Genomic DNA, 72,089 nt, shown 5'->3' with positions numbered 1-72,089 from the left:
TGTGATGATTTCTAGGTGTGAGAGGGAGGCAAAGACGACTTTTGTGTGTGCAATTGAGGTTTTGGAGATCACCACTCAATTTGGTAGGCTCTCAGTTTTCTTCTTCCTCATATGAACAAACTTCAATTTCTATCATTTAGATTAGGATTATGATGTCGAATTTCTTCCTATTGGTGTTAATAATCTTGTGTTCTTTCACTTCAAACTTTATGACTTCATGCGGGTCCGCTCAATGGTGGCTGGAAATTGATCAATAACTCTTGATTCTTCCTTCTCATGTGTTCTTGTTACAATTGCTAGCGTTGTGGTGAAAATCATGAAATCAAATTGCTTTATGTTGGTGTGATAGGTCTTGTTTTCTTTCTCACGACTCATGTAATCTCATGAGTGTAATTATATGCATAAAAATCATGTTTTGAACCATTCATAAGGTTCTTAAAACAATATTTAAGGGTCTTTATGTGTGGTTGTTTTGACTAGCGAAAAAAATGTCAACATCTAGCTTAAAGGTTCTTGTAATTCTTGGTTGTATTACTTTGTGTTTTCGGTCCTAAAATCCATATGTTAAGGGATAGAAAAATAGTCTTAAAAGTCTTCTCATGAGGCTTAACGGTGGAGGAAACTCAAGCCGTAATGGTGTTCCCTCTTTTAGCAATGTACTTTGAGTCATGGTTTGATGTTGAAATTGTTAATTTAACTTCTTGACATGTTGCCACTATTAAGAACTCGATTTCCATCTTTATAGTTGATTTTGGTTATGGATTAATAGGTTAAGCTATCAATTAACCCTTAAAGTTCAAAGTTGGTAAATTCAGGAAAATTCCCATTTTGTCCCTGTTTTTGAAACAAATATAGAAAAATCATCAGGAGTCGGATTGGGGATCTGTAAGCTCTCAAAGTTTTTATTTTGAGTCTATTTTGTCCATGATTTTTTTCCAGGGACTAATGTTTTTCTAACCAATGTGAATATTGTCATTTTCACAGACTTGTCAGAAATTAGCTGCACGGATATGCAGTTTTGAAAAATGCATAGAAAATGCTAGAAAAACCATATGGACTTGTGTGAGAACTTTTCGGAAAATATAAAAGTATAAATTACTGGAATATGAAGTAAAATTGAAAGTTATAAAGGTTTAAGTGGTGCTCAAGTGGCCTTGAACAGGCTGCCGTTTCAGGTTAAAATCTAAGAATTTGGCCTAATAACTAATTTGCATGGTGTGGGTAGTAAATTGCTATTATTTGCTCCTGTACACTTCAAGTAATCCATTTATTTGTGATTTACTAGGGGAAGGTTTGATACTTCAGTTCCTACAATAGTTTAAGTATAGATAGGATATGTTTCTGACAAAGGTGAATTATTCTTGTGGATTTTTAAAGTACTTTCTTAGGGAATTCCATATCTTAAATGGATTGGAATGAACCTAGGCTGTTTAGGTTGCATATGCCCTTATTGTATGTGATATATTTTTGGTTACTATATTTCCTTATGTGTATGAGAATTTATTATGCTTAAATGCTAGATTCTTATTCTCTTGATGTGAGTGGTGTGTTAGGGTCGTGATAGAAAGAGTGTTTTTGTGATGATTATATGTGATGGATGCATCTCATGCTTTCTTGGAAACACTTTTCTATAATGATTAGGACAAATCATGATAGTGATGTTGTCAAGCCATAATAATGATATGTGCATGAACATGATAGTGATGTTGTCAATCCATAATGAAGCGGCCTATAAAATGATCGGCATTGGGTATCCACTCTTACCCACCGCTCCCTTGATTGGTGGAGGGTCGTTAGCCGAACGGGTTTGATAGGACACTTAATCCTCATTAATAAGTATAATTATCTATAAAGTAACTAAATAGATTTTTATAAAATTCCCAATCTTAGTTAATTTAGGAAAAATGTGAATTTGTATGCTAATCCATGAAATTGCACATTGCACTTTATTGGTCGTTAGTGGAGCATGTGTGGTTAACCGGCACACTAATAGGGACTAATAAAGAGTGGCAATGGGTGTCTCATAAATTATCGTTGATTAATGGATCGCGTGTGGCTAACCGGCACATTAAAATGAGATGATAAATGACATCGAGAGTGCCAAGCAAATTTGCATGGTTATTCACATCTTGTTTGTGATCCTCGGTATCCCAGTCACAAATGGAAGAGCATAATCGAGATTAAACATGTCATTGAAAAGTTTAATGATTTTCAAAAGATCTAGGAATTTCATTAAAAAACTAATTCGTTCAAATTTTGTTTTTTGTGGTGAAATTGGTAAATCATCATTTACCTACCTTTATATAATTTGCAATGAAATCATGGCATCCCTTTTCTAAGTTGTAAATTATTTAGTTGGATCCTAGCCTTGATATTTCATTTGGATGTTATATTAGGGATTATTCTTATCTAACTAAAACTTTCTTTTCTATTTTTTCAGATGTCTACTCCTAATGATGCTTCTGGTTCCTCCTCCAACTCCAACAACAACTTCTCTCTATTGAACATTTGCGCAAAAGTGGAATTAGATGGCACCAACTACAATTATTGGATGCGCAATATCAAAATGGTGCTTCGTTTTGAGGATAAAGAATATATCCTCGAAAAACCACTCGATGAGATTGATGAAACGAAGGCCACTCCTGAAGAAGTAGCTGCCTACGAGAAACAGTACAAGGATGCAACAAAAGTTGCTTGCATCATGGTGGCTACTATGACCCCAAAATTGCAGAGACACTATGAGGATTACTGGTCATACGAGATGAACACGGACCTTATGGAGAAATACCATAAGCGAGCTCATCAAGAAAAGTACGAGATGGTAAAGTCCCTTATGGCATGCAAGATGAAGGATGGTGAGTCTGTAAGCAACCACGTTTCAAGAATGCAACGATACATGGATAGACTCGTCAACCTAAATGTGAATTTTGATGAATAATTGGCAATCGACATAGTTTTGAACTCTCTGCCAAGTTGTTATGATCAGTTCATATTGACCTATCATTTGAACAACAACGAAACAACTTTATCACAATTGCACAACCTCCTACGAAAAAATGAAGCAGGAATGAAGGGAAAAGGTGTTGCCTCCACTCCTGTTGTTGCCCCTATTCTAGCCATTGGTCAAGGGAAAAAGAGGAAAGGTCTTCCCAAGCTGAACTGGAAGGGAAAGTCTCATGTTAGGTCCTCTAGTAATGGGTCCAAAGTGAAATGCAGTTCTGATGCTCCCCTGTTTCCGACACAAAGGAGTCCACTTGCTTCTACTGCAATGACAAGGGGCATTGGAAACGAAGTTGCCCGAAATAATTGCAGGACATCAAGGATGGCAAGGTGAAGCCAACCTCGGCATGTATTTACACTATCTTATCTAAAAACTCGTCATATTCTCATTCTTGGGTCCTTGATACAGGATGTGGTTTTCACATTTGTTCTAACTTACAGGGGCTACGAAAAAGTGAGGATGTGGAGCATGGGAGATTGAACCTGATCAGGAGCAATAGGAGATCATCACATGTTACCAAGATTGGAATTTATAACTTAGTGCTTAGTATTGGGTTGTGTTTAGATTTGAATAAGTGTTGCTACTTATCAGAGATTACACGAAACATCATTTCATTTCATGGTTTATATAGACAAGGTTTTAGATATTCTTTTGATAATGAGAATGGATCTATTTATGCTTTTAAAAATGGTGTATTTTATTTTGAAGCATTACCTTGTGATGTTGTGTATGAAACTGTGATGTGTGTAGACAATTTAGGCAATAGTTTATTTCAAATTGGTTCATCTAATGGTATAGACAAAGCATGCTTGTGGAATTTTCGTCTTTGACATGTTAACAAGAAATGCATCGCCCAACTCCAAAAGGATGGAGTGTTGGAATCTTTTGACTTAAGGTCAAATGATACAGGTGAGTCTTGTTTACTTGGAAAGATGACAAAATCACCTTTCACTGGTTCTTGTGAAAGAGGTGAAGGATTATTGGATCTCATACACACATATGTGTGTGGGCCCTTCAGCTCCACCACAAGGGATGAAAATCGATTCTATGTGACTCTTATTGATGATTTTAGCAGATATGGTTATATCTACTTAATCAAGCATAAGTTAGAAACCTTTGAAAAGTTCAAAGAGTTTAAAAAAGAAGTCGAGAATCAATTGGGCAGGAAGATAAAGATGCTTAGATCCGATAGAGGTGGTGAGTATCTTAGTATCGATTTCCACGACTACCTCAAGGAATGTGGAATAGTTTCACAATTGACTCCTCCTACAACACCACAGCTTAATGGTGTGGCTGAGAGGAGTAATCAGACCTTGTTGGACATGGTTTGTTCCATGATGAGTCGAGCTTGACTTCCAATCTCTTTCTGGGGGTATGCCTTAGAGACTGCTGCCAATATTCTTAATCTTGTCCCAACAAAGAAGGTTGCCAAAACACCTCACGAGATGTATACATGCAAAGTTCCCCTTGTTGGCACATATCAAGGATTGGGGTTGTAAAGCTTTCGTTAGATGAGAGACTCACGACAGGCTTGAACCTCGAAGTGACATATGTATTTTCACCGGCTACTAATAGAAGTCCTTTGGATATTTGTTCTACAGACCTAGTGAGAACGTGGTCTTCGTAGCACGAAGGGGAGTCTTTTGCGAGAGATATCTCATATGCAATGAGGACAGTGGGAGTATAATTCATCTTGAAGAAATTCAAGAGTTAAACGATGAAGGAAATTATGAAAATGCTAGCTCTCAACCTGAGGAAGAAATTTCAGTTGAACGAATTAATGAGTCATTACCTCTTAGGCGTTCCAGTAGAGTTAGAAATCCACCTGAGTTTTATGCTTTCCATATTACTACAGATGGTGATACGTTTATCAGTGATAGTACACTGGTAAATTTGGATGAACCTTCTAACTACAAGGAATCAATGGCGGGCCATGAGGCTGCCAAGTAGAAATAGGCAATGGACAGCGAGATCAAGTCCATGTATGACAACCAAGTTTGGAATTTGGTTGACAATGTACCAGGTCGTAAGACAGTTGGGTGCAATTGGATCTTTAAGAAGAATAATGACATGGATGGAAAGGTACAAACTGTTAAATCTCGACTGGTTGCAAAAGGCTTTACTCAAACCCAAGGGGTTGACTATGATGAGACCTTCTCACCATCAGCTACGATTAAATCTATTAGGGTGAAGATGGCCATAGTTGCGTTTCATGACTATGAAATCTGGCAGATGGATGTCAAAACCGCTTTCCTTAATGGGAAGTTGGCTGAAGATGTTTATATGAGTCAGCTAGAGGGTTTTATGGATGCAAAGTACCCCAATAGAGTGTGTAAGCTTGAGAAATCAATCTATGGATTAAAACAAGCTTCTCACAGATGGAATCTTTGCTTTGATGAGAAAGTCTAGGAGTTTGGCTTCTTTAGAAGTGAAGATGAATAGTTTGTATATGTCAAAGCTAGTGGGAGTAAAGTGACCTTCCTGGTATTGTATTTTGATGACATACTTCTTATAGGAAACAACATTCCAACTTTGCAAGAAGTTAAGTCTTGGCTTGGAAAGTGTTTCGCTATGAAGGATTTGGGAGAAGTTGCTTATATTCTGGGGATAAGGATTTTGAGAGACAGGAGTAAAAGACTAATTGGACTTGGTCAAAGTACATACTTGGATGAGGTACTAAAATGTTTTAGTATGGAGAATTCCAAGAAGGGAGAATTGCCAATACAGAGTCATACCAAACTGAGTAAGACTCAGAGTCCAATTACTGATGCAGAAATAACATAAATTAGTATAGTTCCATATGCTTCCACCGTTGGATCTATCATGTATGCTATCACATGTACTCTTCCTGATGTGGCTTTTTCTTTGAGAATGGTTAGTCGATATCAGGGAAATCTAGGTAGAGCTCATTGGATAGCAGTCAAGAATATTCTTAATTATCTGCAAAGTACTTAGGACTGGGTCCTTGTGCTTGGTGGAAGTGACGACTTAAGAGTAACCAGGTATAGTGACGCCAGCTTTCAAACTGACAGAGATAACTTTCGTTCTCAATCTGGCTGGGTGTTTACCCTTAATGGAGGAGCGGTAACTTGGAAAAGTTCCAAACAAGAGACAGTGACTGATTCTACCTGTGAATCAGAGTACAAAGTAGCAAGCGAAGCATCGAAAGAGGCTATATGGTTGAAGAACTTCATCGGAGACCTTGGAGTTGTTCCAGCCATCAAGGAGGCAATGGAGTTTTTTGTGATAATGAAGGGGCGGTTGCCTTAACGAAGGAACCAAGAGATCATGACAGATCAAGGCATATCGATAGAAAATACCATTTAATTAGACATAGAGTAGAAGAAGGTCACCACGTCGTGAAGAGGGTATCATCTGAAGAGAATCTAGCAGATCCCCTCACAAAGGGTCTGAGTAGGACTAAGCATGTTCATCATGGTAGGAGCATTGGTCTGAAGGATGATATTAGTTTTAGTAGTTAGATAGTTGTTTAGAAACTTGTAACAAAATAAATGTAATTGACATTTGACGATTAAATAATAGAGAATTATTTATGAGTATTGTTTAATATCTTTTGTCAATTGTTTATTATTGTGTTTGAATTTTGCATGTTTTACTTCCAGAATAATTGGATTATTCAAACATCCACATTCGATCATACTTTTGGAAGTAAGTAGTGAATCAAGACTATCATGAATCGGATTGTAGATTGTCTAAAGGGTTTTAGACATAGCAATGGTTTGCTAAAACATTCATGAGTACTTTGAAATAGAGATTTAAGTACCGGATTAAACCACGCTCAGAGAACTACTTCATGGAATCTATCACGAGTAATTCTGAGATGATAATATCTTATAATCTTTAAACGGATATATACTAGTTGTTGTTTACGAGTTGGTTGTGCATTGATAATACGTAAACGCACCAGTAACTTGATGTTGAAAAACGTATTGTTGTGCGTGATTTGATGAGTAAATAGTGCAAGCATATAAGTCAAAGTTTATCTGTTCCTTTTTCCCTAACGAGAAAAGCGATATCTTGGGCCCCTTGATGATTTGGTGTTGACTTATAGTGTCGGGCCCGGCCAGGACTAAATTGATGTGTTCGATTAGTAGTTATTTGTCATTACAAATCAGAAATCGGGAAACAAAGTATTGGACAATGAGATTGATTCTGGTCCATGTCATTTGTCCACATGATATCTTGCAGAATGGAGGAATATATGATCACTTATCTTAGGACACGTAACTGACTAGGTCAGAGTTCGACAACGGCTTTGAGTGCTACAATTTGCTGATCGATTTAGAAGCATATACGGAAACTATAGTTATTAGACTTAGCTAAGTGGGAGACTATTGGATTAGGTTTCTAGGCCCATAACTATAAATGGTATATACTTGAATTGATAGTAGCACAGTCCTTTTAGGTTTCCCTCAAGACTAGCAACTGGGAAGTATGATTTTGGAGAAAGAGGTTGATTTGTTAATTTGATTAATAAATTGAAATAAGTAATTTATTAATGTATTATGAGAATAATATATTAATTAGAAATTGTGATAATTAATTAATATTTAATCAGAAACTAACTAGAATTATTTTTGGGATTGAAAGAATTAATTAAAAGTACAGGGACTGAATTGTAATTGTTCAATAGTTGAGCAAGAGACGATCTGGAAATTGCCTTAGGGTTTCTTGAGTAGTCCTTATTGGATAATCAGGAAAGTGGATAATTACCCGGTTTAAGATTATCTTGGACTTGGGCTTATCTAGGGTTTCCTATCTACACTATAAATAGGGATATGCCCCTAGTAATTTCGGCCACTTCTTCCTAGAGAAAGCTAGTCGAAAATTTGCCTCCTCTCTACTTCTCCATAATATTATTCAATTGCTAGTGTTGGATGTGAGCCATTAGAGGTGTGACAATTGTGAAACTTTTTCTCAAAGTCTCAACAACATTAAGGAATTGGATTGTTATTACTATATAAAAATCAAAGGTACGTTTTGTAAACCTTACTATGTAATTTTAATTATATACTAGTGTTCAAGGGTTTACACATTGTTGTTCACATGGTATGTTCAATTAGAGAAAACGTAGATCAATTTTAGGGTTGCATGCACACATAGGATTGTTTGTTATGCTCAAAACCCATCAAAAACCCCGTGTTCGTTGGTGATGGAAACTTATAACAGATAGTCCAACTCCCCAACAGTCATGGCATAATCCTTACTAAAGGACTGGGATACAAAGGACCGACTCGCACTCGACTCAAAAAGCACAATAGCAGGCAAAGAGTTCACTAAGAATGTACCTAGCAGAAATACAATCATCAACATATAAGAAAATAGCTTGATAGAATAATAAATACGAACATACCAGTAACGACATTAGGCGCCGCCCTGGCTTCCTCCACTGTGAGCTAAAAAGCACGACCCCTGGCCTTTGGGTACTTAGCTCTTCCCAGACGCCTATCTGTAATCCTCAAGTTAGTCGGTGTTGGAGCATGCACTAGTCTCACAGCGCGTAAGGGACAGTTGGCTTTCACATGGCCAAGCTGACCATAGTGGTAGCAAATCCTGGTGCTCGGTAATGGGGCCTGCTGGCGACAATCCCTAGTAATATGGCCCTCCCAACCTCATTTGTGGCATCCAGTAGCTAATTGACAAACACCTTCATGCGCCTTCCCACACTTGCCACAAGTGCGACCCCTCTAACCCCCAGATCTTGATACAGCAAGCTTGAACCGCTTGGCTGCCGACTGTGACTGAGTTGGGGTATGCCTCTTCTCTCTTGTCTGGGTCTCAATCTCAATCTCTCTCCTCCTAGTGACAGACTGCATCTTAAAGAGAGAACTGTAATAATGGGTCGATATAAACTCACGGATCTCTGTCTTGATCATTCTCAAGTAACGGTACATTTGGACCTGCTTCGAAGCGGCATACTTAAGGCAGAAAAGGGATCTCTATGTGAACATCTTGGTGATCTCCGTCACTAAATCTACAGTCTGCCTTAGCAACAGATACTCCTAAGCTAGCCTCTCCCTCTCTACCAACAACACATACTCATTACAGAACATCTCTGAAAACTGCTCCCATGTCACTACAAATTTCTCCGCATGAGAATAAGCACTGATCGCCAGCTTCCACCAATCCTTCGCCCCTAAACGGAGAAGGTTCAGGGCGCACCTGACCTTCTGGTCCTTCGTACACAAACAAGTTAAGAAACAACTCTCCACATCGGATAACCACCTCATAGCAAGAATCGGGCCCTTGGTCCCGTCAAACTCTGGGGGCTTCGTGTTGTTGACGTCCCGGTACTGAAATGACCCTCTCCCTTGAACTCTTGTAGCAGCAACAGCTGCGGTGGCTGCAGCAGCATCGGCCTCACTCACAGCGGTGTATCGCTCATCAAGAATCTCAACCATTGTGATCTTAATAGACCCAAATACATTCGGGATCGCCTCCCGAATAGCCATGGTCACCTGAGTGATGATCCTCTCCTGAATGTCATCATCAGTCAATCCTGGCCTCGCCAAGCCGCCAGCTCCTGATCCAGAACCTCTAGTGATCACCATACTAAAAACAAACCAAAATACATCAGAAAATCCACAATTCATATTATTACAAAGTTACGGAAAGACTAAACCCTTGGGGTTCGTGACTTCCTTGATACACGTATGGGTCTTATGCTTCCAGTAGTATGGGCCCATACTACTTTCTACACCTACCCGTTTTTGTCTCAAGGGATCGCCACACACCACTCGGCTACACAGCATAAAAACTAGGATACGTATACATCCTATACTCACTCTCTCGAGAGTGGTTAATCATTCCTCAAGCTAGCCCACTACAACCCATTCTTACTCATGCAACTTCCTTTAACCCTACAGCCTCTCGTGTATGTTAATTATACATAACACTTGACTCGTTAGATAGTCGAATACGTAGTTCTACCCTAAGCCCACAACCAGACAAGGAACAAGAAATAAGGCTAAATCAAACATTACCGGGCTATAGAATCTTAGTTATGTACAATTATGATACACACATAAGCAACCACAGTCATAATGTCAGTTTCATATAGCATAAAAGGAAATTCTCCTAGGCTATCAGGCATCATTCATCAGGAAATTCTATCGTGTAATTCCTGAAGATCTCTAGCCTATATACTAGCATGCAATTCTATCATATCAGCAATACACAAAACAAATGTGGGTATCTTGGGGAATCACTTTTCTTGGCTCCGGCTGATTATACACATTGCATCCTTTCTATCGGTTCCTTAGAGTTAAATTTTAAAAACATTTTGCAGATCCTTAGTTTGACTCTGGAATCACACAAGTGTTCATCTAATTCTCTCAAACCAAGGCTCTGATACCAACTTGTAATATCCCAAAAATCATTACAAAAATTTTCATTTTTAGAGCCATTAATTACACAAAAACATAGTTCCAAAACCAAATTCATGTATCAGAGTATCCCAAAATCATAAGTCAGTAAAATCCAGGATGATGTGCACTATCAAGCCATCGCCTTGCCCCTTTCCTCAAAAGTACCTAAAACCATATATCAAAATGTAAGCCAAAGCATAGTGAGTTCCCCCAACATACCACCAAAAAACATATAACAGCATGCATACTGGGTCCACAACCATCGAACTGGATTACCCCTCGGCCCACAACATAAGTCTGGATTGACTCCCACCCCACAAATCATGTTTGGATTGCTCCCGAGCCTACATCATAAGTCTGCTTTGCCTTCCCGACCCATAACCTATGTCTGGTTTGCTCCCATGTTTGTTGGCTTCCGCACAGAGCATTATTTCCACAACCCTACCGCACTATGTCGACATATGCAACAGAATAACATATAACCATCAAATATAGGTAATTATACAGATCTACCAGTCTAACAGATCACTAGAGCATAGCGTCATCCTAAATACCAGGATACATAAACAACCTAGTAGGCCGACATTGGTGCCTTCAACCCATGAGTACAGTAAGGAAGACTCACCTCAATATCCGAAAGATAGTTGAACATAACGTTGCTCCAAATACCAGCTCTACAGGTCACTTATAGTACAAACAGGGACCCAGCCTCAATCTACTACCCAAATCACTCTATTTGACCTAAAGTAAAATTTGGTCAATGGTCAAAGTTAACGGTCAATGGTCAAAATCCACACTCAAAACTCACACAGCCACTCGTCACGTCGTAACCATCTAGTGGTCACATCGTGACCTAATAAGACAAGATAGACTCGATATTACATTCTCACATTGTGAGCCACAAAGTCTCAAGTCGTGAGAAGCGCTCCAAACAGCTTCATGCAATAAGCTCTTAATCCTTTTAGACAAGCAACCAAAACTTCTAGAATGTCTTATTTACTTCATATCATCATAAAAAATCATGGGTTTTTGGACATGCATGTCCTAAACACAAGCTAGGGCATAAACGGAAGAAATGGTATTAAGAGCTCATGCAAGAGTCCCAAAACCAACCATACCTCATATCCAACACTTTTATCATAAAGGGGGCACTAGAGATCCATAAAGTTGGCAACTTCATGGACACCAAACACTATATCAACCTAGACATGAAAGATAAAGCATAAAAACCTAGATCTAAGCTTATTAACTCCTAAAGCATTGAACTTGGAAACCCACAAGGGTCCAGAAAGTGGGAAGATGAATGATAGTGAGGCTTGAATGTGGAGATGTTATGCTACATGCTCTTCTTGTTCTTCTTCTTTGCTAAAATCATCACTAAAAGAGCTCAAAACTAACTATGGGGTGCTAGGGTTTCAAGGGAGATTATTAGGAGGTGATGGAGGCTGAGGGTGGGCTAACCCTAGCCCTCACTTCCTTTATATATGAGAAAAAACCTGAAAATAGGGTTTGCCTCGTAGCCAGGTCTCACATCATGACCCATAAGGGCTCACGTCGTGAGTCTCAAAGGTGATGCGTGTTTTGAGATGCCACGTCAGATCGTAACACACAAGTGCTCACGACGTGAACTAGGTTTGAGCCCAAAATTTTATTGAATAACTTAACAAGATGGGTACCTGAACTGGGTGTTACATCCTTGTCATCCCTATTGCAAATAACATATTTCTTTTTTATTATTTGGCTATTTTATTTTGAGTGGCTACACAGTCTTATTTGAAAACCTGCCATTTTTGCATAATCAGTATACATTTTTACTACCAAATTTAGGGATTTGAAAATGATGTTTACAACCGGTACAAATACTGGAGGGACATCTGGTTTATAATCAGATTCTTCAATTATGTTACTGCAATATGATTCATTTGTTGAAGTAGAACTTTGATAAAAAGTGTAATAATGATTATGTTATTATAAAATTTCATGATGTAATAATCATATATGATTAATGATGTTTATTTATACATTGTAATATATTATTAATCATATATTAGTATGTATAAATCATATGTGTTTGTACATTATCATATATGACTAATCATATGTTATACTGTATAATCGTATATGATTATACGTTGTAATATATAAGTATAAATGATTAATCATATGTATTGATACATTGTAATATATGATTAATCATATATTAGGATGTATACTCATATATGATTATATAGTATAATTTATAAATAAAAATATATTTCAATATATAAACACATATGATAAATCATATGTGTTTGTACATTTTCATATATGACGAATCATATATTATTTTATATAATCATATATGATTATACATATTAATATATCATTAATAATATATTTCAATGTATGAACACATATGATAAATCATATGTGTTTATAATCATATATGATTACACTGTTTAATATATCATTAATGTGTTTATAATCATATATGATTACACTGTTTCATATATCATTAATAATATATTTCAATGTATAAACACATATGATAAACCATATGTGTTTGTACATTGTCATATATGACAAATCATATATTATATTGTATAATCATATATGATTATATGTTGTAATAATAATCATATTTTATACTATTTAATAATAAATGATTAATTATATGTATTTATACATTGTAATATATGATTAATCATATATTAGGATGTATAATCTTATATGATTGTACAGTTTAATATACTATTAATAATATATTTCAATGTATGAACACATATGATAAATCATATGTGTTTGAATAGTCTCGTATATGACTAATCATATATTATATTGTATAATCACATATAATTATACAGTTTAATATATCATTAATAATATGTTTCAATGTTTGAACACATATGATAAATCAGCGTATATGATTATACAGTTTAATGTATCATTAATAATATATTTCAATTTATGAACACATATGATAAATCATATGTGTTTGTACATTGTCATTTATAACAAATCATATATTATATTGTATAATCATATATGATTGTACGTTGTAATATATAAGTAATCATATTTTATACTATTTAATCATAAATTATTAATCATATGCATTTATACATTGTAATATATGATTAATCATATATTAGGATTTGTAGTCATATATGATTATACGATTTATAGGAAAAAGTTCAATAGAGAACCATTATTAATCAATGAATCAAGGAACTAATCCAAAGTGTCGAAATTTAAAGTGATCAACTGCAAAAGGAAGGGTTGTAGACTTTTACAGTGGACGCACATGCACCGGATTATAACAAAACTCACTTCATTTTTTTAGTTTAATTTTTTTAGGCCACGTTTTTTATCGAAAAGAAAACAAATATACCGTTGTTTATGATTTTCCGTCCTCTTTCCATAGATATCTATATTGATATATGAAAAACAAACTTTTTTTTGTTTTTTTTAAGTTAAGGTCTATTTTTTATCGAAAAAAAATTAATAAATATATCAAAATTCATATTTTTTGGTACTCTTTAAACATAGATTCACATTGATGTTAAAAATAATAATAATAATAATAATAATAATAATAATAATAATAATAGTAATAAATTAAAAATAAAAAACAAATTTCAGTGTGAATCTGCTCAGATTCACATTGTGAATCTGCTCAGATTCACAATGTGAATAATAGTAAGTCAGATTCACGTTTTGAATTCCGAAAACTAAATTATATACAGTTCAGATTCACAATGTGAATAAATCTATTTTTTGATTTTACAGAACTAATTTACGAGTAATCAAAACGTTAAAATATTATAAAACTTAATGGAAATATATTTCGATTCATATGTAAAATTTCACTTAATTTGTGTATGATCAAAGAGTTGAAATAGAAAGTCAGATTCACATTGTGAATGTTAAAATTGAAATATTTACAGTTTAGAATCACAGTGTGAATCTGAACTAATCGAGTTTTTTTTTCTTTTTTTGTAATCGATGCTGATCATTAATAGAGGAAAAAAAGTTGAGACTTTTTGGCATAATTAGTTTTTTGGATAAAAATAAACTAAAATATTGAATAAAAATAACAAACCGAAATGGCTTTTTTTCGGAAAAAAAAATTTTGTTTTTTTTTATATATCAACATGGATCTCTTTCGAAAGAGGACGAAAAATCATGAACAACGGTATATTCAATTTTTTTCGATAAAAACGTGGCTTAAAAAAATTTAACGAAAAAAAGAGGTAGGTTTTTGGTAAAGATGTGATTTTTATGGTATAATTCGGTGTATGTGCATCTAATGTATAAGTGCACATCCATTTCCTTGACCGTTAATCATTATGATTTCTGACGCTCAAGATTGGTTCCTTGGTTGCTTGTTAATAATGATTCTCTACTGAACCTCACCCCAATTTAATATATCATTAATAACATATATCAATGTGTGAACACATATGATAAATGATATTGTTGGATTAAGGTGTCTAAGCTCAGAACTAAATTTGTAATAAAATTGAAAATAGAAGCAAAGCCCTTTTGGGTTTCCCTAATAAGCAAAAATAGCTCGAAATGATATTAAGAGACAGAGGGGGAGAGAGAGAGAGAGAGAGAGAGAGAGAGAGAGAGAAAAAAAAAATTATTTTGTTAATATATTATATGATTAATATATTAACATGAGATGGATAGTTGATATGTTACTTTGTTATGTGATTAATAAATTAACATGAGATCAATAGTTAAATAATTGATTTGTTAATTTATATGGTTAACAAATTAATAAGATATCAATTAGAATTAACTAATTATTAATCATAATTAATCTGTAGTTAATTTGGGATTAATTGGAATTAATTAAGGGTGCAAGGGGTGAACTGTAATTGTTCAATAGTTTAAAAAAAGAAGCAATTCTAGAAACCTCCATGACATGGAGTTTTTGGAGGCTCTTTTAGGGTTTCTAAAAGTCTGATGGTTACATAAAAGGAAATGATTTGAATTAGGATTAAATCTATTATTTAATAAATTCAGATTCTGTTTTGCTTGCAAGTTACCTACACTATAAATAGGACCCCAAGACCATCAGTTTTTGTTCATGAACTTCCTAAGAAGCATAGAAACGAATTTTATTCATCTCTCCTCTCTCTCCTTTTCGTTCTATGGTTTCTAACGTTTTGGGTGTGAGCCATTATAGGCATTAGATTTCTGGTGCTTGCTTTCCAAAGTTTTCAAGAAGGATATTGGTGTGATTATTTTCTACAATAATCAAGAGGTATGTAAACCCTAACTTTATGTAAATTTCAATTATTATAGAGTTCCGTTAAGGTTCTTGATGTTCATAGGTTATTGATATCAACATAGAAAACATAGATCCATATAGGTTGCAGGTGAACTTAAGAGTTAAGTATTTTTCCGCCTCATGCATAGATTTATAACCTACAAAACCTACCAGTGGTATCATTGTCGTAGTTTTCTATGTGATTGTACATAATAGCGAATAGATCAAAATTAGGGTTTATTGAAATTAAACCCTAATGGCCATGATTTTCGATTTTGCTAGGGTTTCTTGAAACCCTAGCCTCCCTAACCCTATTTTCGAAAATTGGGAGCTCCTTTTGGGTTTTATCTTGTTTCCTTAATTATTGTTTTAATAACCTTAAAATGGAATAATTAAAACTGGAAAAACCCATACCCTATTTTCGAAAAATAAAAGTGTTTGGATTAGGATTAAATTTGAATTATTTTATTAATTGCTTAATCTAAATAATTATTTAATCCCTAGATGATTTAATTAATTGGTTAACTAAAAGATAAAGATAAATCACAATTGGTTTGATATTAATTAATTAAAATGTTTAATTTAGATAATTAATATTTAAACCTTGTATTTTGAAAAGTTTTAAAATACACCATATATATATATATATATATATATATATATATATATATATATATATATATATATATATATATATATATATATTGTTAAAAGTTTAATATATTATATGTATAAGACAAGTCAAATCGCTAGTACGCCTCATTCACGAAGTCATACTATAAGGGGGTATAAGGAAGTGGTATATAAAATGACTGACATTGGGTATCCACTCTCACCCACCGCTCCCTTGTATGGTGGAGGGTCGTTAGTCGAACGGATTTGATAGGACATAATCTCATTAAAAGTATAATGATATAACAGTACTAGAACCTTCTTTTAAAAATCTCACTCTAGTTACTTTAGGAAAATGTGAAAAGTATGCTACTCCATGAAAATGCACATCATGCATTATATGTCGTTGGTGGAGTGTGTATGGTTAACCGGCACACTAATAGGGACTATAAAGAGATATGATAGGCATCTTTAAAATTATCATTGTTGATGGAGTGTGTGTGGTTAACCGGCACATCAATGTGAGATGATAAATGACATTGAGGTTTTCAAGCGGGTTTGCATGGTTATTCACATCTCATTTGTGATCCTAGGCATCCCAGTCACAAAAGTGAGAGCATAATCTGAGATTAAACATGTCATTGATAAGATTCAATGAATCTTAAAATATCTAGGAGTTTCATAAGATGGGAATTGGTAAAAAGCCTTACATGCCTAAAATAGATTTGAATTTGATTACGACATCCCTCTTCAAAGTTCGAATCGAAAATATAGATCCTAGCCTTAATTTAAATTTTGGGTTAATAATTAAGGATTAAAATCAACTAACTTAAATTCTCTATTCTCCGAATTTTAGATGTCTTATGAAGATAGAAATGGTCTTCCTCGTTCTTTTGTAAATGATTTCCTCTTCCTTTTGAAAATGATCTTCCACATTTTGATCAAGGTGAAAATGTTTTCCCTTCTTCGGGAATTGGTGGAACTGGACATCATGCTTCTTCAACTCTTCCACCTTCTCCTCCTGCGACTCTCCCAACGTCACGTTCTCCTCAAGTTGAAAGATATGAGACAAGTCAAGTCATACTGGCATGTAAACATCAAGATGTAAACTTTGTGTGTGCGCATGTTCTGAAAATGAAATCGTACATTGACAAGTTGGATAGGATGGGTGTCGTTTTCCCAAGTGAGCAAGCCATTGATTTGGTTCTTCTATCACTTCCAAAGTCATATGATCAGTTCATTGATAACTTTTATATATAAAGTATCGATGTGACCCTAATTGATCTGACCCATATGTTGATTGTTGCGGAAGCAGAAATGCTTAAGAGCACATCAAAAGTGGAGATGCTTATTGTGTCTAATTCCAAGGTTTCCATGAACATTGACAATGGTGACAATGGTGGTCCAGAAAAGATTTCTCTTCCCAGTGAAAAGGGGTCGTCCAAGATCAAATTTTTTGAACGTATGGTCAAAGGAAAAACTAGTTTTGGGATCATTCCATATTTTAACCCCAAAGAGTCCATTTGTTTCTACTACCAATTGATGGGAAATTGAAAACGAAGCTATCCAAAATGCCTGAAATATCTTAGAGATAGTAAAGTCAAGTCGTTTGACTGTACTTCAGGTACATCCATTATCTGACTCCATTGTTTTAGAAGTTCCTATTCATGGACTTTTAATACATTATGTGATGATCATGTTTTGATGGTATTGTTGGATCTAAGAGAAAGTGTGACAACCCATTAACGTTAGCCCGATTCCGTTAAATAAATTTTGAATTTTATTTTATGTCGTCAATTTCTTATAGCTTGGAAAATCATTGATTTATATAAATAGATTTATATGAGAGTCGGAACCAAAATCGCGAAAACCCGAGTTTTCCTTCGAAAATCAGTAAATCTGGTCCGATTGTTGTTCACGGCTGTGAACCCGATCACGGCCGTAAAGCCGTTCACGGTTGGTGGACCCCCAACACCGACCATACACTCAGCCTATATATACGTGCTCCTACCCTTCATTTACACTTTTCTGGCCGAAAACTCATCTATTCTCTCTCTAATCTCCCAACCGCAAACTCAAGATTTCTCCTTTTTCTTCCGAAAATCATCGAAAATCACCTTTGCGGTGTTGCTGTGGAGCCTCTAAAACACGTTTTTCATCAAAGCAAGTGTTGCTGTTCTTGAGTTCACGGCCGCAAACCAGTTAAATCTTCAAGGGCCATGAACCCTTCACGACTGAGAACCCTTCACACCTTCAAGGACCGTGAACCCTTCACGGTCGTGAACACATCAAGCCCAACCGTGAACTCCATTTCAGCCTCTTAACTTGCTTCTAACACTCCTTTGGTAAGTTTTTCTTTCATCCTAGGTTGTTTGCTAAACACCTTTGTGGTTAGATTCACCAATTTCATGCCTATATGTATCATTATATGTTATTTAGGACTCGTTTGTGCTTCGGGACTTCACTCGTGAGATTTTTCATCATATATCATATCTTCAATCGAATCTCCAACATAAGGTGAGTTTATACCCCTATATTTTCCGAGCTTTTTAATGTTTTCAAGGGGGGAATACAAGTAAAATAAAAGAAATTGGTGTTTTAAAATATAATTTGATTTATTATATTTTCTTATCGTTAACATACATTGCAACGTAGAACTTATTAAACATGACGAACATTATTATTACTAGATTTATGAACAATTTCACAATCACTTAAGATACATGTTAATAACAAAAAGGAGTTTTTCATAGTATTATTCGTGAATTCGTTGAGAGAACTACATTGTGAGACACGACTTCTGGAAAGTCTACTCCTTAGGAACTAGAGTCTCCTGCAGGGAGAGCATGAGTTTGTGTATAGATCTATACGGGACTGATAATCTCGCACCCTGACTATTAGCTACAGTCAACCGGGGGTGAAAAACATCATTTTAGTTTACGACGTCCGAAGTACGTCGTAGTGTTTATCGTCTATTAGCATCGTTATAAGAACTCACTGGGGAAACAACGACTCATTCACGTAATAATATACTTAACAATCAGTCATCAGGGTTAATAACTAGGGGATTACTTAGTATATACATCAGGTTTATATGAAATTAACATCCGACATGCAGTGGGATGTGTGACTTCCACCTCATTCCCTGTTCCTTGTTTGGTTGTGGGCTTAGGGTAGAATCACCCAATCGACTGTCTTTTCGATTTAGATTTCTATAACTCATATGTACTAAGTGATCATAGGAGGCTATTAACAACACTTTCAGTTTACAGAACAATACATTTTCGACTAGTCTTATTTTAAGTAATAAAACTACTATACATTCCTCGTGGTAGCTAGGGTTTTCAAACAGAACAATGCTTAAATAACATAAGTATGGAAGATACTTGTACTCTTCAGTTTTGGAACAGTTAAGACAATAACTTACACTTAGGGAAAATATAGGATTTTCCAGGATAAACATCAGTACTTTACAAACAATTGGTTTATTATTCAACTAACGAATATTCATTATTATTTCTATAATTCCTTAGTTTATGCATCCGAGTTACGTATGAAGAATATCCGATAGACTGTGGAATGTGTGGTTTCCGCCTCATTCCCTGTTCCTTGTTTGGTTGTGGGCTTAGGGCAGATCCACACAATTAACTGTCTGTTCGATATTGGTTTATACATAACTAGTATGAGCTAAGTAGTTATAGAAGGAATTGGTTTAATCATGCTTTCACTAAAAAAAATATTGGATTTTCTTGTGGAACACTATTAATAGATTAAAGGATCAATACAGTTAACTTTGTAAGTACTCGGTGAATACTTCAGGGTTATATACATGAAGATCTGACAACCAGTGGAATGTGTGGCCTCCGCCTCATTTCCTGTTCCTTGTTTGGTTGTGGGCTTGGGGCAGAAGTGCTCTAACTAAAAGTATACTTTTAAAATATAAGTATTTTATGAGAAGTATATATATAAACAAGCATACATCATAAGAACAAGTATCACAAGAAGAACAAAACAAAAGTATTTAGATGTTGGACACTACAGTCAAACCTAAGCAGTTATGTAATCATATCTGGAATAAATATAACCTGATCAACTATATTTATTTGAGATACGACCAACATGTGTTTGTGAGTGATAGTGGTGTTGCAACAAGCCTAAAACTTACCTAACTCTGTATGCAAAAGATCCCTAGAACAAAACATAAAGATAAAATACTATAGGAGTATTTTAGGCACTATAACAAACTTATATGAAAACTAAAAGACCCTTACTGGCAGGTCTATAGTTGCGAAGTACATGCTTCCAAGGTTATATATAATTGGGATCTTATAGACTTAGAATTGGTGATCTTCGCTCTACTACCTGTTCCTTGTTTGGTTGTGGTTTTAGAGTAGGATCACCTATTCGAAGGTCTATTTGATATTGGTTATATACAACTTGCATGCACTGCTTGATTATAGGAGGACCCAGTTTAGATCATTAATAACTTTAGAAGAAATGTTTTATTTAATCTCATAAGATTCTTTAGACATTCTCATTCTCGCACGAACAACCTAGATAGAGATAGCCACTCCCCTACAACCACCAACAGAGGAGTCAAGGAGGAATAAGAGAGGACTCATAAAGAGGATATCTAGAAGGAATCATTCAAGGAGTCAAATCTTCCATCAGAAAGTGGTGGAGATCAGTGATAGAACTTGAAGCATAAGAGAGTCCAGAGACAACAAATCCCCACAGCTGAAACCAGAAAACACGGGAAACCACTCACGAGGCACGCAAGGTGGTAGAGCACCCTATACGTCACACTAATAATTAACTAACTAATACAATCTAGTGAGTTAGTGATTACACTACTCATACTATCTGTCATGCTCATCGCCTTTATCATATCAACTAGTAACAGTAAACCAGGTCCCAGAACTTCATTAAGAAGGTAGTCGCTATCAAAAATTCATAAGTCTATGTTGCATAGACCTCTGTTATGAATTGATTCAAGAGTCAGAACATGATACACTCAGAATTAAGATAACTTCGATTCAGATAACACTCGACCTGTAACCGCTAGGGACTTACCCTCGTTTCGTCTTTTAAACCTTATAGTAGAAAGATACCACCGAAGAAGTCGAACAAAAACAAAAACAATACACCACCGCCGCCACTCCCTCAGTATGACTCGGTTGTCTTCCAGGCGGCAGTAACAGCCACAGTGACAGCTGTTATGACTCAAATCCGTGCAAGTGGTACCGGTGGATCGGGTAGTGATACCAATAGCTCTAACCATGGACACATAAGGGAGTGCTCGTAGAAAGACTTCATGACTTGTGGACCCAAATCCTTCAATGGGAGTGGGGGAGTCATCGCTCAAATGCGATGGTTCGATAAGACAGAGTCGATTTTTGAGTGATGTGTGTGCCCAGAAGGGAGCAAAGTGAAATTTGCTGCCTGCACCTTCTCCGACAGAGGCATTACATGGTGGAATAGCCATGTCAAGTCATTAACCCTTCCAGTGGCAAACGCAGTGGGCTGGGAAGATCTAAAAGAGAAGATGTGGGAAGAGTACTGCCCGAGGGGCGAAATATAGAAACTAGAGCAAGAGCTGTGGAATCTTACCATGGCAAGCTCAGACATAGTAGCCTACACTGATAAATTCAGCGATTTAGCTACACTATGCCCTGGGATGGTTACCCCGGAGAACAGGAAGGTAGAGAGATACATTTGGGGACTACCTTCTCCAATCCAAGGAAATGTGTTAGCAGCGAAACCTCTTACGTTTGACAGTGCCAAACGTCTGGCTCTAACACTGGTGGACTATGGAATCCGCCAAGGCATAATGGACCCCGTTCCTGATTCAACCAAAGGAGGTGATGATAAACAAAAGTCCGAGAGCAGGAAAAAGAGACAATCAACGCAAGAGCCCTCCGATGGACAACAGAGGGGTACGGCCTATGCTGCCATGACCCCAGCCACACCAGCACCCGTCAGTCGTTATGCTGGAACCCTCCCTAAATGTAATAAGTGCAACTTTCATCATACTGAAAGGTGTCGAAAGATGTATTGCAAGAACTATCTCAGAAGGGGACACACCATCCGTTTCTGTAGGGCACCGGCACGACCAATCTATCAGGTCCCCTTTGAGAAAGTGAGTCAGACATGCTACGAATGTGGCGAAACGGGGCACTACAGGAGAGATTTTCCATTGGCCAGAAACCCCGGTGAAGAGGAAGGAGTGCTGATGATCACTGCAGGAGAGTCTACCCCGGAACCACCTGAGAACAACGGTATGTTTCCCAACTAGATCCTAACTATAGAAATTTCTTCCTCGTCCAAACAAAGCACATAGTCTATATAAAAACTAAACACTCTTTCTGGTAAACTATAATGACTTGGTGTAAACATTAGGGCCATATATAATTAAGAACCTATAGACTTAGAGTGCGTGATTCCGCCTTATTTCCTATTCCTTGTCTGGTTGTGGATTTAGGGCAGAGTCACTCAATCAACTGTCTTATTAATCTTAATTATATATGACTTGTAGACACCAAGTGATTATAGAGGGACCAAATAGGGATCATAATATCAAGAATCATTCATCAGATAAATTCTTCAGTTAGTACACACTTAATGCAGTACAAAACATTTGCAGTAGTAATAACAAGGTCAAAACAGAAAGCACTAAAAACGTACACACACAGATGCATTAATGTTCTAACAAAACACTCCTCTCGAACTAACTTAACACGCGATCGGACGACGTCATCCCTCCTAGTTTAACTGATTCCACATTATACCAAACACATGTGTCACCAAGGAGACCCTTCGCCTTAAACCGACTGAATAACAAAAATCTCGTCACTCATAACGGCAAACTAGATGCGAACCTTGGAATTGTATATCGCTTCAAACTCCCGAAGTACTCATGCGAGGAGTATGGTATCCTCCCGTAACCTTCCCTAAGTATTTCCGGCAGTCCTTTTGGAAATACCACTCGCGCAGCAAGTCAAGTTCAAGCACAGAGGCTAGGGACAGATACGGTTAGCCTGTCAATGCTAAGTGTATACGCGAGGGTGGTATATAATTCAGATTCTACGGACTTAGGATGTGTGTTTCTGCCCTATCTCCTGTTCATTGTCTGGTTGTGGACCCGAGGCAGAGCCATCCATCTGACCGTCATATCAATCTTAATTATATATGACTTGTGTACACAAGGCGATGATAGATGAACCAGGTATGATTCCTACCATGAACTTCAGGACAAAAGTTGCTCAGGACTATGAATGGACATCCTACCCGTTAGATGAGCAGAGTCAAGCAAGTCAAATCTACACACTCTCCACAGATCAGAACAGCAGATCCAACAGTGATGATCCGCTGAAACAACCAGCGAGGATCTGAATTCACTGAATTAACGCAAGGATTGAATAGAACCGAAGTACCCATATCTTTTCCTTATCCTTAACCAACCACTCGGAAATCCGAATTTCGGGACGAAATTTCCTCTATCGGGGGGATGATGTGACAACCCGAAACTTTTCCCGTTAACGTTAGCCCGATTTCGTTAAATAAATTTTGAATTTTATTTTGTGCCGTCAAATTCTTATAGCTTGGAAAATCATTGATTTATATAAATATATTTATATGAGAGTAGGAACCAAAATCGCGAAAACCCGAGTTTTCCTTCAAAAATCAGTAAATCCGGTATGATTGGTGTTCACGACCGTAAACCCGTTCACGGTTGGTGGACCCCCATCACCGACCATACACTCAGCCTATATATACGTGCTCCTACCCTTCATTTACACTTTTCTGGCCGAAAACTCATCTATTCTCTCTCTAATCTCCCAACCGCAAACTCAAGATTTCTCCTTTTTCTTCCGAAAATCATCGAAAATCACCTTTGCGGTGTTGCTATGGAGCCTCTAAAACACGTTTTTCATCAAGTCAAGTGTTGTTGTTCTTGAGTTCACGGCCGCAAACCAGTTAAATCTTCAAATCTTCAAGGGTCGTGAACCCTTCACGGCCGAGAACCCTTCAAACCTTCAAGGACCGTGAACCCTTCACGGCCGTGAACACATCAAGCCCAACCGTGAACTCCATTTCAGCCTCTTAACTTGCTTCTAACACTCCTTTGGTGAGTTGTTCTTTCATCCTAGGTTGTTTTCTAAACACCTTTGTGGTTAGATTCACTAATTTCATGCCTATATGTCACACCCCCAGACCAGAACGGCGGAAACGTCCGGAGGCGGGTAACTTCATTGTGCAGTATCATAACAATTGAATATAAATGAAACATAGAAAATCCAAACATCATACATCAATATAACAAACTTACATTGTTTTTACATATTGTTCATGTTTTGGAAATACACAAAAGAGACAACATTGAATAAATTCCAAATTACGACAAAATAATCTTGAATCCCCACGTCACTGACCTGCTTATTGATTTCCTGAGAATACAAGTCGTTTGAAAAGCGTCAACATAAAATATGTTGGTGAGTTCATAAGCATTTTGTATAAAAATCTGTGGTAGTTTGAAAAACCAGAAAATCCCATATTTTCTTATCAAATGGTTGTAGATTTTGTTTCTAATCAGGTATAGTTGCATGTGTGTTTTAGTTTATCATTTTTCGAAATCGTATGAAATTGTTTTACCGAGAAAATCCTATATTTTCTGATGTATAATATGGTGGTCTTAGAACCCTAAGACAGGTGTGATAAAAACTTTGTTTATAGTACTCAAAACAGTAGTTGTCTAATATCGAAAGGTGTAACTTGAGTAATTTTTTAAAATCATACTGTTATATTCTTAGTGAGTCGTTATAACCATACTAATTTGACAGAGTGCCCGTTCTGAAGTTCTTCAGGCGTCGGTTTTGTTTAAGACATTTGTCACCCTAGACTGGCCGGTCTAGCTGTAGCGAACAGCAAAGGCGCGGGGTGTCAACCCCGTATAGATCTATACACAAATTCTCGCTCCCCCTCCAGGAGACTCTAGTTATAACTCTTATAGGACTTTAAGCGTACACTATTATTTATACATATACGTACTATGAAGATTCGTCTAACTAGAATACTAACAGATTTTTGAGCAAATCGTTGTAATCCATTATTTATTACATAAATAACAATGGTGTACTCGTTGACTAGATATTTCGTTTTCGTTAATAGAAAATATTCCTTTGTAAATCAGGCTTGTCAAAATGACCCAATATTCTTGATGTTGGCAAAATGGTCCTTCAATTTATAATTTATCAAATAAGACTGATATTTGTCAAAAGGTGGCTCAAAGCTGTGTGATTTGTTGAAAGTGGTCCATTTTCTCCAAAATACTTGTTTAAGCAATTTTTGACGTAAATACTTTGGAGTTTTGTCATAAAAATTTGTAACTTGTATTTTTGTAACCTTCTATTTCTTATTTCTTATACATAAGTTGTGAAATAAGCTTCAAACTCTTGAGGCTTGCTCAAGTTTTCGAGTTCTAGGAGTCTTCATAATTTTAGTACATACAACTTAGCATACAAGCATAATAAGCAACTAAATCAAGGTTTAAAACAAGGTTTTGACTTGCATTCTCCCCCAAAAACAATAAAAAAATCTCGAAGAAAGTAGGGGGTATGAAGCTCACCTTGAGTTGGTTTTGTGGGGTTTTTGAAGTTTAGTGAAGAGGTCTTGATCCTAAGCACTAGAATGCCCTTGTTGAACTCCTTGAAGCCTAGATTATTCTAAGGAGGTTAAAATAGGACCTTGTGTGTAAATGAGGTGATTTTAACAAAATAATATGTAGGAATACTAGAGGATTTCGAAATAGCTCACCTAATTTCCAAGAACCATCTTGATGATAAAGATTTTTGGAGGAATCCACTTGTTCTTGAGAGGGGTTTGGTTTAGTTATTAAATGGGGTGAGGAAGGGATTTTTGAGGAAGTATGAAATCTCCAGGGAGTGAAATGAGGTAAGAGTGAGGATTAACAGAAAGGAGTTCTTCTTTTAAATAAAGGAAGTGAAGTTGATTTGAAGTGTGCTTGGAGAACTGCTAGTTAAACCATGTTTGCTTGGTGGATAATTTGTGAGGATCCGTGAATGCATGGGGAATGAAGGATTACATCAAATCATAAAGTCAAACCCCTTATCACTTTATGATATAATATATTACTTTTATAAATACTAAATATTATTTTGTGTAAATATGTTTTAAATACTCAAATTTGGCCTAAAATAAAGGTTTAAGGGGTTTAAGTTATGAAAAATACGAGTTTGGTGGGATTCCCGATGTCAAAATTCCTTAAAATGAAGAAATAGTCCGAAATGGTTTAAAATCCGGAGTGTAGGTCCGGAATCTGTGAGGGTCCGAAGTGAATTAGGGAGTTCCAGAGTCAGTTCACAAATTCCGGAGTGAGTTCAAGAGGTTCCGGAGTAAATCCTTGAGTTCCGAAGTCAGGCCAATCAGTTCCAAAGCCCTTCTCAAAATCTGGAGTCGCACAACAGCTTCCGGAGTTGCTGATCTTCCGAGAGGATTCGGTCTGGAACATGCGAGCTTGTCTGGGGCGAAGCCTTCCGAAGTGTGTGAGGCCTTCCGGAGTCAATAGGAGGTTCCGAAGCAGGAGGAAGTTCTGGAGCGAGATTGTTCGAGTGGGAGGGTCCAAAGCCACCTAAGGGGTTCCGAACTGGGCTTGCTCCTTCAAGTTTTCTCCTTTCGTTTTGAGTTGGCTTCGACTAAGAAAACTTCATAGGAAGATTTGAGAAAGGTTTGAGATACATAGAGAGATTTGGGAGAGATTTGAGATACATAGAGAGATTTGGGAGAGATTTGAGATACGTAGAGAGATTTGGGAGAGATTTGAGATACATAGAGAGATTTGGGAGAGATTTGAGATTCATAGAGAGATTTGGGAGAGATTTGAGATACATAGAGAGATTTGGGAGATATTGAGAGACATATATGCTTTGCATTATAACAATAAACGGTTCATTAGGAATCGCAATGTAAACTTTAAATGCGTTAATACAAACCTTACAATAGTTGATGCTGACATGAGAACAGAATTTCCTAGCTAAAAATGCTAGTTATGACACTATAGGTATCATTATATGTTATTTAGGACTCGTTTGTGCTTCGGGACTTCACTCGTGAGATTTATCATCATATATCATATCTTCAATCAAATCTCCAACATAAGGTGAGTTCATACCCTTATATTTTCCAAGCTTTTTAATGTTTTAAAGGGGGGGAGTACAAGTAAAACACAAGAAATTGGTGTTTTAAAATATAATTTGATTTATTATATTTTCTTATCGTTAACACACATTGGAACGTAGAACTTATTAAACATGACGAACGTTATTACTACTAGATTTACGAACAATTTCACAATTACTTAAGATACATGTTAATAACAAAAATGAGTTTTTCATAGTATTATTCGTGAATTCGTTGAGAGAACTACACTGTGAGACACGACTTCTGGGAAGTCTACTCCTTCGGAACCAGAGTCTCCTGGAGGGAGAGCGTGAGTTTATGTATAGATCTATACGGGACTGACAAACCCGCACCCTAACTATTAGCTACAGTCAACCGGGGGTGACAAACGTCATTTCAGTTTACGACGTCCGAAGTACGTCGTAGTGTTTATCGTCCATTAGCATGGTTATAAGAACTCACTGGGGAAACAACGACTCGTTCACGTAATAATATACTTAACAATCAGTCATCAGGGTTAATAACTAGGGGATTACTTAGTATATACATCAAGGTTATATGAAATTAACATCCGACATGCAGTGGGATGTGTGACTTCCGCCTCATTCTCTGTTCCTTGTTTGGTTGTGGGCTTAGTGCAGAATCACCCAATCGACTGTCTGTTCAATTTAGATTTCTATAACTCGTATGTACTAAGTGATAACAGGAGGGTATTAACAACACTTTCAGTTTACAAAACAATACATTTTCGACTAGTCTTATTTTAAGTAATAAAACTACTATACATTACTGGTGGTAGCCAGGGTTTTCAAACATAACAATGCTTAAACAACATAAGTATGGAAGATACTTGTACTCTTCAGTTTTGGAACAGTTAAGACAATAACTTACACTTAGGGAAAATATAGGATTTTCCAGGGTAAGCATCAGTACTTTACAAACAATTTGTTTATTATTCAACTAATGAATATTCATTATTAATTCTATAATTCCTTAGTTTATGCATCCAGGTTACGTATGAAGAATATCTGATAGACTGTGGAATGTGTGGTTTCCGCCTCATTCCCTGTTCCTTGTTTGGTTGTGGGCTTAGGGCAGATCCACACAATTAACTGTATGTTCGATATTGGTTTATACATAACTAGTATGAGCTAAGTAGTTATAGAAGGAATTGGTTTAATCATGCTTTCACTAAGAAAATATTGGATTTTCTTGAGGAACACTATCAATAGATTTTAAAGAACCAATACAGTTAACTTTGTAAGTACTCAGTGAATACTTCAGGGTTATATACATGAAGATCTGACAATCAGTGGAATGTGTGGCCTCCGCCTCATTTCCTGTTCCTTGTTTGGTTGTGGGCTTGGGGCAGAACCACACAATCGATTGTTTGTTCGAACTGGATTGTATATGATTTGTATGCACTAAGTACTCGCAGGAGGTACTAGTAAGAATCATTTTATTTAACATTTATTACATCCGAAAATATAAGGTTTTCTGGGGAAACACAACACACTTTTCAAAAGAACACAGAACCTGTTTTCTAAAACAAAACGCTTATGAACTCACCAGCTTAATGCTGATACTCTTTCAAAACCTACTTGTATTCTTAGGACACTAATAGACAGGTACACGCACCGGGTTCGAGAAGATGGAGCATAGTAGTTTCAAGTCTTTACTTGTTATTTTACTTTTGAAGTCAGTATTATATGAATCAAATGTAATGTAAACATTATACTATTAATACAATGGTTGTTGTTGCTTTGATTACTATTATTCAATTGTTATGATACTGTACATGACGTCCTACACCCCCGAACGTTTCCGCCGTTCCGGTTTGGGGGTGTGACAGAAAGAAGGAAGCTTGAGTAGAGCAAGCTAAATCTGATCGTGAGAAATGGACTTTTGTCACATGGTTTGATGATCAGAATTTGGAGCTAATTTTAAGGAGTTAGGATAAATTAATAGATTGCTATTACTCTTAGGAGATGTCTAGAAACCCAGTTTTTCATTTTATGCGTTGTAAGGACAAGTTCCAACTTTTCGTTTATTTTCAATAAAAGTGAAATTTTGGTTTATATAGTTGCCTTATTTTAGCATTTATGAAAGTGTTGGTTACGTTTCTAATATTAGCAATATTAATTGTGGATTTGGTATTGTCATAATTAACCAATTGAAAAGAATTCCCATCACCAAGTTTCAAATATGATAGAAACTTGGAGTCATGTAGTTCGAATTGTGTGATGCATGAGAATCTTGGTCGTTGGAAAATTATGATTAATTCATTTATCACATGTTTATGTGAGTCAAGTGAAGGACTAATGGATCTAGTACATGTTGATATGGACTATTCAAATCCACCACAAAGAACGATAATTCTATTCTTCATAGTCATGCTTCAGCAAATATGGTTGTGTTTATGAGATTAAGCATAATTCTAATACTTTGAAAATATTCAAAGAGTAGCAGAACGAATAGAATAATCTATTAGGCAGAAAGTTAAACGTTTCTCCAATCAAAAAGGAAATGAGAGTACTTTAGTATCATGTTTTATGATCATCTTAGTGATTGTGGATTTATATCACAATTGATCCACGAAGAACATCTTAGTTAAATTGTATGACTAAGAAGAGGAATTGGATATTGTTAGAAATAGTTCGATCAAGAGATGAGTCATACTTCATTCCAAATAAAGTTGTAGAGCCATGCTCTAGTAACTATGAATCAAATCTTGAAACTCATTTCAAACTAAGAAGGTTGAAAACACCTCGAGATATGTGGAGTAAAAATGTGTTCTTACTCTAGCACATATAGAATTGGAGTTGTGATGTTTCCGTTAATCAAGAAACAAAAGATAAACTGAAACTTGTTCTATGAAGTGTTTTCTTGTCTAGAATTCTCACGAACTTTTGAATATTTGTCAAAGGAATATTCTTTGAGAGAAAAATCATATGTCAAGAAGTCATAGGGAGTCATATTAATCTTGAGAGATTCAAGATTCAATCGATAATAAACCTTTCAGTTATCACTAGCAAACGACTTGAGGTTGATAACATGTCGTTTTGGTTGACACATTCTTATTTCTGTACACTTCAAGTTGAGTTGACAATGCTTATGAGTTCTATGTTTTCATTTAACTGCAAAAACAAAATCTTGTTGGTCAAGGAATGTACATTGATCGATATGGGTGAGTTGCTAACAACATGTGAGCACTGGTAGGCCCTTTTGCTACCAGAGGGAAAGAAATTTAGAAAATAGAAAAGTTCAGTCCATGAAGGAAAGCTAAATTTGAATTTGGTTTTGTCCTAAACCTTGTCTTATAATTGTAGGTTGGAAATGATAGATTCACATGGATGGGAACGTATGCACCATAAAATCTAGGTGGGAAAGGTTTCGCTCTAATTCATGAGAATGATTGTGAGGAAATACTTTTGTTGATAGATTATAAGATTTGATAAAGATAAATATAGATGTTGGTTGTGTTAATTGCATTCTCAAATTCACAATATGATTACGGCATCCCTCTTCATATTTTGAATTGTGAGGAATGGAAAGGAATTGTTTGAACTTTCAAGACATATATCTATAAGTTCTGAAAGGGTTTAAACACATACATATGATATCCAATGAAGTTGTATAAGCTTAAGAAGTCTAGTTGGAGACTTATCAAAGCATCACGTAACAGAAATATGTACTTCAGTAAGAAAGTCAAGAGTATTGATTTCTAGAAGTCCAATTGATTTTTGGGTATATATCAAAGCTAGTGGAATCATAATTGTTATGCTATTATTGCATGTTAACAATACTGTTCGTAGGGGAAAATGTTTCCAATTTGAAAATTGCAAAGTTTGGGAATTGTTTCGCTATAGTGGACTTAAGGGAGAGGGCACTCATACTTCTTACGAATCTGAAGGTTTAGATGATATAGTTTAATAGAACTTTGTCACAACTGGCATTTTTAGCCAGGAAATTATGTGATCATGTAAACATCATCTATGATAATACTTGTAACCCTAACTTGATACCATGCACTATGTTCATTCTATGACAACAAACTTAATCAAAATTCACAAGTGAAGTTCAAAACTCTATACAAAGTATCCAAATAGTCAATAATGAGTTGAAAACCCTGAAAATCCAGGTTCAAGCTTATTATGGACTAGGGTTTCCTTATTGGGCCTAATGGACCAATAAGCATCCAATCTGACTATCTTAGGCTTAGGACCTTTAAATGGGCTCTAATTGGACCCACATTCATAAAACATAAAGTTTTGGGCCATAATGGGCCTAAAATGGATTGGTTTACCTTTAATGGGCCTTATTGGGACATAACAACTCCAATCACCCTAAAGAGCCATAAAAAAACATAAGGGACTTTCATTGGGCCGTGAACACACCTAAAGAACCAATGGGCCGAAAGCCTCTTTCTATGGGCCTCATAAACTCGAACCAAATCAAGAAAAGGCCAAAGCCCCTCCATTCTTTCCTTTCTCGGCCCATGTGTATATATATATATATATATATATATATATATATATATATATATATATATATATATATATATATATATATATATATATATATATATATATAATGGCTAATTACCCAAGCCATGACACATTATTTTTATTTAGAGGATATTAAGGCATTATACACAACATGCATCTCGGTATTTCTCATGTTTCCATGCAAACTCCCCTCACCCTCTCTCTCTTTATCTCTCGGTCGTGAACATCAAACACACATACACATACTTCACTTTCAAACACTCTACAATCCCTCAAGAACACTCCTCCTTCCATCAAGATTTGCGAGAATTTGCATGTGTTCCAAGAAGATTCTTCACTAATATCATCAATCCTTGGTAAGATTTTGTATACTTAAGTGGAATTATTTCATTATTTAGCTAAATCACTCCTTATCCACATCTATTTTGTGATTTTGCTTCCTAGAACTTCTTAAGTTCGAAATCCACTCAAGAAATCTTGCTAGGATCAAAAATCTTTTTCCACCTCTTCTTCAAACCGTGAGCAACTAAGCAAGGTGAGTTCATACCCCCTTGTTTTCGGTTTTTACATGTTTTTAGGGGAGAATACAAGTATTTATGTGTAGATCTATACATTTATACATGTTATGTGTGATTTTCTTGGCTTTTGTTGTGTTTGTGTGATAAACTCGATGGATCTATAAAACTCTAACAAAAATAAGTGAGATTCATAAACAAAAACACTTTAGACATCAAACTACAAAGGTAAAAGTGTTATAAATGCCTAAGTTGTGAAAAACAAAACAAAATCTTGTATAAGGATCATTTTTGGCAAATAAACAAAAGTTTGGGGTCAAGAGTGACACCTAAGTTTTTATAAAAAGGGGTATTATTAGCTTAAAAATGAGCTTTTATAACAACCATATTTTCCTAAGGGTCAAAAGTGCAAAATTTGGCATTTTGGGCCTTAATGTGGGCCTCACGGCTTATTGGGCCCAAAATTGCAAAAATATCAATCTTTGGGGATTGAAATTTTATTTTATCAAAACTTGAGCCAAAAATGAGAATAAACTAGATTAGGGGCTGAAAATTACATTTATCTCAAGATTTAGGCCAAAAATGTTAATTTTATAAGAATTGGGCCGAAAATGTCATTTTATGCAAATAAGGGGCTGAAAATGTAATGTTCTGCAAAAATGGGTCGAAAATGTCAAAATATGTATTTTTAGACCAAAACCGTAAATTACTAAACATTTGAGGCGAAAATACAAATTTTTATAAATTTATGGACTAAAATGTTATTTTTAATTAAAATAGACCAAAAATGACATTTTATGTAAAAATAAGCCTCTAAATGTTAATTTAGTTCTTAAGGGGTCTAAAGTGTAATTTTGTTAAACACGAGTTCAAATTATAGAATTTTGATATATCAAGCTAGCAATAACATTATAACAATACACTAGATTTTTATAACATTACGAATAAATTTTTCCGACTAAATGAACTATACTATAACAAACAAACGAAGTACAATAACGGTACGAATATTAGGCCTAATACTTCCTATACATGCTTATTGGGCCTTCGTGATCCATTTACATGATTAATGGGCCCAATACATTCATTTCATGTTTATCGGGCTTTAGTGACCCAAATACATGCTTAACGGGCCTAAATTATCCTTTACATGTTTATTGGGCCTTAGTGGTCCATTCACATAATAATTGGGCCTGAACTATTCATTATATGCTTAATGGGCCCTAAGTGTCCTTCTGCATACCTAACAAGCTTTGAAACAATTTACCCGTCTAATGGGCCATAATTGTCCCTTTTTCATGTTTTGTTGGGCTTTATCATTTCACATCCATATATCAACTAGTGTTTGTAAACTAAATACATATAACGAATACAAATAACGTTATACATATTCATGTGGAAATATTTGGGATCTAGTGGGACTTGTCGGTTGACATCACTGAGTGTATGGCCACAGCTTGTAGTTATAATCAGAGTCTCCTGGAGGGAGAACGAGAGTTTGTGTATAGATCTATACGGGGGTGACTCCCCCACACTTCACTTGTTCGCTACAGTTAGACTAGGCCAGTCTAAGGTGACAAAACCTTGATCAAATACCGGCGTTTGGAAAAATGCCAAGGCCGGCAATTTAGTCATTATCATGCATGGTTATAACGGCTCACATAGAGATCCAATACCACCTCAACATTTCAGAGATCAAAACTCTTCAATCGTGACGATACAAAACAATTTATACGATAATACAAGAACTATAACATTTTTATAAATCAGAAAATATCGGATTTTCTGCGGAAACACTATTAATCATTATCTCCTTCTTATAACAGATATAGTACAAGGAATTTGGATCCTTCATTTATACATGATTTTACAATGGAAATCACACATACATTTATACTTAATCATTACATCTTTTTCAGAGAATTTTACAGAAAATATCGGATTTTCTGGGTTATGCACCCAATACAAAAATTTTCAATCAAACATGCTTATGAACTCACCAACATTATATATGTTGACCGTTTTCAAAATAACTTGTATTCTCAGGTAATCGATAAGCTGAAGAACCATCAAGAGTATATTGGGATTTCTTTTATGCAAATGTCAATTATCGTACAATTTATTCATTTGAATTATGTAATGTAAAACAATGTACTTGATGTGAACAATGCCAGTTGTATTATGTTATGTTGGTGACGATTGTGTTATTTTTCATGTATATTCATTGTGATGATATTTCAATTTATTAGTCACACGAGCCCCCGGACGTTTCCGTCGTCTGGTTCGGGGGTGTGACAAATTGGTTTTAAACCGGTATCAACTTCCACGAATCGATGATCTATTTGACCAGATTCAAGGGGCTAGTTACTTTTCAAAGGTAGATCTGAGATCCGGTTATCATCAACTCAAAGTCCGAGATGAGGACATTCCTAAGACTGCTTTCTGAACTCGCTATGGTCATTACGAATTTGTCGTGATGCCCTTCGATCTAACGAATGCCCCCGCTGCATTTATGGACCTCATGAATCGAGTCTGCCGCCCATTCCTTGACAATTTCGTGATCGTTTTCATCGATGATATTCTCGTATACTCTCGAAGCAAGGAAGAGCATAGCCAACACCTCTGACAGATCTTAGAGACCCTACGGGCTGAAAAGTTGTATGCGAAACTCTCCAAGTGTGAGTTTTGGCTCCGCAGTGTAAATTTCTTGGGACATGTTGTCAGCAAGGAAGGAATCCATGTAGATCCCTCCAAGGTCAAGGCCATCAAAGGCTGGGCAATTCCGACAACACCAACAGAAATTCGCCAATTCTTGGGTATTGCAGGCTACTACCGAAGGTTCATTCAGAACTTCTCCAAGATAGCCAAGCCTCTCATGATATTGACACAAAAAGGTGTACCTTTCAACTGGACTGAGAAGCAAGAGATTGCCTTCCAAACCTTGAAACAAGCCCTCTCTAGTGCGCCAGTGCTATCCTTACTGGAGGGAACCGAAGACTTTGTAGTCTATTGTGATGCTTCGAATCAAGGCTTAGGTTATGCTCTTATGCAACGCGGGAAGGTAATTGCGTATTCACCCAGGCAACTAAAAACTCATGAAGTAAATTACACCACTCATGATCTAGAGCTGGGAGCTGTGGTCTTCGCCTTGAAGATTTGGAGGCACTACCTTTATGGTACCAAGTGCACCATTTTCACCGATCATAAAAGCCTTCAACACATTTTAAATCAAAAGGAACTAAATATGAGGCAGTGGAGATGGGTCGAGCTGCTAAATGATTACGAGTGTGAGATCAAATACCACCCAGGAAAGGCTAACGTGGTAGCTGATGCCCTGAGCCGAAAGTAGTATTCAAGTTGTCGCGTGAAGACTCTATCAATCACCATCCAATCTCACCTAACCTCACAGATCAAGGAAGCCCAATTGGACGCATTGAAACCGGAGAATGTCGCTAGCGAATCACTGCGGGGAATGGATAAGGGATTTGAAGTTAAAGAGGACGGAACTCACTACTTCATGAACATAATCTGGGTTCCTAAGATTGGGGGATTCAGAGAAGCAGTCATGCATGAAGCCCACAAGACGCGATATTCTATTCATCCGGGGTCAGATAAGATGTATCTGGATATTGAGCAACATTATTGGTGGCCTAATATGAAGGCAGAGATAGCCACTTACGTGGGCAAGTGTCTTACTTGCGCCAAAGTGAAAGTGGAATACCAAAAGCCCTCGGGATTATTGCAACAACCAGCGATACCCGAGTGGAAATGGGAAAGGATTACTATGGACTTCGTGACCAAATTGCCAAAGACAGCCGACGGATTGGATGCTATCTGGGTAATCGTCGATAGGTTAACAAAATCCGCTCATTTCCTACCAATAAAAGAATCCTACAAGATGGAAAAGTTGACCCGAATCTACATCAAGGAGATCGTGAGACTCCATGGAGTGCCAGTATCTATTATCTCGGATTGAGATAGCAGATTCACTTCGAGATTTTGGCAATCTCTTCAAAAGGCAATGGGAACAGAGCTAGATATAAGCACTGCCTACCACCCACAGACGGATCTTCAGAGCGAGCGTACCATCCAGACACTCGAAGATATGCTCCGAGCTTGTGTGATTGACTTCGGCAAGTCATGGGACGCCCACTTGCCTCTGATCGAATTCTCCTATAACAACAGTTATCACACGAGCATCAAGGTTGCTCCTTCCGAGGCTCTCTATGGTCGTAAATGCAGATTGCCTGTATGTTGGGCCGAGGTGGGTGACACCCAACTAGCAAAAGGGCAATTGCCAGCCAGTGCTCTCACAGGACCAGAAATCATCAGTGAAACGACCGAAAAGATAATCCAAATCAAAGCTCGACTTCAAGCATCGCGAGACCGACAGAAGAGCTATGCTGACAAGCGGCGAAAGCCATTAGAATTTCAAGTCGGAGATCAAGTGTTACTGAAGGTCTCTCCCTGGAAAGGTATGATCTGCTTTGGGAAACAGAGAAAACTGAACCCGCAATACATTGGACCGTTGGAGATACTTGCCCGGATTGGCCCAGTGGCTTACAAGCCGCAGCTACCTGCCGAGCTCAGCAACGTACACCCCGTGTTCCACATCTCAAATTTGAAAAAGTGTCTATCAGATGAAACTCTAGTCATTCCTATAGAAGAGATCGAGATCAACGAGAATCTCCTGTTCGTCGAAGAACCAGTCGAGATATTGGATAGGGAAGTAAAGCGTACAAAACAAAGCCGCATTCTGATTGTGAAGGTTCGATGGAACGCCAAGCGTGAACCAGAATTCACATGGGAAAGAGAAGATCAAATGAAGCAGAAGTACCCTCACTTATTCTCTCCTTCATGATTCTAGTTTTCGAAAGAATTTCGGGACGAAATTCCCTCTAACGGGGGGATGATTTCACAACTGGCATTTTTAGCCAGGAAATTTTGTGATCATGTAAACATCATCTATGATACTTGTAACCCTAACTTGATACTTTGCACTATGTTCATTCTATGACAACAAACTTAATCAAAATTCACAAGTGAAGTTCAAAACTCTATACAAAGTATCCAAATAGTTAGTAATGAGTTGAAAACCCTAAAAATCCAGGTTCAAGCTTATTATGGACTAGGGTTTCCTTATTGGGCCTAATGGACCAATAAGCTGTTGGATTAGTGTCTAAGTCCATAACTATATTTGGTATGTAATTGACCCGACTCGGCATGGTCCATTTGGGTTGCATGGCATCATGCATTTGGATAGACTAAAATGAGAGAAATAACACTTAAGGTTTGGTAATATATTATAAGTTCTAATATATTAATAAGATTATTTAATTAGTATTGATCAATAATTAATTTGGAATTAATTAAGTGATCAAAAGGAGACTAATTAAATATATGGGTTGATTGTGTAAATCATCCATACTTATATAGTGGGCTAATGCTCCATGGATTATCAAGTTGGGCTAAAACCCACAGGATGCTCCATGGTGTTTTTGTACCCATGGATCATGGAAATGAAAGGCCATGACAATTAGGGTTTACATGGTGTAACCCTAATTGTGACACACTATATAAGCATCTTATTCTTCCCAAAAATTGGCAACCATGTGAGACTATGAAGAAATGGTGAGGGCTAGCCGATTTCATGAAGTGTTCATTTCTATATAAGTTATTCCAAGTGCATTTGATGTTGTGTGAACCATTTGAGGTGTCACACTTGGGGCACTCGGCTCTTGAGCATCAAGGAATCTAGCTTCATCAACAAGGTATGTATTTTATCTATTTTATCACCCAAGTATCAAAAGATTGTATGCTAGTTAGGGTAATACCTTGGAATATTCATATTTGCATGTATAATAGAGAAAACATAGATCCAAGGTATTTAGGGTTGCATGTACACTTAGGAGTGTTAAAATGCTCAAAACCCAGCAGTGGTATCAGAGCCTAGGCTTGTTTTCAATTATACTTGATGTAAAGTGCTGAAAAATGCTGAAAAAATCGATTTTCGGGCTGTCTGGGCACTGGACTCGCCGAGTCCACTGATGGACTCATTGAGTCCATGAGGAAACTCATCCTACTCGTCGAGTAGGTTCATACACTCGACGAGTAGGACCCCCTGACAGCATATCTTCGATTGTTTTGGCTGGAATTGGACTAGGAACATTACCCTAAGCTGTTTTTCAACTTATAAACCTGTTTTTGATGTCGTAATGTTCATGCTAATCCAATTTCAAAGATAATTATCAATAGATTCATTTTTTGTATTAGTTTAATGATTAGGCTGATTACATGAAAAAGTTTGAATGGATTATCTTGTTCTTATGAGTTGCTTAGATTAATAGGAATGTTATGTGAAATTGTTGTTTTCAATCCAAATGAATCTAAGAGTTGATTCTAAAATGTGTTTTTGTAACTTGTCCTCAAGTTAGATGAAAAGTCACATTTAAGATTCATAAAACACATAAATATTTCCATAGGTTATGAATAAAGAAAAGTCATATTCTTTTAATAGTTTAAAGTCTTCCATAACTTGTCCTCAAGTTATGGAACTTGAAGAGTTTTTTGAATTAAAACTACTTTAAACACATAAGTTATGGAATTGAAAAGTTTTTGAATAATTCAAAACTTGCCCTCAAGTTTTGGAATTCGATAAGTTTTCTTTCATGAATACTTTAATTCCAAATTAAGCCCTTAGGATTTTAAAAGTTAAAATTCAACCCTTATACTTTATAATATTATAAGTTAATACTATATATATGTATATATATATATATATATATATATATATATATATATATGTATAAGAGCAAGTCATCTTACCATTAGTAGGCCTCATTCACAAAGTCGGTCTATAAGGAGGGTATAAGGTTACTGCCTATAAAATGGCAGTTTAATGGGTGTCCACTCTCACCCACCGCTTCCTTGACTGGTGGAGGGTCGTTAGCCGAACGGGTAGGACAAGGACTATAAGTCTCCCTTAATTAAAAGTATTAATGATAAATACTAAGTAACTAAACCTTTTATAAATTCCCAATCTTAGTTACTTAGGAAAATGTGAATAAGGTGCTAACCCATGAAATTACACTTTGCACTTTGCTTAAGTCGGTTAGTGGAGCGCGTGTGGTTAACCGGCACACTAGCTTGATTTAACAAGGTAGGCAAAGGGTTTCTTAAAGTTTATCATAGGCCGGTGGAGTGTGTGTGGTTAACCGGCACATCGGTTGGGTGATAAACATTTAAGAGTACCAAGTAATTTGCATGGTTACTTCACACCTTGTTTTGTGATCCTCGGCATCCCAGTCACAAAACCTGAAGGGCACACTCGAGATTGAAACATGCCATTGAAAAGTTCAATGAATCTCAAAAGATCTAGGAGTTTCAAATCCAATTAAAACCTAATAAATTATTTCGTTTTTCATGGTGGAAATTGGTGAATCGTCATTCACCTACCTTCAAATATTTTATAGCTTGGATTACGGCATCCCTCTTCTAAGTTATAAAATATTGTGTTGGGTCCTCGCCTTAATATTTCATATTGGGTGTTATATTAAGGACTTAAAATCAACTATCTTGAATATCTCCCAAAAGATGTCTAGCTCAGACATCTATGATCTTCCCAAATCTCTTGGAACTTTACTTCCTCCACCTCCTCCAATTATTCTCCCTAACCCACAAGTTCAAGGTCACCCAAGCCCTATTGGCAAGCAAGGTCTATGTGTGCTCACATCTTGGAGATGAAGTCACATATTGACAAGCCGGGAAAGTTGGGTTTCAAAGTCTTAATAAAGTCGGATGTTCACTCACTTTCTAAGTCACATAGTTAGTTCCTATGGGACTACTATGAAACAGACTATGACATGACCCTTAATGATCTTATCTATTTGCTTTGTGCTACTGAATCAGAAATGATTTGAGGACTGATAGAGCAAATTTGATTAGAAGATCAACTTCCCAAACTTCCATGGATTTTGAAAATGGTAACATTAGATATCCAGTAAAAGCTTTCTCTTCCCAATGGAAAGGGATCGGCCATAGTCAACTCGGTTGACCAAATGGTAAAGAGAATGGCTAAGTCTGAGATAGTCCTACCAAAGGGTCCATATGTGTCTATTGCCAAAGGAAGGGGCATTGATTGCGAAGCTGCCTATTTACCTGAAAGATCATAAGGTTGATTAAGTCAAGAAGTTTGACTCTACTTCAGGTAAAGTCCACTATCTAACTCTATTAAGTTTCTATTCTGAGATTCTTGTTACATGATGTGACTGGGTCACATGTTGATGTTTTAAGAATCAAAGAAAAGTGAAGAAACATAAAGGAAGTGTATGCTGATTCTGATCACGAAGATGGATCTCGATTGCATGGTTTAGCGATCAGAATTTTGAGCTGTTGCTTAGGATATATTGCTTAGGAATAGATAACAACAAGTTTTTCATATGCTTTTGCACTGTAAGGATAAGTTTTTCCGCAAAGTTTTAAAATTAAAGGAAATTTTTGATTTTATTTATTCTAAGTATCCTTACAATGGCATTTGTGAAAAAAAATTGTTGCTTATATGATTCCATTGATAGCAATAATGGAAAATGGATTTGTTTCTTTCATTTGTGGTAGTGTCTAAATTTACCAAATAAGGAAAGATTCTCATCACCCAAGGTTTCAGTTGGATAGAAACTTGGAAATCATGCAAGTTGTATAGTATGATGAATGAGAATTTTCATCTTTGGAAAATTAAGACTAATTCCTTGTTCACATGTATATGTGAGTCAAGTGAAGGACTAAGGGATCAAGTACACATTCTGGTGCACTGATCAAGTCCACCACAAAAGATCGATAAGACTATTCGTCATGATTTACTAAAGTTTAGTAAATATGATTATACTTACAAGTTTAAGTATAATTCTGAAACATTGAAAAAGTTTTGATGTATGGCAGAACGAATTGAGAAGAATCAAATTAGGTAGAAAGATAAAAGTTTCTCAAATCTGAAAAGATGGGAGAGTACTTTAGTATCAGGTTTTGTGATCATCTTAATGATTTAGAAATCATATCACAATTAGTCCTCTAAGGAAATCTTAGTGCATTCTTATGACTAAGAAGAGGAATCTTGAATTCTTGGAATGGTTAAATCAAGAAGATGGGTCATACTTCGTTCCAAAACAAGTCTTAGAGTCATACTCCAAAACTGTAAGTTGAGTGACATATCTTAAAGAAAGGTTTAAAACACTTGTCAAATGTAAGAGTAAAAGTTTCCTACTTTTGTACATTTGAAATTGGGAAGTTGTGATGTTTTGGATAAAACAAAGACCAACTAAGGCCAATTGTGTGAAGTATTTGTCTTGATAAAGAATCTGCACTATCTCTTGAATATTTGGCAAGAGAATCTTATATGTCAAGAGGACAGTGGGAGTCTTAAAGATCTTGAATAGTTTCAAGAACTAATCAAGAGTAAACCTATTGTTAATCATTAGCACACAACTTGAGGTTTATAACCTATTGTGTTGACATTTATGTGCCCCTTCCAGTAAAGTTGACATTTGAGTCCTACATGTTCTCAATTGTTTGCATAACTACTTGGAAGCAATGGCAGGCCCTGTACTGCCAGGTGGCGAGAAGTTAAGATTGCACAAGTTCAATCCATATGAGTTTGGATTTGTCACTAACCTAGTCGTGTGATTATGGTTTTGACAAATTCACGTGGATAAGAACACATACACCATAAAATCTAAGGGTCATAAGGTTTCTCTCCGATTCATGAAAATGATGGTGAGGAAACACTTCCACCAAGTAGTTTTTAAGTAAGATAGCAATTGTGATCTTGGCAATCTCAAAGTCGTTAGTGGAGCATGCGTGGTTAACCGGCACACTAACCTGGACTTGTGAGAAATGGCAAAAGTCTAAACAATCGAGACTATGATTACGGCATCCCTTTTCATAGTTCTAAAATTATTTAGACACACCTGTGAGCTATCTAAGATCAGGTGTATGATTTTGATAAAGTCTTATCAAAGCAATCTCGTATCAGAAATCTGAACTTTGGTAAGAAAGTCAATAAAGTATTGATTTCTAGAAGTCCAGCTAATTTCTGGATACATGTCAAAGCTAGTGGGAGCATAAGTATTATGCTAATAATTTTCATGTTAGTGGGAGCATGATAATTATGATAAGTATTGCAAGTTAGCAATATTAATTATAGAAAACAAAAGTTTCAATTCGTGAATTTGCAGGGGTTGAAAAGTTGTTTTGCTATAATTAAGGGAGAGGAAATTATACTTCATTTCAATTCTAAAAGCTTAGATTGAGGTTTTAATCGTCTTTAGTCAAGGTTATATATATGAATTTTATGTTGGAGTGGCTCAACATAAGGAAATTCTATATATGGGTCCATTATTTGCGTTCTAAAATTCGATTATGATTACGACATCCCTTTTCATAATCTGAATTATGAGAACTTGGCAAGAGGATCATGCATATAAGTTTAAAATCTAACAGATTTCGGTAAATGATAGGAATTTGGAATTCTTACATTTTCGATAAGGATTTGGGATTGTAAAAAGAGAATCATTGAAATTATGTTCAATCGATCTAGTTCACAAAGTAAAGAACATAGACAAACATAGAGTGCATACTTGGTGTATGGCAAAGCTATTGTTTAGAAGAATATAGTGTACATACTTGGAGCATGGGACAACTAGTGTTTTTTAATTCAAGTATAAAGTTGATAAAACCGAAACAATGAATAATGAGTAATCAGTATGGTGATAAATAAAAAGTGTTCTATTTATATTCATAGGTTTTGATACCATACTAGATTCAATTATTCTTGTGTTTCATTTTGCATGTTTTGACATCCAGAATAAACTAGGTCATTCTTCCCGAATGACTAAGTTATTTAAACCATCCACAGTCGATCATATGTTGGAAGTAGATATGAATCAAGACTGTCATGGGTTGGCTTGTAGAGGTCTAAGATGTTGGACAAAGCGGTGCTACAACACTCATGAGTGCTCATAAGTTCTGAGTATTGGATTCAACCCGCGCTCATTTGAATCACTTCATGGATTTTATCACGAGTGATCATGAGACGATAATATCTTATATTCTTCAAACCTAGAGATATGAGTTGTTACTATGAGTTGGTTATACATTGATCGCGTGAAAAACGCATTGGTAACTCGATGTTATAAAACGTGCCTTTATGTATGATTCAACAAGTAGTAGAACAAGCAATATGAGTCGAAGTTTATCCATTCCTTTTACCTTAGGGATAAAAGTGATATTTGTGGGCCCCTTGATGATTTAGTGATGACAAATGTAAGTGCTCGGTCGGGACTGGACTGATTTGATTTGTTCAATTAATCAGTCGTCATAAATCGGAAATCGGGAAACAACAAATGGACAGAGAGAATGATTTATAATCCATGTCTCAGTCCATATGATATCTAGAATGGAGGAATATATGATCCCTTATCGAATGGACAAGTCATTGACGAGATCAGAGTTCAGTTACAACGTCAGAGTTCGACAGCGGCTTAAAGAGCTACGATTGCCAGTCGGTTCTTGAAGTCATACTCAATAATAGTTTTTGACTTATCCAAGTGGGATACTGTTGGATTAGTGTCTAAGTCCATAACTATATTTGGTATGTACTTGACCCGACTCGGCATGGTCCATTTGGGTTGCATGGCATCATGCATTTGGATAGACTAAAATGAGAGAAATAACACTGAAGGTTTGGTAATATATTATAAGTTCTAATATATTAATAAGATTATTTAATTAGTATTGATCAAGACTTAATTTGGAATTAATTAAGTGATCAAAAGGAGACTAATTAAATATATGGGTTGATTGTGTAAATCATCCATACTTATATAGTGGGCTAATGCTCCATGGATTATTAAGTTGGGCTAAAACCCATAGGATGCTCCATGGTGTTTTTGTACCCATGGATCATGGAAATGAAAGACCATGACAATTAGGGTTTACATGGTGTAACCCTAATTGTGACACACTATATAAGCATCTTATTCTTCCCAAAAATTGGCAACCATGTGATACTATGAAGAAATGGTGAGGGTTAGCCGATTTCATGAAGTGTTATTTTTCTCTAAGTTATTCCAAGTGCATTTGATGTTGTGTGAACCATTTGAGGTGTAACACTTGGGGCACTCGGCTCTTGAGCATCAAGGAATCAAGCTTCATCAACAATGTATGTATTCTATCTATTTTATCACCCAAGTATCAAAAGATTGTATGCTAGTTAGGGTAATACCTTGGAATATTCATATTTGCATGTATAATAGAGAAAACATAGATCCAAGGTATTTAGGGTTCCATGTACACTTAGGAGTGTTAGAATGCTCAAAACCCAACATAAGCATCCAATCTGACTATCTTGGGCTTAGAACCCTTAAATGGGCTCTAATTGGACCCACATTCATAAAAATTAAAGTTTTGGGTCATAATGGGCCTAAAATGGATTGGTTTACCTTTAATGGGCCTTATTAGGCCATAACAACTCCAATCACTCTAAAGAGCCATAAAACTACATTAGGGACTTTCATTGGGCCGTGAATACACCTGAAGGCCCAATGGGCTGAAAGCCTCTTTCTATGGGCCTCATAAACTCGAACCAAATCAAGAAAAGGCCAAAGCCCCTCCATTCTTTCCTTTCTCGGCCCATGTGTAAAAAAATATAATGGCTAATTACCCAAGCCATGACACATCATTTTTATTTAGAGGATATTAAGGCATTATACACAACATGCATCTAGGTATTTCTCATGTTTCCATGCAAACTCCCCTCACCCTCTCTCTCTTTATCTCTCGGCCGTGAACATCAAACACACACACACAAACTTCACTTTCAAACACTCTACAATCTCTCAAGAACACTCCTTCTTCCATCAAGATTTGTGAGAATTTGCATGTGTTCCAAAAAGATTCTTCACTAATATCATCAATCCTTGGTAATATTTTGTATACTTAAGTGGGATTATTTCATTATTTAGCTAAATCACTCCTTATCCACATCTATTTTGTGATTTTGCTTCCTAGAACTTCTTAAGTTCGAAATCCACTCAAGAAAGCTTGCTAGGATCAAAAATCATCTTCCACTTCTTCTTCAAACCGTGAGCAACTAAGCAAGGTGAGTTCATACCCCCTTGTTTTCGGTTTTACATGTTTTTGGGGGAGAATACAAGTATTTATGTGTAGATCTATACATTTATGCATGTTATGTGTGATTTTCTTGGCTTTTGTTGTGTTTGTGTGATAAACTCGATGGATCTATAAAACTCTAACAAAAATCAGTGAGATTCATAAACAAAAACACTTTAGACATCATACTACAAAGTTAAAAGTGTTATAAATGCCTAAGTTGTGAAAAACAAAACAAAATCTTGTCTAAGGATCATTTTTGGCAAATAAACAAAAGTTTGGGGTCAAGAGTGACACCTACAGTTTTATAGGGGCTAAAAGGGGTATTATTAACTTAAAATGAGTTTTTATAACAACCATATTTTCCTAAGGGTCAAAAGTGCAAAATTTGGCATTTTGGGCCTTAATGTGGGCCTCACGGCTTATTGGGCCCAAAATTGCAAAAATATCAATCTTTGGGGATTGAAATGTTATTTTATCAAAGGTTGAGCCAAAAATGAGAATAAACGAGATTAGGGGCTGAAAATGACACTTATCTCCAGATTTGGGCCAAAAATGTTAATTTTATAAGAATTGGGCCGAAAATGTCATTTTATGCAAATAAGGGGCTGAAAAATGGGTCGAGAATGTCAAAATATGTATTTTTGGACCAAAACCGTAAATTACTAAACATTTGGGGCGAAAATACAAATTTTTATAAATTTATGGACTAAAATGTTATTTTTAATTAAAATAGACCAAAAATGACATTTTATGTAAAAATAAGCCTCTAAATGTTAATTTAGTTCTTAAGGAGTCTAAAGTGTAATTTTGTTAAACACGAGTTCAAATTATAAAATTTTGACGTATCAAGCTAGAAATAACATTATAACAATACACTAGATTTTTATAACATTACGAATAAATTTTTCCGACTAAATGAACTATACTATAACAAACAAACGAAGTACAATAACGGTACGAATATTGGACCTAATACTTCCTATACATGCTTATTGGGCCTTTGTGATCCATTTGCATGATTAATGGGCCCAATACATTCATTTCATGTTTATTGGGCCTTAGTGACCCAATTACATGCTTAACGGGCCTAAATTATCCTTTACATGTTTATTGGGCCTTAGTGGTCCATTCACATGATAATTAGGCCTGAACTATTCATTATATGCTTAATGGGCCCTAAGTGTCCTTCTGTATACCTAACAAGCCTTGAAACAATTTACACGTCTAATGGGCCACAATTGTCCTTTTTTCATGTTTTGTTGGGCTTTATCATTTCACATCCATATATCAACTAGTGTTTGTAAACTAAATACATGTAACGTTATACATATTCATGTGGAAATATTTGGGATCAAGTGGGACTTGTCGGTTGACATCACTGAGTGTATGGTCGTAGCCTGTACTTATAATCAGAGTCTCATGGAGGGAGAGCGAGAGTTTGTGTATAGATCTATACGGGGGTGACTCCCCCACACTTCAGTTGTTCGCTACAGTTAGACTAGGCCAGTCTAAGGTGACAAAACCTTGATCAAATACAGGCGTTTGGAAAAATGTCAAGGCAGACAATTTAGTCATTATCATGCATGGTTATAACGGCTCACATAGAGATCCAATACCACCTCAACATTTCGGAGATCAAAACTCTTCAATCGTGACGATACAGAACAATTTATACGATAATACAAGAACTATAACATTTTTATAAATCAGAAAATATCGGATTTTCTGGGGAAACACTATTAGTCATTATCTCCTTCTTATAACAGATTTGATGTCGACATATGAAGTCTTTGGCCGAGCCCGGACTGAATTGATGTTTCAATTATTAGTCTGAATTAAGTCGTCAAATATCAGGAAACCGAGAAACAGAATCTTGGACTATGAGATTGATTCAAATCCATGTCTCATGTCCATACAATATCTTGTAGAACGAAAGAATATTTGATCTCTTATTTTAGGGCCAATATCTGATTAGATCAGAGTTCGGCAATGCCTTTTGAAAGCACTCTTTGATGTTTGGTTATACTTGCAATTGAGTTATAGACTTATCCAAGTGGGAGACTGTTGGATTAAGGTGTTTAAGCTCATAACTAAATTGGTATAAACTTGAAAATAGAAGCAAAGTCCTTTTGGGTTGCCCTCATAACTAGAAATATCAAGAAATGATATTAGTAGAGAGAGAGACAAAGAGAAAGAGAAAGAGAGAGATAGAAATGTTTTGTTAATATATTATATGATTAATATATTAACATGAAATAGATAGTTGATATGTTAATTTGTTATGTGATTAATAAATTAACATGAGATCAATAGTTATATAATTGATTTGTTAATTTATGTGGTTAATAAATTAATAAGAAATCAATTAGAATTAATTAATTATTAATCAGAATTAATTTGGGGTTAATTGGATTAAATAAAGGTGCAAGGGGTGAATTGTAATTGTTTAATAGTTGAACAAGAGAAGTAATTTTAGAAACCTCCATGGCATGGACGGTTTTGGAGGCTCCTCTAAGGTTTCTGGAAGCCTCCTGGTTGCATAAAGGAAAAGATTTGAATTAGAATTAAATCTATTATTTAATCAATTAAGATTCTGCTTTGCTTGCAAGTTAACTAAACTATAAATAGGACCCCAAGGCCATCCATTTTCGTTCATGACCTTCCTAAGAAGCATAGGAACGAAATTTATTCCTTTCTCCTCTCTCTCCTCTTCATTCTAGGGTTTTGGGTGTGATCCATTAGAGGGATTAGATTTCTGGTGCTTGCTTTCCAAGGTTTTCAAGAAGGATATTGGTGTTATTATTTGCTACAATAATCAAGAGATATGTAAACCCTAACTCTATGTAAATTTCGATTATTATAGAGCTCCCTTAAGGTTCTTTCATGTGGACTTACAATTTAAGTATTTTTCTGCCTCATGCATATATTTATAACCCATAAAACCTATCATGTATGTGTTTGTACATTGTCATATATGACTAATCATATATTATACTATATAATCACATGTGATTATAAAGTTTAATATATCATTAATAATATATTTTAATGTATAAACACATATGATAAATCATATGTCTTTGTACATTGTCATATATGACTAATCATATATTACAATGTATAATCATATATGATTATATAGTTTTATATATCATTAATAATATATTTCAATGTATGAACTTATATGATAAATCATATGTGTTCATACATTGTCATATATGACTAATCATATATTATGTTGTATAATCATATATGATTATACGCTGTAATATATAAGTAATAATATTTTATACTGTTTATTCATAAATGATTAATCATATGTATTTATACATTGTAATGTATTATTAATCATATATCAGGATGTATAATCATATATTATTATATGGTTTAATATATCATTAATAATATATTTCAGTGTATGAATACATATGATAAATCATATGTGTTTGTACATTATCATATATGAGTAATCTTATATTATATTGTTTAATCATATATGATTATACGTTGTAGTATATAATTAATCATATTTTATATTGTTTAATAATAAATGATTAATCATATGTATTTATACATTTTAATATATGATTAATCATACATTAGGATGTATAATCATATATGATTATACAGTTTAATATATCATTAATAATATATTTCAATGTACAAACACATATGATAAATCATATGTGTTTGTACATTGTCATGTATGACTAATAACATACTATAATGTATAATCGTATATGATTGTACATTGTAATATATAATTAATCATATTTCATATTGTATAATCATGTATGATTTTTATACATTGTTATATATGTTTAATCATATATTACAATTTGTAAATAAATATTATTAGTCATATATGTTTGTACATTTGTAAAATATGATCAATCATAAATTACAACGTATAATCATATATGATTATGCAGTGTAACGTATGATTAACACATGATCAATTATGTATTTTGTTTACAACTGAGTAAAAATTCAGAATGAACTATCTAAATTATGATGCAATATGTAATATTAAAACGAATTATTTTTATCTTGAACGCCGATTGTATTTTGAAGGTCTTCATGTTGATTTTGATAAGTTGAAGAAATTAAATCGATTTGTTCGTCATTACGAGATGAATTGATTTTAACTACGATAGTATGACTTGCGATCGACTCATCAATTTCTTTTGAATATGACATCATGTATGAAAATTGATTTTGATTCAATATTCAAATGATCTGACGCTCTCTTGAATTACGATGATGAATTCTATGTGCTCGTTTCTTCAATTTGAGAATTATATCTCGTATTTTTAAAATATGAATTGATGCTTTGTTTTGATCGTTTGCTTCGATTTGAAGATGCTCATTAATTTGATAACAGATTATGTAAAAATAGGAACCTTAAGATGAGATTGAACGAATTGTGAAAGTTGGATGATAGGATTAGAGGATTGATACTGAGAATCGAAGATTTAACGATAAGAAGATTTTTTGTTTTGTAATCGTATTTCAGAAAAGGAGGAAGGTGTGCACTTTCTAAACATAAAAGTGAAATTTATTGTTGCACCCCTGCATTATTTAACAATTGGCAGAAGTTCAAGTTAGAATGTTTTGGCTGAGTATTAATCTTACTATCGCTATTTTTTTATCTCAAGGGAACCAACATATATACTCACAATGTTAATCTAACTTATTATTATTCACATGTATCGAATTTTTTTTTTATATCAATATGAATCTATGTTTAAAGATTACCAAAAAAATATGAATTTTGATATATTTATTAATTTTTTCGATAAAACAAATAAATAATTTTTTTTTGTATATCAATATGGATTTATTTGAAAAAAAAAACATTTTTTGTATATCAATATGGATCTCTATGGAAAGAAGACGAAAAATCATGAACAATGATATATTCAGTTTTTTTTTCGATAAAAGATATGGCTTAAAAAAAATTAAACGAAAAAAAAATGTTTTGTTATAATCCGATGCATGTGTGTCAATTATAAAACTCTACAACCTTTCATTTTACAGTTGATCGTTTTAAATTCTAACGTTTTAAATTGGTTATTTGATTCTTTGATTAATAATGGTTCTTTATTTACATACAAAACTATATAAAAAAATGTGATTGTTATTACCTATCGAGTGTGAATATAAATACTTATAAAGTTTTCGATGTGATATAAATATGGTAACTGCAAAGGGCGAAAGGCATGATTATGTACTGGGCGTTTTCCATGAAAAGTATGCAATGTACGGGAATGACAGAATTAGCACACAAAGTAATTTATGATAATATTTAATTAATGTAAACGTGCAAAAGAAGGAGTTGCTAGCATAGTTTTAAAAACAATATAAGTTAAATAATATCAAAAAAGAAAAAGTTAGATGTGTCTAAAGAAAATAAATCTTACTGTTTACTAATAAAATGACGTATAAAATATAATTAAAATTCCAAGCTAAAAATAATTAATCAAAGGTGAGAATCGTTGATCTAAAAAAACATAATATAGCAAGACAGTTCAAATTATTAAATTAAAACAATAAAAAAAATATGAAAGGAAATAAAAATGAGCTGTAAGCCTATAACAAGTATAACAAACAAGATCCGTTAAGCGATCCTTAAAAAGCAATGGAAAAGAAATCCACGCGTAAATCAATAAGTAATACTTATATATTAATTTTAAATATGATTTTCATATATATATATATATATATATATATATATATATATATATATATATATATATATATATATATATATATATATATATATGAAAATCATATTTAAAATTAATATATAAGTATTACTTATTGATATATATATATAACTATATGGTATCAGAGCCAAGAAAAGTTTTTGGGATGGTTATGCATGAGATATTTATTTCATATTTATTTAATTTGGGTTTAATATTCTCTAAGAAATTTATAAGTTTTAATAAGTGTGATTCAAAGACAAGACCAGTGATTGGTTGGATTAGCGTAAAACGCGCAGATAAGGACGTAAGTCGCGGTGCCGGACCACAATCATCGTCGGGACAATTTGCCTCTGTTCATCGTTATTAAAACAAGTAAATTTTCTTAAAGAATTTTAAAGCAAAATTATTTAAATATGAGTAAATTTTCACGCATACTATCTAAAAAATATATTCCTGGTAAAAATATCGATAATGAACAAGATTATGATAATCAAATAAATTCTATTGAAGAAACCGTTAATGGCATAGAACAAAGTTTGAATGATTGGACAATACTTAAAACTAATGTTAATACAATATATAGAATATGAACTTTTGACTATTTTCAAGGTTATTCTATTAAAATGACAGAACAAACTTTGTCTATTGGTCAAAACCAATAAGGTTTCGTTTGCATAATTGTTTTGGTAAATAATTTTTTGAAGACCCTTTTCCGTAGTTAATTGATTTGGGGCTTGAACTAAAGGAGTCGCAATAAACATATCGTTAATAATAATTTCTCCTTTTGGTGGAAAATTAGCAATAAGAAGTTTATAAGTTTTAATAAGTATGATTCAGAGACAAGACCAGTGATTGGTTGGATTAGCGTAAAACGCGCAGATAAGGACGTAAGTCGCGGTGCCGGACCACAATCATCGTCGGGACAATTTGCCTCTGTTCATCGTTATTAAAACAAGTAAATTTTCTTAAAGAATTTTAAAGCAAAATTATTTAAATATGAGTAAATTTTCACGCATACTATCTAAAAAATATATTCCTGGTAAAAATATCGATAATGAACAAGATTATGATAATCAAATAAATTCTATTGAAGAAACCGTTAATGGCATAGAACAAAGTTTGAATGATTGGACAATACTTAAAACTAATGTTAATACAATATATAGAATATGAACTTTTGACTATTTTCAAGGTTATTCTATTAAAATGACAGAACAAACTTTGTCTATTGGTCAAAACCAATAAGGTTTCGTTTGCATAATTATTTTGGTAAATAATTTTTTGAAGACCCTTTTCCGTAGTTAATTGATTTGGGGCTTGAACTAAAGGAGTCGCAATAAACATATCGTTAATAATAATTTCTCCTTTTGGTGGAAAATTAGCAATAATTTTTTTATTATAAATAATATCTTTATATTTTTTCTCTAAAATGGGAGTGATAGAATTATTTTTAACTGGGTAATTTATTTTATGTTTAGGGGCATAAATTAACTCAAACCATTGAAAAAAAGGAGAATGAATTTTATTTGATAAAACATAATCTTCCCAAAGGCCTAAATGAAGAAATCTTAAGTAGTATGAAAAATTTTCTTCGTGCCAAGCTCTTTTTTTATTATTGTAATCTTTGTAATACTCAATATTTTTTAAGTAATCAAAGTCAACTTGATATTCTAAATTTGAGAAATTCATTTTAACAGGTTGTTTTTGTTAGGATTGAAGAAATATGTTTTATTGATTCTAAATTATGACTTCGTGATTTTTCGTATTTTTTATTCCTATTGTTAGCCTAGAAATTTTTTCTATTTGTTTATTATATTCATTAGTATATGGAAGTATTTTGTATAAATTATAATCTTCATGAATTCTAGTTTCTTCTAAACGTTGAATGGTTTTGCATATATTAGAATTTATCTTCCAATGTCTTTTTAACATATTAGCCCAAAGCTTATTATTTTTTGAACAATTAATTTGTACTTTAGAACTCATATTTGTTGTTTAAAATTTTGGAGTTCATCAATAAAATCTTATTTAGTAGGACTAAGAAATCTATTTTCACTATTTTGGTCATCTTGATATAATGGTTTGGGAATAGAATTAGTATAGTCAACAGTTTTTAGTTTTAAAGATCTTGACTTTGATAACGGAGATTTTGAAGAACTTGTCTCCGGGATAAAAGAAGTCGATAAACTGGATGATGAAATTTTTAAGGAAGAAAAATTTATAGCTACTGAACCATCATTATATTCTATAATATTTGAGATTTGTTTTGAAGAGTCTAGTGGTTTTGGATCGATAACATTTTGTAAATTCCAGTTACATGATTGAGTTATATCAGACCATTTTAACCTTTTTGGTGTGTGAACTTTGGTATGGTTAGTATTTGCTTCAAAAATAATTGTTTCATTTTTAGGACTCGATAAACGTGTTTTCGGTTCAAGTGTAGTTGTCATAGTTTTGTAACAAACACGATAAATTATTGCTAAAGGCTTTGTATCATCTTTAAATTCTAAATTTTTTGTTTCTACAGTTAACACTAAAGTATCTAAAATATTTTTATCAAATAACCCTACAGAAAAATTTGGATAACAATTGAAATAAATAGGTCCGTTAGCAATATTTGTTTCAGCCATAGCTAAAATAGAATTTTGAAAATCTTTATGTCTCTTGTCTCTTAAAATAAGGAGAACAGGGGCATCTATTCCAAGTCTGAATAAAGGCTTGATAGCAATTTGGACTAAACCAACATGTAAAAATTTATATTTCATTCTATGTTCTAGAATAGATCGTGATGATAATAAATGTAAATTTTATCTAGTATTACCGAGCATTTAGTTAAAATTGAAGAAAAATTTTTCAAAGACAAGAATGATAATAAGCAGGATATGGCAAGCACTAGCAATATAAGTTTTGTTCCTTGTCAAATCGATGGTAATTTTAATCTAGGAAATACATATTTAATTAACGAATTAGAAAAAAGACTTTCAAAACTTCATATCTCAAACACTAACAGTATTAATACCCTTACAAATGATGAAGCTGAAAATAGTGATATTAATAGTGAAACAAATTTTGAAACCCTTGCTCAACAATTTGATAATTCAAATAATGATATTAGTCAACTCACTAATGATTTTTCAAATCTTAATAAAATTCATCAATCAAAACGAAGCTCTTTCGGAAAGAATCCAAAGCCAACCATAAGAAATTATTGGAATAGGCCCTCTCTTCCAGATGTTCAACTAGAAGAACGAACTTTTCAATTTGATCGTTCTCAATATGATGGTAATTCTGTTTATGAATGGAATGTTGATGGCCATTCTGAACATCAAATTATGAATATTGTACAAGAAATGACTATGGCTGCTAATGCTTATAAAGCTCATAATAATACTCAACTTCAAATTGTTAATATTATTACTTCTGGTTTTACTGGTAGTCTTAAAGGATGGTGGGATTTCTATATTTCACAAGAAGAAAAAGATTATATTTTATCTGCTAAGAAAACTATTATAAAACAAGAAAATAATCAACAAATACAAACGTTTGAAGATGATATGGTTAATACTTTAATTTTTGCTATTATCAAAAACTTTGTAGGAGATCCTACTACTTTTCAAGAAAAAACTTCAGAAATTTTAATGAATTTACATTGCAGAAAACTTACTGATTTTAGATGGTATAAAGATAATTATCTTGTTAAAGTTTTTTCGAGACCTGGTTGTAAAGAGTCTTATTGGAAAGAACGTTTTATTGCTGGCCTTCCAAAACTCTTTGCAGAAAGAATTAGACAAAAATTAAGAGAAAATTTTAATAATACCATCCCTTATCAAAATTTAACTTATGGAGATCTAATAAACTACATTAATAAAGAAGGATTAGCAGTTTGTGCTGATCTTAGGTTTAAGGAAAAGCTCAAAAAAGATAGAATTAACAGTAAAAATGAATTGGGAAATTTTTGCCAACAATATGGTTATCAGCCCTTGAATGGTCCGTCTACTTCAAAATCTAAAGTATATAAGAAAAAATCTTCAAAATATTTCAGAAAAAAGAATTATAATCTTCCAGAAAATTATAAAAAAGGCCAAGATTATGCGTCAAAATCTAAAAAACCTTATAAACCAAATTATAAAAAATCTAAAAGAAAATCAAAAGATATTATTATTTGTCATAAATGTGGGCGTAATGGTCATACAGCTAATAATTGTTATGCTAAGACAAAAATAAATGAGTTAAATGTTTCTGATGATTTAAAAGAACAAATAAGAAAAATTATTTTAAATACTGATTCAGATTCTGATGAAAGTATTTCTGATTTTCAAACAAATGATTTAAATATTCTCGAAAATACTACTTGAAGTTCAGAAGATTCTGATGTTTGCGAATGTATTGGTAAATGTCATTGTAAAAATTTAATCAATGTAATTACTAGTAGTTCTATTAACGTTCTTTCACAAGATGATAAAGATCTTTTAAACTCTCTTGATTCTATAAAAGATAAAAATATCCAAGAATTACTAATAAAGCAGATGCTTAATAAAACTAATAACATAACTCCTGCTAATAATGAAAATTTTAATTTAAAAAATATATATGAAAGATTTACTGAAGCAAAGCCAATTTCTATGCAAGAACTTCAAGAAGAATTAAAAATAGTAAAACAAGAGATAAAAGAAATAAAAAATAAAATTTTAATTTTAGAAAAAGAAAAACCTTCTATTTTTAAAAACAAAAATATAGAAATTAATAAAGAAGAAGAAAATAAAATTGAAAATGTAACTATTGGTAAAATTATAAATAATCAAGTTTCTCAAAAATGGAACACTCAAATTACTTTAGTCAAGAATAATTTTAAAATCAACCTAACTGCTTTAATTGATAGTGGTGTTGATATGAATTGTATTCAAGAAGGAATTTTTCCTACACAATTCTATGAAAAAACTGCATCTAGACTTACTGGTGCCGGAGGTACAAAATTAATTGTAAATTATAAAGTTTCCGATGTTCATATTTGTAATAACCAAGATTACTGTTATAAAACTCACCTAATTTTAGTAAAAGATCTATCTTCTCCTTTAATTCTAGGAACACCTTTTATTACAAAACTATATCCTTTTATGGTTCATGATGATGGTATAAGAACCAATGTTTTTGCAAAAGAAATTATATTTAAATTTTGTGAACCTCCTCTATATTCAACGATTAATGTCCTTAATTATAAAACACAACAAGTCAAATATCTTATTAACGAAATAAATAGTGTTCGAATAACTAATCAATTAAATGATAATAATATTCAAAATAAAATAATAGGTTTAAAATTAAAATTTGAAAAAAATATTTGTTCTAATATTCCTAATGCCTTTTGGAATAGAAAACAACATATTGTAAAATTACCGTATATAAAAATTTTTGATGAAAAAGATATTCCTTCAAAATCTAGAGCCATTCACATGAATAGTGAACTAGAAAGTCATTGTAAAAATGAAATTCAAGATTTAATAAATAAAAAACTCATAAGACCTTCTAAATCACCATGGTCTTGTTCAGCATTTTATGTTATGAATGCCGCAGAATTAGAAAGAGGATTACCAAGATTAGTTATCAATTATAAACCTTTAAACAAAGTTTTGGAATGGATTCGTTATCCTATTCCTAATAAACGAAATTTTCTAAAAAATCTTTATGATTCAAAAATATTTTCAAAGTTTGATATGAAATCAGGATTTTGGCAAATTCAACTTCATGAGGAAGATAAATATAAAACTGGTTTTAATGTTCCCTTTGGGCATTTTGAATGGAATGTAATGTCTTTTGGATTAAAAAATGCCCCTTCTGAATTTCAAAATATTATGAATGATATCGTAACTCCTATAAGTAGTTTTGCTATTGCTTATATTGACGATGTCCTAATTTTTTCAAAATCAATTGATCAACATTTCAAACATTTAAATCAATTTTATGATTTAATTTATCAAAATGGTTTACCTGTCTCTGCAGCAAAAATGCATTTATTTAAAAATGAAATTCGTTTTTTAGGATATGATATTGTCAAAAACACTATTAGACCTATTACAAGAAGCTTGCAGTTTTCTACTAAATTTCCTAATGAAATTAAGGATAAAATGCAACTTCAAAGATTTTTAGGATGCCTAAACTATATCCATGATTTTTTCAAAGATTTAGGGATTATATGTAAACCACTTTATAATAGATTAAAAGATAATCCTGAACCATGGACTCAAAAACATACAGATATAATTAAATATATAAAACAAAAGGTTCCTACTTTGCCATGTTTAAATTTACCTCATCCCAATGCCAATATCATAGTTGAAACCGATGTTAGTGATATTGGATTCGGAGGAATTCTAAAACAAAAATTTGTTAATTCAAAAGAAGAACAATTGGTTCGATATTACTCTGGTGCATGGAATGATACACAAAAAAATTATTCAACTGTCAAAAAGGAAATTTTAAGCATTGTTTTATGTATTAAAAAATTTGAAGATGATTTATTTATGAAATTTTTTTTATTAAGAATAGATTGTCAATCTGCAAAAACTATTTTAGAAAAAGATGTGAAAAATATTATTTCCAAACAAATTTTTGCTCGATGGCAAGCCCTTTTAGGTAACTTTGATTTCGAAATTGAATTAATAAAAGGCGAAAATAATTCGCTTCCTGACTTTCTTTCTCGAGTATTTTTGCAGGGAAAATGAGTTCATCGTCCTCTTCCAAACATGATGACAAGAAGCCCGTCTATCAAAAGCTTGTTCCATTTCAAAATCAAAATCGTTTTTCTCCTTTAACTCCTACTTCTAAGAATTCACAACTTTATTCTAATATCCTTCAGTCAAAACTTGTTACTCCAAAAGTTACTTCAACAAACACGATAAGCCCTTTTGTAAGACCTTTTACTCCTCAAACTCAAAATTCTGTGACTCCTAGCCCTTCTACAAAAACTCCTTATGTTCTTAATCCAAATTTCTTAAGAGTTCAAATTCTTGAAGATTTTCAAATCCATAAGTTACATCAAGGTTTTCATATTCTCACAAATCATCTTTTTGGTCAAGGGAAAACCTTTTATGTTGATTCATATAAAACTCGAGAATATTATCAAGCTATTTTGCAAGAATCTGGTTCGGTCAATTTTGTTCATCGTTCTAATTCAAAAGAAGGAAACATTGATTTTAGCAAAGCTCACATCATCAAAATCATTTCTCCAGAAAGTTGGGTTCCAAACCTTCATTCTGAAAAACCTCTTATAAGTTATCCTATCCTGCTTATCCCAGATTTTCTTACTATGATTATCAAGATGCCTGGACTAAGGCGTTCTTTATTCGGAATTATTCACACTCATGGTTTATCTTCTTTGATTTGAACTTCAATTGTGAATACCCAAGATGGTTTATCAATTGGTACAAATATATGGGAATTCTTCCAAATTGTTTACCAAAAGAAATTTACGATGGATATCTCAAATTTAAGGAATTGTTTATTCAACAAATTCCAGAATTTGAATATATGCTACAATTCACTATGATATTCAGAGTTCCATGGATAATGTCTTGGACTTTTCATTATCAAGAAGCAAAGGATTCCTCTCCTCCCTGGCTTAATCGACAATTTCGCTCAAAATGGTGGGATAAAATGAAGATTTCTCAAGCCAGTGAACAAGCAGTAATTAAATATTATCAAGAAATATATATTCAAAAATCGGAGGTTGAAGCCACTTTTATCAAAAGTCTTCCTCAAAGTGATGTGGATCTAATTTCAAGAATTAAGGATGTTGCTACCTCTTCTCCTGAAGAACTTCAAAACTTACTTCAAGAAATTCGCCAAACTCCATCAGTTTCTGACGATTCTCCAAAATCTATAAAGAATGGTTTATTTCAAGACGCTCAAGACCCTTTTGATGATCCTTATGAAGAATAAGAAAGTCTTAAATTTGGTGTAATATCTTCAATGTAGGGTATTTCGTTTCTTCTATTTATCAAATCCATTATTTTCAAATACGAGTGTGTATATACTGTGTAATTATACACTATATGTATTTATAGTGTATAAAACAAATATTATCAAATTTATTATCAAAATTATTTATTCTCATCAGCAATAATATTATGGAGACAAAAAACTTTACAAGATGCTCCATAATGGATAATATGAAGACAAAAAACTTTAGAAGATGCTCTATTATGACATGCTTTATCAAAAGGTGATATTTACTGATTACAAAAGACAATTTCTTCAAAAGATGAAAATGACAACCACTTACAAATAATTGATTGGCCATTGAATCATACGGCAAGATTTCACTACAAGATTTCAAGGTTTTGAAGACTTCAAGAGAATATAAATAGACATCATGTGTTAGCAAAAGGAGGCAAGCAAAAAAATATTCATTCTCTAAAAAATGTTCATTCTATGTCTAAAAAATCTCCAAGAGTCTCTCTTTCTACTAGCAGATGTTCAAAGTCTCTAGATTTTCAGATAATTCTTTCTCCAGATGTATGTACTGATTGTAATTCAAGCCTAATTCAAGAAGGTATTATCTAAAATTTTATTCAATTGTTGTATTGCTTTTATTTCTCCATGATAGTTTCATTTCGAGTTGTTCTAACCATTAATTCTACAAGATTTGAAATATTTGTTAAAATAGTACTCGTTTTTAATAATCAAATTAATCAAATTCATGCTTGAATTATTTAAATACGTCTAACAAAATCTTGATGAATTGTATTCCTAATAGATATATTCTTTTAAGAATACAACAAATCCAAGAATCTATAAATAATTTTGAGCAAAATCTCAAGGATTCTTACAAACCTAATAATCTAGGTACGATTTTAAACAATAATCATATTCATGATGTTAGACAGTTCATAAGAGCTAGTATTAAAATTCGTTACAAGCAAATACGTTATCTAAAATCAAAACTATTTGTATTTTAATATTCAATTTATGTCTTTTAAATCATAAATTGAAATAAATGTCTTTTAAATCATATATATATATATATATATATATATATATATATATATATATATATATAGCTAATGTCATAAAAATCCTCAAGTTTTCAGGGTTTTGTCGATTTTGTCCAAAGTTGAATTTTATGTCCGTTTTTACCCTAACATTTTCCAAAAAATGTTCGGTTTTACCTTTTTACCGGTTATAACAGGTTACCATTATATTAACTTCGTTAAAAAACCCTTAAGTTTACGGTTTTTTTACGTTTTTACCCTTAAGTTTATAATTTTTTAACATTTTTACCCTATGTATTTTTTTTTCATATTATACGTATTCAAGCAGAAAAATCATATTTCTAAACGAAAAAAATTTAATTAAATATTGTATTTATATTTTTTAATGTTAATTCTCTCTCTCTCTCTCTCTCTATATATATATATATATATATATATATATATATGTGTGTGTGTGTGTGTGTGTGTGTGTGTATGAGTTTTTTTCTTGGAAAAACCATTTAAGATGTAAAAAAAACAAATTAATATGTTTTTAGAACTACAAATACGTATTTTTATGTATTTAAAAATATACATATCAATAAAAAAACTTGTTTATTCATAAACATGTTTATATAAGTGTATATATATATATATATATATATATATATATATATATATATATATATATATATTTAGAAGTGTAAATATGTATTTTGATATATGTTTGTTTTTTAAAGTATAAATATATTTTTAGAAGTATAGATACATATTAATATATAAAAATGTAAAAATATGTATTTATACTTCTAAAAACTATATCTATAAAGCACATATTCATAATTCTAAAAATATTATTTATCTTTTTAAATGGTATAACCATGCAAAAACACAAATACACACAAACAAACAAATATATATATATATATATATATATATATATATATATATATATATATATATATATATAACATTAAAAAAATATAAATACAATATTTAATTAAATATTTTTTCGTATATAAATATGATTTTTCTGCATGAATATGTATATTATGAAAAAAAAATATACTTAGGGTACAAGTGTAAAAAAAATTATAAACTTAAGGGTAAAAACGCAAAAAAAATGGTAAACTTAAGGGTTTTTTTGCGAATTTAATATAATGGTAACCTGGAAAACCTGTTATCACCGGTAAAAGATCGAACATTTTTTTGAAAATATTTGGGTAAAAACGGACATAAATTTCAACTTTGGGCAAAACCGACAAAACCCTGAAAACTTGAGGGTTTTATGACATTAACCCATATATATATATATATATATATATATATATATATATATATATATATATATATATATATATATATAGGGTTGAGTTAATGTGAGACAAAATAATTTTGTGAGACGAGGGGACCAATTGATGACCATTGATTAAGAAAAAAAAAGAGGGTTTAGATTAAAACAGAAAATATGATGGGAGCCGGTGACAAAATTGAAATTATCTTGAAGTCCATGCTTAATTGAAATACACAGAGGGGTAGAGTTTTACTTTCCACTAAATAGATTGGATCTGATCACTACACCGTTCACTTCATTCTTCTCCCCAATTTCTCTGAGTTCGCTAATATCCTTTTCCCCTTTCAAATTCTTCTCGATCAAAATCATTCATCAATCTTTATTCCATAGTTTTTCAACAAAATCCCCTAATAATTGCACTCATCGTCAAGAAAACGAATGGATCGGTACTCAGAAAACCCTAGCATCGACAAAACCATAGGACTGAAAAAACCCTAGCATCTTATTCGAGTTTTAGCTGCGAAAAACATTAGAAATCACACATTCATCATAAATTATCGATGGTTCAACTGAATCATATTCAGATTGCAGGTATTTTAAAATATAATTTGATTTTTGGTGTTATTTTGATTGATTAATTAGAGGATCTGGTGAAAAAACATAGCCTCTTATTCGAGTTTTAGCAGTGAAAAACACTAGAAATCACACATTCATCATAGATTATCGATGGTTCAACAGAATCATAGTCAGAATGCATGTATTTCAAATTTAATTTGATTTTAGGTGTTATTTTGTTTAATTAATTTGATGGTCTGGTGAAAGTTAAGTAATTTTGTGCTAGATAACTTGATATTATACATATTATGATTTGATGAGTTAGATCTTGCTTCCTTTTTAGATTTTGACATTCTTTTGTTAGAAACTACTTTCTATAAACCTTTCACTATGAGATAATGTGAAGTATTCTGAAATTATGTGTCACATTACAGTTTAAACATGATGATTATGTTAGAAACAATTTGCGTGTATGCTTTTTGTTAAATGATGTGTAATATCTGATCTTATACATTCTTGTTTTATTGGAAACAACTTTGTTTTGAACCTTTTTATGAAGTATTGTAATAGTACTTGGTTAATGATGAAGCAATGTCATATATTCTAAATTTATGTGTCATATTCTTATTTAAAATATGTAATATTCTAAGTATTATGATTAGTTTTGAGTTCTAATGTTATTTTGTTGATTAATTAGATAATGCAGCACATATACATTGAAATAATGTTTAATACATAAATATCTAGGCATTATGATTTGACACAATTTCTTATTCCTTGTCATTTGGATTTTCAACTTTGTGATTCTGATTCTAAAACCATATCAAATTTCGGGTCATCAACCATTCCTAAATAAGAGAACTGAAGCTTATTATTCTAGCAAATGACTTATTCTACATAATTGGATTCAGATTCGACATCTAGAGTTATCTCTTCGTTATTTTATCTTAGCATGTGATTTTGAGTTAATGTGTTATAATCGTCAAATTTATCTCTCTGTATGATTTTGATTTAATGTATCCACCTATGAAATATTCTATAAAACTATGTGTTCTGACTATAGTATAGTTTTAGTCAAAATAATGAAGCAGTGCTATATATTCTGAAATTATATGTCATATTTTGATTTAAAGTATGTAATATTCTAAGCAATATGATTAGTTAAATTTGAGTTCTAATGTTATTCTTTTGATTAATTAGATAATGTAGTACACATACATTAAAATAAGGTTTAATACATAAATATTTTAGGCATTTTGATTTAACATAATTTCTTATTCCTTCTCATTTGGGTTTTCAAGCTTGTGATTATGTTCCGGATCATCAACCATTCTTAAATTAAAGAAAATGAAGCTTGTTATTCCAGCAAATGGCTTATTCTACACAATCCAATTCAAATTTTGCATCCAGAGTTACTATAGGTAACGTATAATACTATAATCTCTTCATGGTTTTATCTTAGCATGTGATTTTGAGTTAATGTGTTGTAATCGTCGAATTTATCTTTCTGTATGATTTTACGTTAATGTATTCATCTATGGAATATTCTATAATACTCTATTTCTGATTATAGTATAGTTTTTAGTCAAAATCGTTGTGTATCTTCCATGATGTATTCTAATTGAGATATTTTACTGTAAAGTTATCTCTAAAAGTCATGATGTAATGGAATATAGTATTATACAACCTGTCATTTAAACCTTGATTTATGTAGAATATGTGAAATCATTAGCATATTTGCGTATAGATGTTAACTCTATAAGTAACTCAAAATTGTCATGATTATAGATTTTGAGTTATTATGAAAACTCAAAATCAACAAAAGTGTTCTAATATACACACTAGTTGTTTATGATCTCATTAGACTTTTTAAGTTATTATTTTTGTGCTAAGAAATTTAGAATAAAAGTCTATTGTTAATTATTCTTATAATGTTACAATTTTTTTATGTATGTTATCAATTGAATGTAGTTTGTATATTCTGAATTTTTTGTTCTGATAAATATTTTATTACATTGATTTTACTTTTCATGATGCAGGCAAACTAAATGCTAACCTATATATGCACTAATTGAACAATCTATGCAGTTTGCAAAATATGATTGAGCAAAGCATCTTAACATGGTGCAAGAAAGGATGCAATGGAATGAGGATTGTTGATCGACTTGATAAAATATTTGCGAGAGTTTAATCATTATTAGGAGTATTATTCTTTTTGAATGTTGGCTATATTTTCTATATTTTGAACAATATGTATGGTTGAATGTTTGGTAAACAATAGTTATGGTGTGAAGGTTTGAAGATTGGTAAAAGTTTAATAAAACAATATTATGGTTGGAAAATAGTTATATGTTAAAGAATAATACATGTAATGTTATAGTTTATGTCATGTAATGATAGTAATATCTTTCATATATTAGATGAGTTTAAAATTAAAGATTGTATGTATAATATTCTATTAGAATAATAATTTATGTTTTCTGTTATAGTAAGTATATGTATAATACTATAATAGAATAATGTTATGTGTTGTTTGTTATCATAAATTGGTGTTTCTGTCTTGTTTAGAATTTACGTCATAAGTCAAGCTAAATTATATAAGTAGAGTGTATGATGTTTAAAATCATTAGAATGTTGCAGTTTATGATGTATGATGTTGATAATATAATAAAATAATATTCTATGGTTTTTTTAAATAAGTTAATTTATTTACATGAAAATATTGTGTATATATAGAATATTCTAATACAATAATGTTATATGTTGTATGTTTTCAAATAATGTTGCAGGTTTTCGATTGGATAAGTTGATTTATTACATGAAAACAATATATACATATAGAATATTCTAATAGAATAATGTATGTTATATGTTGTATGGTTTCATAATCTATATGTAGTATATTTTATTCTATTAGAATAATGTTATATGTTGTATGTTTTCATAATCTATATGTAGAATATTTCAATAGAATAATGGTCTATTATTTTCTAAGTTATAAGTAGAATATTCTAATACAGTGATGCGTAATTAAATTTAGGTTTTTTTAATACTCATTGGTTTATAGTAGAGTGTATGATGTTATTCTAGATATCATTATGTAATATTTTGAATTAACAGTTTATGGTATTACAAGAATATATACAATAATCTATAGGAAACCAAATTAAGTTATATGTAAATTATTCTAATAGAGTAATGTTCTAGTAAAATACGTTGGCACATTTGAATTATATTCATTAGTAGTGATGTATAACAATGTTATTTACTCTGAATATAGAATAATATAATGAAATCCTAACTTACAAATCATGTCATTGATAAACATTAGTGTTACAGGGTATTATACATATAAAAATAGCGTTTATAGAATACTTCTCTTAAAATTAAAATTATAATATTACAAAAAAAAAACTTAGTATCATAACAGTAGTTAATTATTTCAACAACAAAAAATAAACTTGAATAAAAATAAGACATTTTTACAAAGTGATTAAAACTTAAGATGGATTATGATTTACAAAAGTATATCCATAACATTTCGGTTATAAAGAACTGTTTGTACAAAACTATAGTACCCTCAATACATAATTTCAGTATATTACACAATTATAGCAAAATATTACAAATAATTTTAGAATATTAAACACTAACATAATAATATTAGATGTGTAATATGACAAAGTTAGACATGTAACAACACAATATATAACATATATTTAATCAAACTAGTTGATTATTTCAACAAAAAAAAAAACTAGAATATTCGGAATCCAAACAAAAGAACCATTAGTTGAAATGAATTTAGTGCTTGAATATGATTTTTCTTCAACACCAATAAATTGAGCTGCAAAAATAAATACCCAACTAATATTTATCATTATATAATGATTTACAAATTATATTCTAAACACAATATTATAAATAGGAGAAATATGGAATGGCATATAGGTAATGGTTTTCAATTACTATAATCAGAATAATACACTATGTAAAGTAATAACCATATGTTGAATTATGATTTGATCATAATAATTTGCATTCTTTTGAAATTAACCGTGAAACACATAATGCTAAAAGCTTGTATTCTTATAAATTACAATTTTTGTGAACTAAAAAAATTAGAGTATGATTAATATTCTTGAATTGTATCTATTTAGACCATTGTATTATCTGGAATATCCAGAATCCAAATTAAATAATTATATATCTCTTCATATAGAATATTCGGAATCCAAACTAAATAACCATTAGCTAAAATGAGTTCATTACTAAAGTGAGGTTCTTCAACATCATCACTAATTTGACCTACAAAAAGTATTATGTTAATATTTATTATTGTATAACTATTTACCAAATTATATTCTAAAAGGAATTTTCTGAATATGTAAGGACGTATTAGTAATGCTTTTCAAGTTATTCAAATCAGAATAATATACTATATACTATGTGATGTAGTAACAATGTGATGAAATGGGGCCAAGTACCTCTTCTGATTCATGCTAAATTGGTCGAAATGCATCTTTTACTTCACATGCTATTGACAAGAAGGATAGTGACTAAAATAAACCATTCAATAAGATAAACAAAATAAAAAAAACAATGAGGAAATATGTTGCAAGCTTCAAGCAAGAACATAGTCTGAGATTTCCATGTCATGCTCACACCAATCTTTGAAACATGCACCATTTGGTGTACTTGTCATAATATGATGAAAAAAAATAATAACATTTATATCAACTGAAATATGATTTGATCATTTAGATGCAGACCAAAGGAAAATAAAATTTTGATAAGTACCTACTTTCATTTCAAGGTTAGTGAAGGTGCATGATCACTTGACTTTATGTGACAATGCTCTTTATCGTGCTTATCTTCAACATATATATGTAAAGTTCACACTTCAGAGCCATAAATTGCTACCAAATAGCAATTAATTAGGCACATGTCTAGAGTTTAAAGGTATTATATCTTAAGTTATGATTCTTCTCTTAGGCATTTTATCAAACAGTTTGTGTATCAAATAATTACTTACTATAATTCTTCCCTTATCAAAAAGATGACACATCAATTGCTACTGATGATGAGTTGTTGAATTCACTTTTCTCAAAGTAAATTTCAAACCTTGAAACTGTTCAATATCGATCTAAATTAATGATCAATTGGAGATGATGACAAACTGCTAAAATTGATTTCTCTAATAGAAAAATTGAAGAAGTGAAAATAAAAAAATCCTTACTTACAAACCTCCTGTAATAGGAAAATTGATGATCAAATTGATGAAATTAAATCCCTGCATATAGTCCTTCTGTAATAGAGAAATTGTTCCATTTTGATGATGAGTTGTAAAAAATCTATCCTTATTGATCCTTCTATATTTTGCGATTTGTGATTGAAACAATTTTGAAAACGATTGTTGATCAATTGTAAATCTATGAAAAAACAAAAACTTACTGACCGATTGTTGAAATCACAACGGATTAATGAACCAAATTGTCTAAAAAAAATTGAATTCCATCTTCTAAACTTCATAATCGATGTCATTCTCTGATCAAACGATGGAAAAATATCAGAGATTTGCTTTCAATTTCAGCTTCTACTTACGCAATTATGATTAAGGAGGGAGAGCATCATTCTATGTTACGTTGTCAATATTAAGGAGGGTGTAAGTTGGGGCATATTTTTCCAAATTAGAAATTAGACTAATCTATCCCTTCAAAATTAATCACGTTTTTGTAATTAATTACCTTCCTTAATCGGCCCTTTTCTGGACCACATGATTAAAATTGATCAATGGACAAAAATTGGTCCTCTTGTCTCACAAAAATACATTGGTCTCAAATGAACCTCTACTATATATATATATATATATATATATATATATATATATATATATATATATATATAGGGTGAGGTTCAATAGAGAACCATAATATATATATATATATATATATATATAGGGTGAGGTTCAATAGAGAACCATAATTAACAAATGAACCAAGGAACCAATCTTTTTTTCAACTTTTAGAACTTATTTTTTATCAAAAAAAAAAACTAAAAATACAGAAATTCATAACTTTTTATCCTTTTTCCAATGATATCAAATTCGATAAAAAAATTTATTTTTTTTCGTCAAAATTCACAATGTGAATCTTTGAAGATTCACAATGTGAATCTAAATTCACACGGTGAATCCGAAAAATATATTTAACATTCACAATGTTAAGTTATGAATTTAGATATTTTTAGTTTTTTTTTTCGATAAAGAATAAGCTCTAGAACTTAAAAAAAAAGATTTGGTTCCTTAGAGAACTAGTAATTATGGTTCTCTATTGAACTTTTCCATATATATATATATATATATATATATATATATATATATATATATATATATATATATATATATATATATATATAGGTTCAAATGAGAACAAATATATGTTTTGAGAACTTGAAGACAAATGTTAGTCATTAATCCTTTAAAGAAAATGTGTGCTCTATTTTTTATTAGTTAGGGGTATTTTTCTCAATTGCATTTTTATATACGAAATCATATCAGCCTTTAGTATATTTTTTCCTCTATTTTCGGATTTTCTCCTATATCATCCTACTTTCAAGATTTTACTTGATTGCTTCTGATTTTAACTCATCAACACCTAAAATCGGAACTTGCTTTAGATATTCTTCGTCGATTCGTATAAAGGTAAGTAAATAATCAATCGATCGCTCAATTTCTCTTTTTTTTGTCGTTTGTTCCTCGTTGATTTTGATTGTTATTTGCGATTTTCATTGATTTTGTTCAATCAATTGCTCAATTTGTCTTTTTTAGTTCGTCGTTTGTCAAATTTTTATGAAAATCGCAAGTTTTGAAATGTTAAAACTAATCAGGTTCCAATTCCGAATAATTTGCTCTTCTGATTTTATGTTCTCTTAACTATTTCTACAATAACGTTGTGTGTTTTATTTGTTTTTGGTTGTTAATCATAGGTTTTTTCTTTGAATATGTCGTTTTCAAGTGATAATCGTGGTAATGAATTCGATTGCTTTTCACATGAAGATGAAATGTCTGTTTTTGATTCGACATTTGAAGATTATGATGAAGATAATGAATATTTAAATCATCAGAATCAATGTTCACGTAAATATTGTTTTAATTCTCTTTATTCATTATTTATATTTTTCGGTAATAGAAGTAAATATTCGTTTAATAACATGTGATTAATAACTTCTTTTGTTATTAATATAGACATATTTTTAATATTTATATGTATTTGTTATTTGTACTCAGTTATTCACATGTGATTTTGTATGTGTTTATTTATACTCAGTGACTCAGATGTTATTCTCATATGATTTGTCTATATATATATATATATATATATATATATATATATATATATATATATATATATATATATATTCATTTTGTTTATTCATATGTTATTCACATATGATTGTTTGATATATACATTGATATATGATTTTGTTGACATATTCACATATGATTGTTTTGATATATTCACATGTTGATATAATCACATATAAATATAGATAAATATATCATTATTCATATGTGAATTATATATATCTTAGTACTTGTTTTATATGTTAATGTACATGTTCTGATGATCTTATTATTTATAACTAATAAGAGTGCAACAAATGAATCAGGATCTAGTAGTATTATGAATACAGTTAGTATACAACATACTTATAAGTTTGATGTTCCACATAAGTTTAAACCTGAGGTTCCTGATCAGTTTAAACCTAATATGAGAATAAGGTTCAAGTCTTTGCCTTCTGCATTTTAAAATGTACAAAAATTATGCAGCTATGGTAGGTTTTGATGTGCGATTGTATACGCGGAGAAAAGTAGGTGACTATATTAAACACAAATATGTAGTTTGTAATAGGAATGAAAAGCCTCCAATAAAATATCTTGATGGTATGAATAAGCGGAATTCGAAGTACAAGGCTACAGGTTGTCAAGCAAAGATCATATTTCATCATGTTATGGGAACTACTGATTTCATGATTTACAAGTTTGTAGAATTGCATAACCATGACTTCGTGGATCCTTTTCATTTAAGGATACCAAGGAAACTTTCTTATTTAGACAAAGAGTTTATAATTCGTGCTTCTACAGTAAAAATAGGTGCAACAAAGTATTACAAGTTGAAGGCAAGTTTGAAAGGTGGTTTTGAACATGTGAACGGCAAGCTTACTGATTATAAAAATTTAAAAAGAGATGTGGGTGGCATCATTAGTTATAGAGATGCTCAAATTATAGTTAATAAGATGATTGAACACAAATATCACTATCTGAATTATTCTTTTTACTACAAATGTGATGAAAATAAAATTCTAAGATCTATGTTTTGGGCAGACGAGACAGACAAGGCATATTATAATGAATTTGGAGATGTGATTTCATTCAATGCAACGTTTTGCACTAATAAGTAAGTTATCTAATCTAATTCAACTTTTAATATATTCACATATGAATATAAGTATGATATAAAGTTATATTCATATATGAATAAACATATGAATAGAATAATGATATTATTCAATATATTATTTTATTCACATGAGAATAAAATAATTATTCATTTCTATATATATGTTTATTCACATATGAATATAGATTGTATTCTTTTATTCATTTGTGATTTATTATATAGGTATGGATTGGTCAATATATTATTTTATTCACATGTGAATAAAATAATTATTTATTTCTATATATATATATATATATTTATTCACATATGAATATAGATAATATTCTTTTATTGTGATAACTCAAATTAAAATAAATAAATAAATATATAGTCTAAATCTATTATTATAATTATGATCAAGGAATTAACTAGGAGTAAATAGAGAAATTATGAAATTTTAATTCCAAAACCCGTCACCTTGATTAGTTACATAAATTCGAGCAAATGAGAAGGTTTTATCGGTTACAAACATAGACATTATATAGTGCTCGAAAATGTCTCTGAAAACCCCACTAGAATTGCAAGAAAACATTGAGAATCAAGGGAGAAATCGGGGCTAGAAGTTCTTGAGGATTTTCGGAGTTTTATTTGGCAATTAAGGTATGATTCTTTGATTTTAGGTTGGTATAGTCCTTTGATTAGGTTTATATCTATAATTCGTGTTTTGGTTTAATCTAATGTCTATAATTCGTGTTTTGGTTTAATCTAATGTCTCTGTTCGGGCCAAAAGGAGATTGATTGATGAAGATTTTGAAGTATTTGAATTTTGGTAAAAAAAACTTGAATTCATATTCATTCACAAAGTATTTCTGAAAAGTAATTGATGAATACATTTGGTAAGAAGTGGAGATGATTAATGTTGGTTTTACAAATTAATTTTACTAAAATTTTGAAGCTTCAAATTGTTTAAAAATGGCAGAAAAATAGTGTCGGGTAAAGAAGAAATCAATTTCGGGTTTTGTTTTGGGTGGGTAGCAAGAACGGTCAAAACAACATAGTCAACTGTGTACTTTTTATTTTTTGAGGGATTCAAATTTACAGAAAGAACCCCTCTGGTTTTGACCAACTTTTCGTTTTCTTGAAACAAGGTTTCATTCCTTTTATTTTGAATTAAAAACTGAAGTTACATAAATGGTCCTTGAACTGTTAACATTTTGGCAATTCTAAATTCTTTTAGAAATCGTATGAAAATAAGAATGACAAAAAAGGTCCATCAAGTTTTACTAAGCACCTAGTTATTATTGTTATTATTAAAACCAATCACTTTTGTATTTCATCGTTTTAATTGTTTTAATATATGAGTATTATATTTAAGAATGGGTTAATACCTTAAAAACCATTATTTATACACCCTCGTTTCGATTTAACCCCAACTTTATTTTTTGTTCTTCATTTGCCATTATATTTTAGAAAAC

This window comes from Lactuca virosa, chromosome 6, assembly GCF_052849685.1.
Source record: "Lactuca virosa cultivar CGN04683 chromosome 6, Lactuca_virosa_CGN04683_v6, whole genome shotgun sequence".
Lineage (NCBI taxonomy): Eukaryota > Viridiplantae > Streptophyta > Magnoliopsida > Asterales > Asteraceae > Lactuca > Lactuca virosa.
Note: the sequence above shows the minus strand (reverse complement) of the source record.